Source organism: Microchirus variegatus, assembly GCF_963457635.1.
Source record: "Microchirus variegatus genome assembly, chromosome: 6".
Lineage (NCBI taxonomy): Eukaryota > Metazoa > Chordata > Actinopteri > Pleuronectiformes > Soleidae > Microchirus > Microchirus variegatus.
In genome coordinates this window covers 27,110,891-27,182,979 of record NC_139807.1, presented here as the reverse complement: position 1 = coordinate 27,182,979, position 72,089 = coordinate 27,110,891, and the positions used below count along the sequence as shown (strand labels likewise).

The window sequence follows — 72,089 nt, the reverse complement described above, 5'->3', positions numbered from 1 at the left end:
GAGATACCCACCAGCACAGCCACATCCGCGCAGGAACTGTGTGCCACCACTAACTTCTACTCCGGGGTATCACAGCTGCCACCTCTGCGGCCTCCACACATCCCTGAGCCGTCTCCTACGGTAGAGGAGAGAGAGCTTGATGCTGACGCTGACCTCCCACCCCTCACAGGTAGCTATTGTGGCTACTATTGGCTTCGGCATATCCAGAGACATAATGTGTTCTGTTTCTCAGTCTCTTTCCTTTGTTGTGGTCTAAGCTCCAGGCTCCAGTCCTGATATGACATATGTGGAAGCTCCTCCCACCACTGTACCACCAGAGGCAACCTATGAGGAAGATTGGGAGGTGTTTGACCCGTGAGTTTAACACCGTCACAGTCCTAAAGCCAGATATGATCGAACAGAAGCGAACAAGAATATAAAATCACAAAGTATCTACACACTGTTTTGTTTATTTGACATAAAATTAACTATTAGTAATGTGTAAATGTGTGTATACAAAATAGCTGAATAATACTTTAGGCCAGGGGTGTCGAACTCATTTTCACTGAGGGCCACATCAGCATAATGGTTACCCTCAAAGGGCCAGATGTAACTGTCATACAAAATAAACTAAATGTAACCAAATATAATGTAAACTAAAGGTAAAGCCATATCGCTAAATAGCTTTCTGTATTTATTACTTATTCATGTTACAATCAATTAAATTAAATCAATTTTAATTTCTATATTTTACTCTGCTTATAATATCTCTTAAATATTTTTAATTGATTAAATGTTTTGTGTAATTTTTCTATTTACAGGTATTTCTTCATTAAGCACGTCCCTCCACTGACAGAAGAGCAGCTCACCCGTAAGCCAGCCTTACCACTGAAGACACGCAGCACACCTGAATTCTCTCTGGTCCTAGACCTGGTCAGTTATTACATAAAACAAATCCTTTATGTATTAACTAACTGAATTGTCATGTTATTTAACCATGTCATTGTGAAAGTTTCATATTATTCCCCCTTGTTGTTTTTTTCTGTAGGATGAAACATTGGTCCACTGCAGTTTAAATGAACTGGAGGACGCAGCACTTACCTTTCCTGTTCTCTTTCAGGATGTCATTTACCAGGTTAGTGCTGCATCAGAGCTTACCTTCCTACGTTGCGACTAGATGGAGCTACAGTCATGTTTGTTAAAAGCCTATGTTGTATAAATAGTCACCTGCACTTAACCTTGCCAAGTGATCATAAATGTTTGCTTACCTTTTGTCGTGCAGGTGTATGTGCGTCTGAGGCCGTTCTTCAGAGAGTTTCTTGAGCGCATGTCTCAAATCTATGAGGTAAATAATATTATCCCTTGTTTCCTCTTTCCAAAATGTTTTCATCCAAATAGAAATATTTCATATTATTCTCTTTTTCTAGATCATCCTATTTACAGCCTCTAAAAAGGTGTATGCCGACAAACTGCTCAACATCTTGGATCCTAAAAAGCAGCTAGTGAGGTACAGTGAATTACACAACAAACACAAAAGCATTTGGAAAACCAAAATTGAAAGTTGTAGAGCTCACAAAGAGTGACATTAAGTCCCGTTATTGGCTTGCACGGCTGCTGTTGAGGTGTCGGTGTCTGAATTATTGATCGCACTGACCTGTCACTGATCAATATGTTTGTCTTGTTGTCTCTCTGTCCCCCCGCTGAAACTGTAGACACAGGTTGTTTCGTGAGCATTGTGTCTGTGTCCAAGGAAACTACATCAAGGACCTCAACATCTTGGGCAGAGACCTGTCAAAGACCATCATTATCGACAATTCACCACAAGCCTTCGCATATCAGGTGAAGACGCAAACAAAAAACAACACCTGGGGTTTTGTGTTGGCAGTAGATGCCATTTTTAATAATAAAAAAAAATGCTACTGGCATTCTGTCTTCCTTTTCCCACATTGTCATATCACATGCTGCTCCACTAACTAAGATGAATTATTATATTGAGTATTGCAGCCTGTTGGGCTGATAAATATATCTGAGAAGGCCCACTTGAGTAGATTTGTCCTTTTTATATGTTATGTTTTTATTCATTTGCCTTCACAGTTGTCCAATGGGATTCCCATAGAGAGTTGGTTCATGGACAAGAATGACAATGAGCTGCTGAAGCTGGTGCCCTTCCTGGAGAAGTTGGTTGAGATGGTAAGATTTCCCACTCTTTAACCTGTAGGTTAAATTGATATTGAAAATAAATTGATCGGTCCCTCATTAGTCAGCACAGATGTTTAAATAAGCACCTGGACAAACACTACCATTGATATTAGGGCGGAACGATATATCGTTATCGTATCGATATCGAGATATGAACATTCAAGATATTAATATCGAAAAAGCTACGATATAAATGATAGATTTTCCCCCGCGCTCGCCCTGCATCTACAGCGCCGGCAGTCGAAATAAACATCTTTTTTACGATTGCCCTTGAATGCACCACTACGGCCAGCCAATCACAAACCTTATTTTGTGCTTGCTATGGATCGACAGCTGAAGCAAACCAATGACAAACATAGGGGGGTGGGAGGGAGACGGAGACTGAGACGCACACTCACACACACGACATACAGTGGGAAAATCAAAAAAGAAAGAAAAGTGACATGAGTGCGGAAGATAATGAGGCCGGTGGCGATTTTGTGCCAAAACATAAATCGTCGATCATTTCGCCACAACCACGGACCTGTGGTCAAGCCGGACAACCGAACCTTACATCAGTTTAACGATTCATTTTATTACAACAAACTCCGAACTCAAGACCCGCTGTCTGCAGACATCCTTCTTCCCTGCGCAGCATACAGGGGATAATATAGCGCAGGATGAGAGCTGCGTTAGCTGCTAACGGTTAGCAGACTTCGACTTGAAGGAGGACCAACAGGTTTGCGCGATGACTGATAACGCATCGAACATTAAAGCGGAGCTGCAGTAAAAATGTGATGATGATGAAAAATTATTTATTTATTCTTTGGTAACTTTATGTTAATGTTGATGACTGGCAGTGAGTTCTCATCAATAAAACTGCACTTTCCATGTGGAAAGTTTCCACAGTCTTTTGTATAATGTTTTTATTTTTCTGAAAAATGCATGGTTTTCACCGAACCTGTACTCGTATCGTATCGATATCGAGATATCTGGCATGAATATCGAGATATGAAATTTTGTCCATATCGTTCAGCCCTAATTGATATGTGTTATTTACTCTAGCTTTGTTGAAATGATGATGTAAACAGAGCTGTTGCCAAGTTTATTGTAAAAATATTCTATTGGTTTAAACTGAAGAGCCTGCCCTCTGGTGGTGAGGTGAGCAGTAAACGCTGTTGTATTGTATGTGTGACATCATCTTCACTACCGTTCAAAAGTTTGGGGTCATTTAGAAATGTCCTTATTTTTTAAGGAAAAGCCCTTTTTTTTCAATGAATATAACATTAAATGAATCAGAAATACACTCTATACATTGTTAATGTGGTAAACGACTATTCTAGCTGCAAAAGTCTGGTTTTTAATGGAATATGTACATAGGTGTATAGAGGCCCATTTCCAGTGTTCTAATGGTACATTGTGTTTGCTAATCGCTTTAGAAGGCTATTGAATGATTAGAAAACACTTGTGCAATTATTGGTAAATTAGTAAGACTAAGGGCCAATTCCTATCTTAACCCTCAAGCTCAACCCTTAATCTTGACTGGCCCTCAAAACTAAGTATTGAGGGTTATTTTGTCACTTAGAAATGGGACACCCCTTAAATGCAGATACGTCTTCAGACTGTGGGCGGCAGAATAACGTGAAAGCTGTGTCCAGTCTGTCAACTCCAAAAAAGAAGAGCACATTTACGTCAGGATTATTTATTATGATCCGTTTGTGAGTCAAGTTATTAGGTTGTCAGTTAGTTATAAGATGATACTCTTACAAATACCACAACAACGGACATATTCAGCTGACCGTTACCACACACCACGGCTTATTGAAAAGTAAACCATGGCAAACGATCGCTTGTCCGCACCGGCCGACTATTGACAAAAGATCGTAAAATAAAAATAAATGTTACGCAACAATGACGTTGGTAATCCATAATATGGGCCTAAACTAAGATAATACAATGGTTTTCATAATTTTTATATCATATATATTTTATACAAGAAAATACTTAACTTGTAGCGTACTTGTTTTGCTGCTGTCTGCGCCATCTTTGTCACGGCAAAACGCCCAATGCATTCTGGGTAGCCCTTGCTCCCACGGTCGGTCTCGGAAAATCTCAATATTGAGGGCGATACAGCCCTTAAACTTGCCCCTCAACTTAATTTTTCTGAGAATCAGGACAGCACTTGCACTAGAGGGAGCGGGCATTTTTGAGATTGAGGGTTAAGCAAGGAATTGGAATTCACCCTATATTCTCTATTCATTTCGCAACTCTTTTGATGAATAAAAGTGTGAGTTTTAATGGACACACAAACAAATTGTATAGGTGACCCCAAACTTTTGAACGGTATTGTACATCACTGTTTCAGTAAAGGTCTCCTGACTTGTTCTTCACTCTCCTCCTCAGAACGAGGATGTGCGGCCGCACGTTCAGGAGCGATTCCGCCTTCACGACCTCTTGCCCCCTGATTGAACTTGACCACAGGCTCTGAGTGGGACAACATGGAAAGACTTAAACAAAAACAACAAAAATCAACATGTGTGTAAAAAGCCCCCTGTTTGGATTACAAACAACAACATTGCCAGTGCTGTTAAAATTTTAGCCTTCCCCCATTTTATTTTGTTTCTTTTTAAAGACACCATTGCTTTTTGAAGAAAAAAGAAACTTGGAAAGAGAAACATTTTTAAAGATCTGGGCAACATTTTTTAAAAACCTAAATATAAAGATGACATTACATATGCTACGAACAAGCCCAGGTAGACTCCTCCTCTTTTTTTTTTTTTGACTGACTGCAGCTGTGGAGCCGGATGTTGTCTCCACATTAGATTCACAAGTCTTGGTGCTGGTTTATCAGATTAGGAAATAGCCACCTGCTGAAGAGGATCTCCACACCCCCCCCACACCCACCATGTCCCTTAACCCCTGAAATCAACTCCTGGTGCTCACGCTGTTGACACTGATGAATAATGACACTCTGTGGCTACAGACCATTTTCAGTGGGAATGACTGGCCTGTAAATCAACCTGTGCATGTGTGTTTGTTTACTCCTAGCCACACGCACTCGGTCACTGATTTCATGTTGTTTTTGGCAAACCTTCAAATCTGTAGCTTTTAAAGATCATATGCATTCCTCCGTAGCTGAGTCTAAGCTTCTGTTGTTGGTTGCAGTTTATTTTTTCCTTTTGGTAAAACTGGTGTTGAGTTTATTATTTTTGTATTATTATTGTTAAGGAGCATTTCACAGTGTTTTCTGTTTGTATGATATGACATTTTTAAAGGGGTCATGTACGTTTTTATCGTTAGCCCCCCCCCCCCCACCCATTAGGAGAAGACGGTTGAATATTAAGTCCACTGCAAAGGTGTAGTTTGTTGTTGTTGGAGACAGATGGAGGTTTAAATCTGTTGGATGCGACCTTGGCTCCCTAATTAAATGTTAGGATTAAGACTCTTGTTACCTGTAAATCTACATATTGTAAAGGTCTGAGAGGGCATTCATTTTCAATCTGATGTGTCGATGTCAACCTTTTCTTTGAAATTATGCTATTTGATTTTTGTCATTTGTCTATAATCAGTATTGTCTTTTTGCTCCTAATCGAGTATTCTGGATGAATCGGAGTTATGTTGTTGTTGTTATTATGGTGTGTAATCTGATGGCTATATTATTATGGTAGCATTACGACTAATGTAGCACATCCTCTGCCAGTGTGTCATGAAGTCTACTCATGGTAGAAAATCTCTGACCAAGAACTTGTACCAGCCGTCATTCCTGGCACCCCCCCCCCCCTTTTAACCCCTCTGCCTCTCTTCATACGTTTAAGCCTTTCTTTTTTTTTTTTTAAGCACAGATTTTAACAAAAAAGGTTGCACTCAAGAACTGTAACCATGAATGTGTTTCTGCCTAAACACAAGCCAAACTGACGTTGAACTACATTGATTTGACTTTTATATTATATTTATTATATAGAGCGACTAACGGTTGCCAGACAGTCAAATTTAGGCATGAATTTGTTGAACTCCTGGTTTAGGTTTGTGTGGGTTGCCTGTACAGTGCCATACAATCCCGTCCCCCCCAAAAATATACTGAAATAGAAGAGACAATCAAACCTCAAAGCTGAGCAGATACTGAAACCTGGAGAATCCCTGTTGTTTTGTTTTGTTTTATTTTAGAGGTGTGCAGTATGTGTTGTACTGTAGTTTCATTGAGTTACAAAGTGGAAAGTTCAAAAACATTTGCCAGTTGTCTCCTCATGTGCCCCCCCCCCCCCCCCCCAAAACAAAACACCACCGACGACGCTCACAGCTTCTGCTTCCTGCCCGTCTTTGCTTTTCCTCTCCAGGAAGTCCAGACTTTAAAAAAACAACGAAAAAAAGGAATTGTGTTCAAAGTTGTTACAGGGCACAGTGTCGTTAACTGTGCTGTGATGTCATTGAAGAAAAAAAAAAAAACGTACAGACGATGAATGTAAATTGTACATGAGTTGAAGTTTTTAAGTGTCTTTCTGAATTCCATGTTGTGAAGCTGGTGAAAGGTCCCGGAAGCTCGCGGTCGGCTGAAGAGGAGGCAAGAACAATGTTGCATGGATGAGGAAACATGTCTCGAGATTCCCACCCTTATCTCTCCCCCCACCCCATAACCTCCCACCATCCCGACTGCCATCTTTTAGTATGCAAGCCTCAGTGTGTGTGTGTGCGTGTGTGTTCTCTCTCTCCTCAGTGAGCGCAGTCACGGCTCCGTTCCTGAGCGATTGTTGCGGTGGGAGGCGTTAAACTTTTTAAATCCCAGATCATTTTTATGTGCATTACCAGTTTATTGTACAATTGAGTGTTGTACAATACATGCAGCTTCATGTTAAAAAAAAAAATCCTTAAAATAGGAAAAAATCTTTTGTATTTTTGATTTCAAACGGCATGTCATATCTACTTTTTAAATGTATTAATGAAGATTTAACTTTACATCAGATGGCGTGTTTTTTTTTTGTTGTTGTTTTTTTCTTACCAGTATCTGTATGTTTAGTTTAGCGCTGTCACTCAACTGTTTCAACTTAGCATGTAGAAAATACAGCTTGCTTTGTGGGGAAGTCCTGAATTAAATTTTTAATCATGGAACTTTTTCTGCAGAAGAAAAGCAATTGTGTTAATGATTTTTATTTTAATTTTTTCCTCCAATATCCGTTAAGCCATTTTACTTGCAAAAACTATTTGTGCTGAAGATGTATTTAAAAAAAAAAAAAAAAAAACATTTGAAGACCTTTTGTCAGGCTATATGATATTGTAAAGTGTACATACAGTTACGTTGAATTTCTGAAACAAAGTTTTAAAGTTAAAAAAGAAAAAAATGTGCATGCCCTCTTTATTTCACTTGACTGTCACAGATGTGATGTGAGAGTTATTGGGAGATTCACAAAACGCAGCTCACGTGGTAGAAGGATGTAGCTGAAAATCAAACTAAAGGAGAAATAACTGCATGAAGTCGGTAAGCGCTTAAATACTTAATGCATTTAAGTTGGTGATCATAAAGAAAAGCATCTTAACAATGCTGTAGTGCGGAGATTTAAAGTGACTCTTTTGTGTGGGAAAGTACAAATGCATTTATCTCTGTCTGTCTGAGGTAAATAGATGTACTTTACTGGTTACAGAAGTTACATACATCAGGCATAGAACATAATATACTGTGCTAAAGGGTAGAAGAGAATAAGAGAATGGAACAAAATATGTACAACTATATAAACTCTGATTATAAATGTATGAAATTATAAGCTGAATGGACAGTAGTTATATCGTGTGGAATGATGTCTTAATAGAGTGTATTTTATTTGTCAATGCATTCTATACATTTATGGCACCATGTCACCTTTCTGCTCATTTTAATATCACATGGACGCTTGAACGCGATGACGTGGGGCGTGTGACGTCACTCAAAATGTTTGATAACTGAAACACCACAAGAGAGGAGTAACATGACAACACAGAGAGGGCGACAACTAAAAATGTTTAAACTTCTAAAACTAAATAGTCAAAGATTCGTGCATCAAATGTGCCATAGCTTTAAATACAACAGTGTCGGTGAAGTATAAGAACAAACACCATAAGGCGATAACAGGTCGGTCTATCGCGCGCCACCTTCTCAGGTAACGTGTTCGACACTCATTAGTGCGGTGTTTCATCCACAAATTAATGGTTGACAGTGTTTTAGTGCAAGGCATTTGTTTAATTGTTATTTAATTGTCTGGAGCGCTTTGTTGTTGACGAAAATACAGAACCACTGTTTCATTTCAACGTTTTTTTAAGCTATTTTCTCGCTGTAAATAGGTTCAGACCGGAAGTTGTTGTGGCCCTCAACAACTTCCTGTTCAAAAATTGTGACATCAAGATAATACCTTACATGTTTATGTGTTTAGTCTGTATGTCAGTCTAGAAACATTAACAAATTGTAAGAATATTTGAATTCGTTGCGCTGTTACGCGGGGTGTAGTTGTATCTGTCGTTGTACGTGATAGACCAATCACTAACTTTCGCTGTGACGCCATGTTTGGTCTCTAAATGGCAATCTTACGGTGGCCGACAGGGGCAAACGCACCGCAAACACCAAAACACCAGTAAATAACAAAACAACAGCAAATAAAACACCAACAGTACACATATACAACATACCTCAAAGGGAATATAAAATTGCATCTCGTCATTTAGAAAGGATACCTCGATTGTAACCTTGCATTTATTGCCTTGTTGTGATTGATTTGTTTTCACTGTTGTATTTATTCTCAACAAAGCCTTGTGGATATTATTTATCTTATTTTAGTTTTGATAGATAGATCGACGAGTTGCAATTTTATATTCCCTTTGGGGTCTTTTGTATATGTGTACTGGAAAAGTTTAAATAAAGTTTATAAAAAAAATAGTTTTGGCCCAACTCTCAACCGGAGCACTTCCGTTTTGTTATTTGCCGGCGTTTTGTTATTTGCTGGCCTTTTGTTATTTGCTGTTGTTTTGTTACTTGCTGGCGTTTTGTTATTGGTGTTTTGGGGTTTGCAGTCCGTTTGCCCCTGTCGGCCACCGTACAATCGGGTCATATTTTGATTGTTTGCGGTTCTTATACATATGATTTATAGGGAGCCATTTTAGTTGCATTGGTATACAGTTTGTAACTGTGCAGTGTTGTATTTTTTAAAACGGTTCAATTGTCGATATATTCTTTATAAGATTAGAGTGAACACGTTGAGGGGAACACTCTTGACAAACATTTCCTCTCCGACATGTTTGCGCATGCGGAGTAGAAGCTGCTCGTCGGCGACGTTTTAAAAGCAGCGTTAGACTCGGAATACTTTCTGCTTCAGGAGCGGGGAGAGCTCTACGTGTTTCACATCGCTATCCAAATGTGTTTGAAGCAACGAAAAAGAAATACTTTTCTTTTTCAATGATCGTAATAGTGCATTTTTCATGGAAAGGGGCGTTGTTGATGGTGCACATATCCCACAATGCATAGCGCTGACATGGGTAGCAAGTTGCTAAATATGTATTTGTTCTTAAAACACGGCATTTAAATGTATCCACTTGACGTCATCGTGGTAAAACAGTACACATGCTTCACTTGAATCCAAAAACAATGGAAGTCAAATTGTGTTTATAAACCGAACCCTGAGTGAAGACGGTATGATGGAGAAAGACTACCCTCGCTTTACCACTGTAACGGTAGATCACTCTTGTTTCTCTTCAGATCGTATAAATCTTTCGCCTTTTACTAAAGATTTCCGTGGAGAGGAACAATAAGAGTTTTATCCAATTTTTTGATGCCCTGCGCAAGCGGGGCTTCCTCATGTGTATAATATTAATAATTATCAACCTAGATGGTCTAATCTGAGTTGGTTGAAGATCTTACGTTGACGGGATGGTTTACACATGAAATACTGGCGGTGTTGTACTAACTCTACTTGGCCGCTAGGGTCTTGTTGTCATCTAAGTACAATATGTGAAAGCGGTAAACACGAGGAAACGAGTTGCGAATGTTAACAATTTAGGGAATGCTGTTGAAATTGCAGATCCAACTTTAAAAATTAATACATTTTTGTTAAAGCGGACCTAGACCGGAAGTTCCAATTAACGCTGTTTTTTAGTGTGTATCACCGTCAGAAAAGAGGATTTCAATCTGCTCGTTTACAGCAACTAGGAGGTTTTTGACCATAAAAACAACTTAATGTATGTAAGTAGACCTCCATAACTAACATATATGTGCAACAGGACCACTCTATGTGACCTTTAATAAGATAAGAGAGTCCTTTATTTGTCCTGCAGTGGGGAAATGTACATTGTTACAGCACCAAAGACAGTACATATACATATAATAAAAAAATCTAAAGACAAGCATTAAACATGTAACAAAGACTTGTACATAATACTCACCGTAGAAAACAAAGAGAAAAGGCAAAAGTATGAAGGAAAGTATATGATACAATACTAAAATGAAAAAAATAATGCAAAATAACTAATAACAGTCAGTTTGTATATACTTACACGTTTGTTTTAGGAAACATTTGTAGTACTTGTCCTTAACCACAAGATGGTGCCCACGTCAAGTCAAACAGCATTTTTAAGTTATTTCAGTTTCATATTCAGCATATTTTTTGTTTAGTTATTTTGAAGAGTGTGAGAACATAGTAATAATTGTAATAGTCAAATAAAAGGCAAGTTAACAGAGATACGTATTAATTCATTGACAGAGTGAGCTTTTATACATGGTTGGTTTTACATTTTTCATGTGGAAAGTGGGAATAATACAAAATAATACAAAACAATGAATGGAATAAGTTTCATTGTCAAAATCAACAAAAGTCAAAGTTGACGTTGCAGTCTAATGTTGCCTATGTTCCACTGGCGAGTGTATTTTTCGCTTTTCCTTTAAATAAATTTCATTTAACACAAAATGAAAATTGACCCTTATTCCTTATTATTACTGGTGGTCAGAGTAGTTTTAACATTTTTTTTAAAATACAGGATACCTGCTGTAGATTCAAATACAGCTACACACTGTAAATACACAGTGGTTTTTTGATATTTTTGAATCACAGTATCCTACTGTAAATTTACAGGAATAAAGCAATTTACTCTACTTTCCTCTCCAGTAATATATTGTAATTCTAAAATACAGGAAGAGGCTGTAAAAAAAAACAAGTGAACAGTGAAAAGTTTAACAGTGCAGTTTTGTGTGGTCAAATCTGATTCATGTCTTTTATGTTTCTTGTTTTTTGTGCGTCCTGTTCCTCTCCTCGTGCAGACAACAGCTGACATGTTGCGTCTCTCCTGTGTCGGTCTGCTGTCTTCTTGTCTCCTGCTCTTACGGCACTCGGGTTTCAGACGGAGGAGCAGCTTAATCAACAGCGCTTTATCAATAATTCAGCGGGCGATGGCTGTGCTTGTTGCACAGAATCCTCTCTATGTTTCACAGCCTGCGTTTCTCACCTCTGCCTCTTTTTGCCGGCTGTGTTTTTGGCCGGCGTTGTTATCGAGGCCACAGTCGCAGCAGGTGTAGAGTTGCAGCGGCGCCTCAGAGCAGAGGGAGCGACACTTCAAGTCTGATCATCATCATGATACTGATGAGGATGATGATGATGATGGAGGAGGAGGAGGCAGCAGCAGCAGCAGCAGCTCTACACTGATCTGCACCAGCATGACTTTTCCTCTGCTTCACCTCAGAGTCTCTGCTCCATCAGCAGGATAAAAAAAAAGAAAGAAAGAAAACCCAGTGTTTTTTTGTGATTGTTGGAGTTTTTCTGCATCCACCGACAATGAGGTCGACTCCTGCTGTGTCTGTGCTCGGCTTCCTCCTGTTTGGTGAGTTCATAAACTCTTAAATCCATCATTCTTGGTCAAACACAAGCTTAATAACAAGGTTATTACAGTTTTGACTTTTTGTTTTTGAAATGAGTTTGTTTTAAGAGTGGGTTTTAGTTTAGTTTTGATTAGTTTTAGTGTTAGTTTGAGTTTTTTGTATTTGCCAGGTGCAAGATGCTAAAAGGTCATAAAAGTATTGTGTCATAAAACCCCCGCAATAGATGCTGTTTAAAAGTTTATTAGAACAAATGAACAACCATCCCTGAATTAAATATAACAAGAAGTCTACAAGAAGATGTGCATCATACTGCTGAGGCTGGATGCAGTTAGTGCCAGGTAAAAAACAATAAAACAGACTAAAGATACACATGAACTAAGATTATTATTATTAATAATAATAATAATAATAATAATAATAATAATAATAATAACAACAACAACAATAATAATAATACAAATAATAAATAACCCTCATAATTCTCAGGAGCTCAATCTGAGCAATCTGAGAAATTAAACAAAACAAAACAATAAACCCCTGGATCAGTGCGTATCCGTCACCACGACGGAGAAGTATGAAGGCTCGAGGGGTCTCCGTGGTTACGCAGTCGGATAACGCATTACGCAGTCGGAGAAGTATAATGTGGCCTTTACACTCTCGATCAGTTCACTTCATCTGTTAAATATTTTAAATGGGGCCATGTCTGTGGACAGATCATCAAAATCTAGATTTGTCTCCAGAAGACAAACATTAACACATCATTGTTTTGAACGTTTTACCTATAATTTCACTTAAATTCGGCAAAGGGTTGATCGTTTCCTCCCGAAAAAGTCACAAACACTTCATATGTCCTGCTTTTCCTTTGTTTTCCTCTCGTCTACAGGGCTCACATGTGATGTCCAGAATGTGTATTCACAGCCTAGCATGATAAAAAGACGGACCGCAGAGGTAGAAGTAACCACACTGGAAGAAGACATCCAGAAAGTCATCACTCAAATCCTCTTTTTGTCTGGTGCTGAAGACGAACAAACGCGCGGTTTCCCTGACATGGGAGAGACCTTTTCCTTACACTCTTATTATGACATGTTGAGTAACCTGTTAGCGTTGGCACGGCCTCTGCTCAGAGAGAGATTTATGGAGGAGCTCCCCAAAATGTTAGTGTGCATTCTGTCCGGGGAGCAGGGCTGTGGTCTGAAGGCAGAGCTGACAAAGACGGTGTCTGTGGAGCTGGTGGAGCCACTGCTCAAGCTGCTGTCGTCTCCTCTGCTGCAGACAGAGTGCACTCGGAGTCAGAGCAGCGACCACGCAGACTCCGTCAGCTTCAGGACGGGGGAAGAAGAGGCACCGGCGTTCGAAGGCTTTCAGCAAAGCGTCATGAACGTCCTGCAGAGTCTGCCTCTGTCTGGACACGTGAGGGACGCGCTGAGCGGCTTCCTGGACACAGCTGTGAAAAACCTCTTGAAGATTTTGGTGCCGTTTCTACAAACACCGATGGAGTACATCAACATAGCCTTACAGTTTGGAATTAGAGTTCCGTCTTTAGACGACGAAGACACCTGTGAGCAAGGTAAATCATCATTATTCACTTCTTCTTTTTTGTACCTTTTAGAAATTTAATAAACTGTGCTTTTGCGTGTTCTCTCTGCTAAATGACGTGCTTTCTCCACCTGATCTGCAGGAGATCTCAAGCAGCTCATTATGTGGTAAGTTCATTCTTTTAATTTTTACCATGGTAATAATCAAGGTAATAACCATGGTAATAATCGTGGTAATAATCATGGTACTCAAGTAATCATGGTAATAATCATGGTACTCAAGTAATCATGGTAATAATCATGGTAATAACCATGGTACTCATGGTAGTAATCATCATGAGAAGAAAGTCAGCTTACTGTCAAAGTGCATCAGGGCAAATGGATCATGTCCTGATTTCCAAAAATTCATTAAAATTATTCCTTAAGAGATATGCAAATATTTTCAACGGATCCTTGTTCAGGGCGATAACGACTATTATGATGGTAAATTTCAAATCATTCCGAGATACTTTTTGTTTTTGAGAAGAAAGTCAGCTCACTGTCAAAGTGTATCAGGGCAAATGGATCATGTGGATGGATCTACTCATGGTAGTAATCATGGTAATAATCATGGTAATAACCATGGTAATAATCATGGTAATAACCATGGTATTAATCATGGTAATAATCATGGTAATAACCATGTTACGCATGGTCATAATCATGGTAATAATCATGGTAATAATCGTGGTAATAATAATTAAATCCCTGTTTGTGTTAAGGGGGATAAACCACAACTTGAGCTGGTCCTTTGCTCCCTCGTTGGTTGACGTCCTCCTGGAACTCTTCCTGGAAGAAGACGAGCCTCTGTGCGCCGATGGCGCGCTGGAGTGCCAGACTCCTCCCATCTCGCCCTTCCAACGCAGCCTCACAGAGGCGATCCACGATAGCCGCGATGTATTCCTCAAGTGCAATCGCCACAATCTGGCCCGGCTCAACGACACAGTCTGCGCTGACATCCTCCAGGGTTCGAGCGCAGGATCGCCTGCCTCTGTGCTCACCCTCTGCCATGCGCTGGGCTCGCTCAGTCCTCCCCAGTTAGAGCAGGTGTGGAGCAACATGTGCCATGTCGTTCGAACGCTGGTGTCGCCGGTCGTCGGAGAGTCGTCGCACTGCAGCGACGGCGAAGTGACGGATTCCATGGCCACCGCTCCTCCCTCTGCTCCTCGCCGAGCAGCCAGAGACGCCTCTAACCTCAGACAGCTGGCCTGTAACTACGACGTGTGGCTAGAGACTCGGTCGGTGAACAACCAGTTTGTCTCTCTGTGCAGTGATAACGACCGCGAGGAGTTTGTGGAGCGTGTGTGCACCAATGCCGACCTCATGAAGGCGTTGCTCGCGGAGCCGAAAAACAGCTGGCTGTTTGCGTACTGCGCTAACTCCTCTGCAGACTCCGCCTACCTGGTGAGTCACTTCTGCGTCTACCAACGGTGGATGGACGAGCCCGAGGGCCCGCCGTACACGGCCTTGCTGGAGTTCTGCATGAACCTGGACGGCCCCAGAATGAGGACACTCATGTGTCAGGAAATCCAGCTCTTAATGTTTGTTCTCGCTGATCCAGAAAACATCCATTTGTTGCCCGACTGCACAAACCTGACCACTCCTGCACCGGAACCTGACGTAGGTTTAGGTCCAGGTTTTTTAGGGTTAGAGTCTTGTCGTTACTCGCAGTGGCACGACCTGACCCAAGTCCCCACTGACGATTTGATGCACTGCACCGAGCTCGACGAGTCGGGTTTTATTCGAGAGGTTTGCAGCAACTTTACGTTAATCGACACTCTGCTTCAGAACGAGGGGTACGCCTGGCTCAAAAAGTTCTGCAACAGCTCCCTCGCTGCTCCGCCCCAGACTGTGAACATCGCCGAATGGTGCGACTACGACACATGGGCGGGGAGGCTGGTGGACGTTTCGGTGGTCGCCTTCTGCTGGCAGAACGATCGGCTGGCTTTTCAAAATAAAGTCTGTTGCCAAGCGTCTGTGTTGGAGAAGCTGCTGCAAGACACTCATAACCAGTGGCTGGTGTCGGCGTGCACGGACATGGACGACATGCATGTGCTACTTAAGGTGGGTGCTGAAAAAATGGCTCATGATGTTTTTAAATTCCTTGTAATTGAAACTCACAATTATGTGCAAAGAATATGACTTTATCATGTGGTGTAGGAGGGGGCGAAGTCACCGTCCATTTCTCACTGGTGAGCATGTAACAAAAGAAGAATGAAGGTATTTCTCTACTCAGGGAAAACCGAGGTTGGAAAGCACAATTTTTCAAAAATACTAGCCCTATTATTGTAATACGAAGCTAAACGCAAATCAGCGAAGTATTTCATAACACTAAGAAATCAAAGTACAAGACTGTACCTTTTGCTGTCGCTCCATTTGTACCCTATCAGGGTACTGTACCTTTCTCAGTGTGTACAGGTACATTTTTGTCACTAGGGCTGCAGAAAAGTTTCTTTAGAGGTATAAACAAGCAGGTACACATTTTAAGGGACAGTGCTTGTACCCTGACAGGGTAAAAGGCTTAATCTAAGGTTAAGGAAACCAATTATTTAAGCATTTTTAGACTTACACTACCATTCAAAAGTTTGGGGTCACTTTTTGAAGGAAAATCACTTTTTTGTCAATGAATATAACATTAAATGAATCAGAAATACACTCTACTATTATATTCTAGCTGCAAACGTCTTGTTTTTAATGGAATATGTACATAGGTGTATAGAGGCCCATTTCCATCTAATGGCGTTAGAAGGCTATTGGATGATTAGAAAAACCTTGAAAACCCTTGTGCAATGATGTCAGCACAAAGGGCAAAATTATTATTTTGAATAAAAATCATTATTTCTCATCTTGTCAATGTCTTGACTATATGTTCTATCCATTTCACAACTGTTTTGATGAATAAAAGTGTGACCTTCAATGGAAGACAAAAACATTGACCATTGATTGAAAGTGACCCCAAACTTTTGAACGATAGTGTACATATGTTTAGTGTTTACAGTCTCCTGCCTGATACCCCTCCTGAATTTTGTTTTCTTCAAATCTCTACTTTAGGTGTGCAGGTATTCTGAGTGGTCAAAGCCCATAATCGTCGACATGACTGAGCTCGCTCTCTGCGCCGAGCTCGACCAACTCAACTTCACGTCTAAAGTCTGCACCAATGAGACCATCCTCCAGAACCTGTTGGCCAATCAGGACAACACCTGGTTAGTCCAGTACTGTGCCAACCACTCCAAATCAGACGTGTCTCCTAGTGGAGACGGGGAAGACGGCGGTGACCCGACTGGGTTTGAACCCGCTGAGCAGTGCCAGTACTCCAGCTGGACCATATCTCTGCCCGGCGTTGCGTTGCTGACTCTGTGCTGGGAGAACGACCACAGGAATTTTATGTCCTCCATCTGCCCAAACACTGCTCTGCTCCTGAAGCTGTCTCAGGAGTCGTACAGTGCATGGGTGAGCAGCATTTGCACCGTCTTCACCAACTACACCGCTGCAACCACAACCCCCATCCCTACCAGCTCCACCACCAACAGCCCCACTCTGGAACCCGATTCCTGCTTGGCCAGAAACCTGGTGGAGCAGTTGGACTTGAATTGCTCCATTGACTTCACCATAGCCTGTCAGCCGGGGGTCAGTCAGAATCTGGTGCTGAAGATGATGGTGCACTGTTGGGTGGAGAGCCTGGAGGCCCGGGCGGAGGAACTTCTCACTGCACCTGTGGCTGCAATGTTGGAGAAGGCACTCAGCACAACCGTGGTGTTCCTGTTGGCCATGGAGGAGGTCCAGGCGTCGCCGCTGCACATCACCAAAAACATAAAGTTGAGCGTGTTGAAGACTGTAGCTGAGTACCTGGAGAAGGAGAAGACCTTTGAGAACAAGAAGGTTTTGCTGCAGTGCTTCGGGGTAAGTACCAAGCTATATGTGCAATGTGCTTTAGTGTTTTAGTGCGTGGTAAACAACAATTAAAAGAAGTACCACTTGAAAGTGTCTCTTTAGTAGATGTGTTAGCCAAATGAGCTAAAAATGATCAAAAGTAAAAGTACTTCCTCAAAACAATGCCCCCTGTAGACATAAAAGAATACCACAGTATAGAAATACTGTACAAGTAAAAATCTATTTAAAATCATCATTTCAAAATAATAATAACACACAGTTACAAAGTGCTGTACAGTACACTTGATAAAAGGAAAGCAAAAGTCACAGTGAAGTAGTAAAATCATAATGAAATTGATCAAAATCATAATAAAAAACATTACATCACAGAACCATTAAAAGGTTTGATTGATAAAACTTCTACACTGAATCCAGTAAAATCACACGTGTAAAAAATGATGATGAGCTTAAACAAGTACGTTAGCATTAGCATATACCAGAGGTAAAATTACTCAATGTCCAGAATTACCCATTTTGGTATGATGAAATACTGTATATGTGTCTGACTCTGATTATTATTGAATAATGGCAGAGTTTACAGGTTGAGATGCTACATTATTTGACTTCTTATCATGTGAGAATGAAGAGGAATCTGTTGATTTATAAGTAACTAATTAAGGCCACATTATACTTCTCCGACTGCGTAATGCATTATCTGACTGCATCACCACGGAGACCCCTTGAGCCTTCATACTACTGCGTCGTGGACGGATATGCGCTGTAATTTCCCGCCTCATCAATAGGGGTCGCTGCGCAAGGCTGTTGTGCTTTTGGCTACAGTGAGCAATGGCGTCACAGAACGCAGTCTAAAGATAATTTGAGGCGAGAAATTGGCCATTTAGAGTCAAACATGTGGTTTGTGTATTAAGATATGACGTATTTATAGTTTGGCAGCGACGTTGTCGGCGGTGATCAGCTCCACCTCTGTGGACGCTCGGTGCGCAGTGTGAGCCGGCACAGAGCAGCTTAGCTCAGCCTGTCCTGAGGACCAATCACAGCTCTTGCCGTCTCCGTTGTCCCTTGACGGAGTGACGGACACTTAAAAAATATTTCGTGCAGTCGGAGACAACGCAGAGCCTGTCGAAGGACTCCTACGTAGAGCACTTTAAGCAGGAGTATAAATTGGGCTTTAGACATGTTTTTGAAAATCACAGTGTTCTGTGTGATAACAGAGATTCTCCTCCATCTTTTATTCACAAAGGCTCATTTAAATTCTGCGTAGAGACATCTCATTGACTTCATAGTTGCTCTAATTATTGGTCGATATCAGTTACCGCTAAGTCTTTGCGTAACCGTTGACTTTCAGTGTGGAGGCCGCGTTCGACAGCCGGTGTCCTCTTACACGGCTGTCATCGATATCGACACGAAGAAGCTCTGCCCTCGGGCGGAGTCGCTACTGGCTAGCATGTGATTTGACAATTACATTAATGTGTCAAAACAAACTCCCAGATTTGAGTTAGCCGGGAATCCCTTCATAAATAATAATGTCACAAATGTGTGTGTGTTTTTTTGCCCTCCTGTAGACGGTGCTAACCAGCTTGATGCAGCCACCAGGAAATATGACAAAGAATGAATTCTCAGTCATTAAGGTAACAACATTTGCACCATTACATACAAGATACTGTTTGTTTATTTTGGTCACAGGTGTTCACACAATGAATACAGGTACATTTGTTTTGACACACATTTCAAACATGTTTTCTCATAAATAAAATAGCAGAAATCTGCATAAAAGAAACAGACTGAAAAAGGTGTAGGTAGGGTATTTTGCCTACGCTAGGTAATAATGTTATCTGTCAGCATGTGATTTATAAAACATTACAAGAAAATACATTTATATGCAGACAAAATATCTTCATATATGTATTAACCCTAACCTGAATTTTAAATGTTGTTCAAATAGTGATATACATCATCACAGAAATTCATCATTTGTCTTTTTGAAAAGATTCTGTATTGTATTTGGCAGGAGATCAGATTTTGTTACACACATACAAGTAATAAAATGTGAATGTCTGTAGATTCAGGAATAACGTAAATGTAAGTAAGTAAAGTCGGTGATGATTCTAATAGCCCGTTCTTGCAAAAAGAAAATTGGTTTTGTGTTCAAACTTCAATACAGTAAGTTATATAAGGAATGCATAAGGAATTATTGCACACAATAGTTGAGAAAAATTCACATTTTTATCGTTTCATCCTCATTCAGACTAGGATTCTTTTGTGTTTATGTTCTCAGGAGTACTTTAATATACCGGTGAGCAGCTTGAAGTCAGTGGTGAGTGCAGCTCACGTCAACACAATCAAACTGATCCTTCAGTACTACAGCAGCCACAGAGAAACACTGCAGGTAAACAAGTGGGAACAAATCCATTGTGTACCTAATTCCACTTTAACTGTCATTTCCTGTGTGTCTCTGTCTGGATTCCTTGACTCTGTGGTTCATTGCATCTGTGTCGTCTTATCACCAGTGTTGGGGGTAACTTTACTTTGCCAGAGTAACTTGTACTTGTACTTTCCAAAAAATACTGCAATTAAAGGGTAAATTGTTATGCTACAGAGCTTTCCATGGTTTTAAGAACACTGAGAGTTCTGAACGATGACCATTTTGCCATAACTAAGGAGTTCTATGTTGTTTTTACAAATTAATACAACTAGTTTTGACTACTAGACCACACCTCCTGCACTACTCCTCACTCTCCCTCACTCAGCTCTCAGCCCGCTTTTTTGGCATTTTTCAAAATCAGGCATTGGGCAGAGTTAGCCTCAGAATGGGGGGGGGGGGGTTGAGTTACACATGGTTTTCACAGTGTATTTTTTTCTGGGGAAAAGGTAAGAGCTTTGCCGTGTGGAGCTTTTGAAAATTTGAGGGGGAAATTATTATTATTCATTATTATAAGGTCATGTGAAAGGTAATAGGGCGAGTCTCCATCTAAGTCACTTTTTTTTCCGCAAGAATATATATTGCAAATTAAATATGGTAATTTTGGAGTCATTATGCATTTTCTACCAAATGGAAATATTGTTAATTTCATATTTGTACATGTATTGTAAAGTAGCATGATATACAGCATCCAAGGCTAAAATGGCATTTTGGTAAGAGATATGTAAGAGGGCACAGGTTTGATGCTTTCTCTGCCGTTTTCCAGGTGTCAGATGAATACCTGTCCACCATGATGTCAGTGCTGCTCCAGACCCACATGGTCAAAGATGAAAGCTTCTTTCTTGACCTGGTTCCTCTTCTGGCTTTAGCAAACCCCACTGACATCCAAGCTTTTCCTCCGCTGCAGGACGACAAGATTGTGTAAGTAGTTCTTGTTGTTATTATTATTATATCAGTGATTTTTCCACAAGCACCAGTGTTACTCTCTGGTATTTTTCACAAAGAGGATTGCCCCCGATTTCAGTCTTGCACAATCAGGCAGGTATCACTTTCTGAGAAACATTACATCTGGTCAAAGGTGTGGTGTCGGGCTTCTGTGAGAGGGGATGTGTCGGTGCACTGCGAGGTGCCAGGAACATGCATTATAGATGGCAAGTAAAGGAAATTAGTCCACTTACTAGGTTTCAGTGTTGAAAAACATCCAATGTGTGTGTGTGAAGATTTGATGTTAATCAGAGGGCAACGGCAGCGTCGACAAATACTACTTCGATGTGGTCTTCATTTTTGGCCACGTTTAGCTATGAGTGGCATAACTCAAAATGTAAAGGACAGATTTGGATTAAAGTTTTTTTTTTAGAAGTACACTAAGATTATTACAGATTATGGTCCAAACAAGAAATGATTAGATTACTGTAGTGACATGGATGTGGACACATGGATGAGGCCTGACTGGAAGCTTTGGCTCTCTGAGTGCTTTTTCAACATCAGACACTATACACATATATTTTATATATCCTATATATGTATATATATATATATATATATATATATATATGTATACAGTGTGTGTCTTTAGTGACCTACACAGTTTTGTGTTCTGAGTGCTGAGAAGAGTAGTACTCGTCACATCTGACTTAAAGTTGTGACTTTGAGACAAAGCTTTATACATCCACCAAAGGAGGTGAATTTTTTGATTGTCTGATTTTGAGCAGCATAACTGAGTGTTTCTGCTGGGAGATTGTGGATATGTGACATCTGTTGATGAATATCTGTGTGTCTCCATGATATGTGTTTATTCATAATTCCCATCAGTAGTGACTTTGTCAAAAACGCAGTAATCTAACAAAGGTTTTTTAATGTGGATGACTGGTGATGCGGCTGCAATGTTTTGAATGTAAAGCCACTTAAATATTCAATGAACCTGCTGAAAAATAACAGTTCTGATTTATACAGTAATGTAATAATTGGAGCTGAAACAATTACTCGATTAATTCAATTACTTAATTAATCGTCAACTATTTTGATAATCGATAATTGATTTGAAGCCTTTTTTCATGATTAAAACAAGATTTCTGATTGTTTCGGCTTCTTAAATGTGAATATTTTCTGGTTTCTTTGCTCCACATAACAAACACAAATTACAATAATTTGGGTTTGTGGACAAAACAAGACATTTGAGAGCATCATCATTTCCAGGTTTGACAAACACTGATAAGGACAAAACGATGGCTCAATTAATCGAGAAAATAATCGACAGATTACCCGATTACGAAAATAATCGTTAGTTGCAGCTCCAGTAATACATAATAATAGAATTGGAATTAGCACTCACAAGCTGAGCAGTGGGCAGATCTTTGCCCAGTAGAAATGGGGGATTGGGTGCCTTGGTCAGGGGTACTCCAGCAGCTCTTTGCCCCTGGGATTTAATATAGTATATGGTAATGGTATAGCAATAATTAGATTTTTTTATTTTTTATTTTTTTATTTATTATTTCAGGACAATGCACATTAATGAACATATACAAAAGTACATGCAAATGCGCCAGATTATAGCCCAGGGGCTAATTTCCATCTGTAGTCTTTATTCCAACGAATAAAAAGAACAAAATATATACATAATAAAATTAACTATACAAAACAGCAAGGAACAAATAAACAAACAAAAAAACAGGACAATTCATTAGTATGTTTAGTAGTGAGTGCATGTTTGGTTAGATCTAAGCCACGCTTTAACGTGGCTCTTGAAATTGGCCAGAGTGGGACATTCCCTTATAGTTGATGGTATTGTATTCCATAGTGCACCTTTAATAGATAGTACACTATGGCTGAAGGAGGTTTTCCTAAATGGAACCTCAACGTCCCTGTTTACTACTGCTCTGGTTACCCGAGTTCGTCGATATTTAATAAATCGTAAATCATAAATCATCATATGTTAACACATCTTAGTTCTACAATTATCAACTATCATGTAATAGTTTGGGAATAACGAGAGTAAATGTGTTTGAGGAACAAAGGTGGGTGGTTTTCATTTTGATTCACTGTGGTATTATCTCCTTATTATTACAGTATTACCAAACTGACAACCGTATTCTATTCACATGTTGTTACTGCACTGTAATATAAAGTGTTTTTTCATTTTTAGGACGACTGCCATTAACACAAACCTGGAGCACATGACTCTGGAGCAGCGACAGGCTTTTGGCTCGTGGTACAGCAATGTTATGCCTCCGTCAAAAATCATAGAGGGTCATGAGTCACTCATCCCGGACACTGGAGACCTGATCGCCTACCTGCCTTTTCCCAAATTCCAACACCTCTCGCCTGCTCAGGTAACTGCCCCTCTGAGGTCTGACACCCAGCTTAGAAACCCGAGAACGCAGGAGTGTGCGAGTGTGATTAGCCCGAGAGCAGAGCCGCTCATCGTCACATGGCAGTTAAAAGGAAGCACAGGGGGCCTCTTCTTTCTCTCTGTGTGTCAAATGTTCACTAATGTTCAATAAGTAAAGGTAGGGACACATGAATTAGCAATGGCAGGAAAATAACGGGTCACTCAGCCTCACGGCCGTCAAAAGCACAAGTGTTAAAGAAGGTTTTAAAGGGGTTAGTTTGAATTGTTTAGGAAACACAGGTACACGAATTAACTTTCTGACAAAGAGTTCAATTGGAAAATTGATGAGCGAGCAGCCGCTTAGCTTAGTTTAGCTAAAACAAATAGGTTGTATAAGTTGAGTTTTTGTTAAAATCCTGTTGATTTTGGAGTTTGTTGATTTTTGATTAGATTCAGTTTACCTGACTTAACAATTTTTCTCGGGATGTAGGTCAAAGAAGAAACCTGGACATGTAAACTAAGCTAGATTCTGAGATAAGATAGCGTTATTTATCCCCGCAGTGGGGAGAGAACAGGGTTCCAGCAGCTCAGTATACAGATAAACAATTACAAAATATTATAAAAACTGTACATGGAAAGAAATAAGATAAAAGTGAATGTAAATAAGGTGCATATTAGGTTAAGATAGAAATAAGACAGATATAGGCAAAAAAGGAGAAAAAACTGTAAACAATAACTTAACAGATCAGCTAAAAACAACTACTATGGATGGTCAATAGCTTCTTATTTCACAGACCAGAGATGAGGGTGTCATTTAGCTCCTGTCAAGAAAGGGAATAATTATGCATTATTTCCCAAAAGGTTGAACTATTCCCTTGAGGGATAGGTCTGGTATTTTTTTTTTTTTTTTTTTTTTAAAGTGAAGGAGTGCGAGGTACTTTCCTGTAGCTGGTGAGTTTCACATGATAGGCTCAAAATGCTGTTTGTACATCCAACAGTTACAGAAACAGTGTTGCACCAACTTCAAACTTCCTTTCACCTTTCGGTTGTGCTGCTCACACACAGACAAATATTCCCTAAAACCTCATCTCCATGGCAGAGTAAATACGTTTACAATCCTGCACAGCTGAATGTTTCTTTTCTCATTACAAGGTAGATACTACAGATAATATTCCTGTAATTTTCTGTTCACAGCTGATTAACGGGCTGGACGTGCTGCTGAGAAACGAGCTCAGCCCTCTGAAGCAGGAGTTCATCGCTCACAGCCTCATCGGAATGCTGACAACGCAGGATCTCATCAGGTTGTTGTGGCATCATACACTGCAGTTCAAAAGTTTGGGTTCACTTAGAAATATCCAAATTTTTAAAGGAAAAGCAATTATTTTTTTCAATGAATATAACATTAAATGAATCAGAAATACACTCTATACATTGTTAATGTGGTAAACGACTATTCTAGCTGCAGATGTCTGGTTTTTAATGGAATATGTACATAGGTGTATAGAGGCCCATTTCCAGTGTTCTAATGGTACATTGTGTTTGCTAATCGCGTTAGAAGGCTATTGGATGATTAGAAAACCCTTGAAAACTTCAAGATTGAAAACTGACATGATTTCTAATCTTGTCAATGTCTTGACTATATTTTCTATTCATTTTGTAACTCTTTTGATGAACAAAAGTGTGACTTTTAATGGAAAACACAGAAAATTGTATAGGTGACCACAAAGACACTAAAATCAAGTTTGATTGTTTTGGACTATTGTCATTTTGATTCAGATAAGAGATGAGAAAACAGTGGTAAATAAGTAATACATCTTGAGTAGATCTTTAAGTAATAAAGAGGTGTGTGTGTGTGTGTTTTTAGGTTGGGTAAAATTATGTGTCTGGCAGAGCCAGAGGACCTGCTCCTGTACCAAGGCACCGAGGCTTTCGCTGTCATCCAGGACATTGTGATGGAATGCACACGTGACGACGAGCTCGTTCTCTCCAACAATCTGGTGGGATCAGTGAAGTGGATAATGAGAATAACGTGACACAAATCCGATTAAGGAGTGTTGTTTATGGCTGTGTTGTGTTGTGTTGTGTGTCTGTGCTTGTGCAGATTTCCAGTGTGTTACTGAACAGCCCTGAATTCGAAGTCCCCTCTTCGCTGAGCCCCTATCGACTCTCAGAGATCGCCCACCTCCTGCCTTTGATGGGTATCACTTTCCTGCAGGGTCTGGTACCGGAACAGCTGCTCCCTGCCCTCCCTGCTCTCAGCAAAGTTTCATTCAGTCCTGCACAGGTAGAGGAGTGAAATACAGCCTTGTTTCCATTAAATTATATCTCAAAATTGCAAAAAAATAACTTTGGTAGATTTGGTAAGACAAAATGTGCATTTCTCTGTGTTTTCATTCACTTTGTGCAGGTTGAGAAATGTTGTGGGTTCCTCATTCAGTCACATGATTTCTAAACTTCATTCCTCCGCGCAATTAATATGTTTCCCTTTGTTCTTATTTCCCACCTCCTATAAATGTTCAAATTCTTAAGCGATATTTTTAATTTTCTGTCTCTGGTAAGGTTTTTTATCTTCAAATTTAAAAATACGCACGAAAACAGGCTGATGAAATGAAGCCGATCCATTTGAAGCTAGAACCTGGATTTCCAATTCGAACATTTGAAAACACTACTGCTGCTTTTACAGATAATCGCACTTCTGTCATATTTGAATCAGTCGTACTCATAGTTTAAGTTTTTGACTGTACACATTGCTGTGCTCTTTCTGTGTGCAAAACACCATGCAGAGTGTTCTACTGCTAGATCTAGTACTAGATCTACTGCTATTGTTAGCAATAGCTAGCCCTGAGACGCATTTGCAGCCATGTTTTTTCCAACTTCTTTGGAATGTGGCATTAGAACTGAATTAGTCAGATATTGGCCAATTTTATTGATCGGATATGTTCGGAAAATGTATGATCCTTAATCTGATGCGGAAGCCTCAATCATCAAAAACTTCAATGGTGTAAAGAGAGATGTCCAACACCGTTGTCATGTGACCAGGACATGAGTGACTGCTGCAAATGTCCTCCATGCAATTGAAACGTTTGTTTTTGAAATGGCTTGTCATAGGTTGGTGGTAAAAAAATACCTTAATGTAGGACATTGATATTCGTTTTGGTGGCAATTCTGACACAGAAGTGGTAGAAAGCCGACCTAGAAACCCACCTACCTAGAAATGGGAGGTTTATTCAGTTCACACAGGCCCTTATTTGTTATACTTCGTCGGGTTTTCTGGCAGCTGCTGGAGCTTGTCGCTCCAGAGGAACAGCTGACAGACAGTTGGTCTTCAGCACACTGACCCCAGAGGTGAGATGGCTCCTGAGACAAAGACCTGGACCTTTAACGGTCTCCCTAAGCAATCATCCGACATGGAGCCTCACAGCTGTTACCTGGAAGTCTGAATGCTCTGTGTGTGTGTGTGTGTGTGTGTGTGTGTGTGTGTGTGTGTGTGTGTGTGTGTGTGTGTGTGTGTGTGTGTGTGTGTGTGTGTGTGTGTGTGTGTGTGTGTGTGTGTGTGTGTGCGCGTGCGTGTTCTTGTGGCATACTGAGGACCAGTGAGGGTTTTTAACCAACAAAGTGAGGTCATTTTTTAAAAAGTGAGGACATTTTGGCAGGTCCTCAATTTTTTTTTTTTTTATTAAAATCACTTCCCTAGGTTGTAAATATGCTATAATCTGTTTTTAACACAGGTCCTCAATTTGGTACAAAAACCCGTTTTACAGCCCCACACTTTTTGCTCTGGGGCTCCACCTGCAGATATTTTATGGTACTGCACCCAGTAGTTCTTTACAGATGTCATTCATGAAGTAGATATTTGTAATTGTGTTGATTTATGAAGTGGAAATGCTGGTCCTCACTTTGTCAGCACTTTTACCCGGTCCTCAGTATGCAGCAAGTACAAGAATGTGTGTGTGTGCGTGCAGGGGCATTTTATGCCAGCACACTATACTAAAATGCCTTAACCGCGACGCCTACGCCTGCAAAAAGACTGAAAAACGCAAGTCCGGACAAGAGATAGTCAGTGAAGTAATGGTCAAGACAGGATCTTGGATATGAATATTTCACTAATTATAATGAACTATTTTTGTCATACTGTGTGTGTTTCAGGCATCTGTAATCATCGACAAACTGTCGTCCATCACCAGAGTGAGTAATAATGAACACCTCACATCATAATCTGAGTTACAGAGATCATCCTGACCTTCACACCTTCATCTTCTGTCCAGCTCACCGATCCCTACATGCTGCAGGAGCTCGGCTCACTCTTTGTGGGAATGCAGGCGGAGACTTTACTCACGCTCACATCTGACCGGCTGCTGTCGTCTCTGCCCGCCATCGCCCAACACTCCCCAGGCCTCAGCCCGGCACAAGTCAATGCTGTTGCCTCCAAATTATGGGTAATAGAGAGTGTGAAGGTGTTCTTTGTTAGTCTGTGTGTTTTTACCGCGTTCAACTGCACACTGACGTCAGTGTTTGCTAGAACAAAATGATGTTTTTAATTTGAATGAATTTGAAAGTAGAGAGAGAGAAAAGAGGCAAGAGAAGCTTGAGTGAATCAAAGCCCTACTTGCGCCGCTATAACATGAAATACATTTTAATCATTAGTATGTGTGATGGTGACTGATGTGAAATGAACATACAAGTTTTTTTTAGTGTTGATTAGTGTAAAAACCCTCAACCTTGATTGAACCTGAATGTGGTGTCTGTGTGACTGGATCTGAGGATGTTCAGACCTACATGATCTGGACATATTCAGATTACTCGGGATGGATGTTGCACTAGGAATTATGTAAACACTAAACACATATTGAAATTATAATGTAAAAATTCAGAATGCTAATATGTATTTAGGTCACATTCTGGCACTGATCTGGATAATGATGCAGATTTCACGCTTGGATCACTTTCTATTATAATAATAATAATAACATCTTTTCTCATCAGGGTTACTCAGACGTGGTCTTTTGGTTGGGAAATCATCAGGTGGACGCTTTGCTTTACTGCACACCTCTGGTCAGTGTCCTGCCCAGGATCCACGTCCTTGTCGACAACATAGAACATATAACCACAGTCTTGTACAACACACAGCAGGTAAAGTACAGCCCGTCTTTCATCAACGCAAAAAAAAGTTAATATGCACAGATGGATTTGTTCTGTTGGTGATAAAATCATCAGTTCATAAACAGTGATTACAGTGGCTTGAATATCTAATCCTGACATCGGACTCATCATGTCGTGTCAGACGGCATGTATGACAGTATCTTGATAAGCAGCTAAATAATTTAGGGGAGAAGGTGTCATCGTTGGTGATACTGTGAATGGAACTGCTTCTGAATACAAAATACAAAAAAAATCCTCTTCCTCATATCAGATTGCACATGTCTCTAATCCAGAAAACACATAAATTAACACAACACCTTTTTTCTTCATGTTTTTTTTTTACCCCAGGCTAAAGCAATTTTCACAGAGGCTCTCGAAACAAAAGAAAACCTAATCGAGCAAGATTTTCTGTGAGTAATTTGTCTTTGTCCAACAGATAGTATTAATGTATATTTATATATGTATACATATATATATACATATATATATATATATATATATATATGTATATATATATATATTTATATCTGTATTTGTATAAGCACTTAATTAACGGCTTTTGTTATCAGGAGTCTAGGAACTTTGGGTCAAGGACTTAGCTGCAAGTTTCTAAAGGAGCGTTTTCAGGCCGATACTTCTCAGAACACGGTGGTGAAGATACTGCAGTTCCTCAAGCTGCAGCCTCGTCCTCTGCACACCTCACTGGTAAGACAACTATTTCACAGTGAAATAGAAAAAAGTTTTTTCTCCAATATGGACATAAAAACAGCATCAATTATGAGTTTTTCTAGATTTCGAAAAGTATTAGATTGTGGGTTATTCAAGGTTAATTTTGAACATCATCATTTACTTCTGTTTCAACTTCCGTATCGTACTTTGTATGATTGTTTTTGCTCCGTGAACAGAAAAAGTGTTTGATCGAGGAGCTGTATCAGTTAGAGTTCTTCCCTCAGCTGCTGAAAGATCTGGGAGCTGAGCTCGCCGTTTCCATGCCGTAAGTATCACCATCAGTAAGTCTTATCTTACTGTACACGTCAGAGGACTTGAATAATGCTTTAAATGAATCATAAATACACTCTATTCATTGTTAATGTGGTAAACTACTAATCTAGCTGCAAACGTCTGGTTTTTAATAGAATATGTACATAGGTGTATAGAGGCCCATTTCCAGTGTTCTAATGGTACATTGTGTTTGCTAATCGCGTTAGAAGGCTATTGGATGATTAGAAAACCCTTGAAAACCAGTTTTGCTGGTTCTTTGACGAAAGCAAAATGATTATTTTGAATAAAAATCATTATTTCTAATCTTGTCAATGTCTTGACTATATTTTCTATTAATTTTGTAACTCTTTTGATGAATAAAAGTGTGACTTTATATATATATATATATATATATATATTTATATATATATATATATAGGTGACCCTATGAGAAGTGTTTTTCTTTTTACAGCCTATATAATATAATGTATATTTCTCCTGTTTTTTTTTTGCAGGGTGAGCACAATTAGTAAGTTTTCTCTAGAGGATATGAACGTTCTGAGGACGACGATCCTTCAGGATCCACATCACTTTCTCTTGCTGCCTCGAACAAAACAGGCACTGCTGGTGGACAAAATGGTGCAAAGGATGGTCAGTAGTTAACAAAAGAAAATGTATGTTTGTAAAAGAGTTTGTCAAATGTGTTGTGTAATCGGTGTGGTTTTTTTTTTCCTCTTCAGGGTATGTACACAGGGGTTTTCACTCAGGAGGAGTTTCGTTCGCTGGGCATTATGGCACCGTTCATGTTGGATGAGGTCTTTAATCTGATGGACCGCAGCTTCTTCACTGACAATCTCAGTTCCCTTTTGGGACTCTGCTACACCCAGAGCAAGATGAACCTCATTGCTCTTATCCTGCAAGAACCTGCTGTCTTCGGGTAACTTTATAATAATCCCAGACTGTAGAGGTTTTATTATTATTATAACAACAATAAATATTATTATATATAAATTATTTTAAATTAAATATATAAATAAAATAATAATTATATATAATTAAAAATAAATGTAATTAAATCAGTCATCAATTAGTGGACCATGACCGCAGCAGACCGAATCATCACATCAGTACCAGTACATTACTAATGTCGCGTGACTATCCAAGCCATTGTAGTCACAGAGAGGGGAATACTGGGTTCTGTCCGACACGCTTAATCCAAAAAGGAGCCGTTACTGCACGGCTACTACCCTATTTTATCCTATCACTGACACGTAACTTATACATACATTTTGTACGGATATATTTGCAGTAAAGGGCTATAGGATGGTATATTAGCTGTTAGCGGTCAACACAAGTACAAGCACCCTGCTTTTCCTCTCTCTACACCAGGCAAACATTTCCCACTCAGGCTCAGCTGGCCTCCATCAGGAATCGGCCTCAGTGACACACACACACACACACCCACACTAACTCCGCCCACACACAGACACACCACCAGCCACACACACCATCTCTAGTGACGAGCAAAAACATATCCATGCCGCTACAACTAATAATCCACAGGATTACCTCAGTCATTTCGATCCAGAATGAGCAGGAACGCAGTCCTCTTAACAAACTGGAGGAATGAGCCCTATATTTGCCCAAATTTATAGGCATGGCCAGTCTATAAAAATGTCCAACAGTGAAATCATATATTTTATATTGTTTGATATGATACTGTAGAGCTGCAACTAAGGATTATTTTCGTAATCGATTAATCTGTCGATTATTTTCTCGATTAATCGATGAATCGGTTGGTTCATTAAATGTCAGAAAATGTTAAAAAAAACATTGATCAGTGTTTGTCAAAGCTGGAAATGACGATGTTCTTGAATGTTTTGTTTTGTCCACAAACTAAAATGATTGAGTTTTAATGATTTCTTTATGTGGAGCAAAGACTAAGGAAATATTCACATTTAAGAAGCCAAAACAATCAGAAATCTTGTTTTAATCATGAAAAAAGCTTCTAACCGATTCATCGATTATAAAAATCGTTGGCAATTAATTTAGTAATCGCTTAATAATCGATTCATCGATTAATCGTTTCAGCTCTATATGATACAAAAATCAACTAATCTTCAATCATTTGGGAATTTGCCAGCGTCAATATTGAGTGTGGTATGTAATTTTGCAGTTGTCTAACAATTAGTGACATCTAAAGTCAGATTTAACCCCTCCCTTTTCCAACTAAGGATATATGTGGCCTCTGCATATCAGAATTTTTTCATTTACACAGTACATGTATGATTAAAAACACAAAAGGAAACGCTCTGGCTGTAGAACCTTCGCGGTGCAAGAAACGGTTCAAAGACTAATAGATTCATATTTCATGGTGATTATTATTACACCTATACAAACAATCTAATGGGCAGTATCTCAGTGGGGGTTTTTTCTGACAAAAAGTTATTTTGCACACAGCAGGGAAACTGAGGGAAGATGATAACGTGTTTTAATGTGAACTTCTCAGGCCAGTGAAGACCTGGAACCAAGCCACGCTGATCCAGGTGGACCGCTTCCTCTTCTTCCTGTCTAAGAACAGTCTACAGGAGATTTCCCCGGTGAGTCGGCTGCTGTGTTTTGAACTTTGTAGGCGTTAAATCGGTGTTTAATCCTCAGATTGAGGAGAGTGCTACACGTAATCCTGTTCCAGATGAATTCATTGTCCAGAAATCCACACATAGATGATTCGGTTTAGTTACTTCAAGTCAATGAGGGTTTATAAATAAATCCCTGAAGTTGTAAATGGGTTGTTGTTGCTTGTGTTCTCTCAGGCGTTGATGACCTTGGCTCATATAGAGAAGCTGTTCATAAGCCAGCGTCGGTGGGAACGCGGCGATGTGGGAGCCTTCTGTTTGAAGAGCGACGAGAGGATTAAATTGTTCTACAAGCAGCAGTTTGTTCTTCAGTTCTTCCTGGGCTTCCTCACAATTAATCCCCTGTCACGTGAGCATCACTTTGTTTCCTACGTCTCTCAAACAAGAAAGAACATAAGTAGCATACTAGCCCTTTATTAGTAGCATACTAGCCCTTTACTAATCAAGTATTAACACCTTATTCTACATAACCTTATTCTACCTCAACATGAGTCAAGGTTTTTTCCTACATAAGGTGTAATACGTGCTTAATATTTACTAATAAAGGGCTAGTATGCGACATATGGATGTTAGTAAGCACCTAGTTAATGGTGAATATGTGTTCCCTACTCTCAAGTGTTAACAAAAGAACATTTACAACCAAGGCATGGTTGACTGTCAACCATGCCTTGTATTATAATATATATATAATAATATATATATGTATTATAAACTAAAAGGTATAAGTCTGCAGGCAGCAGCTGGTTAATGTAAGTTAGACTAAAAACTAGATATTAGGAGAATAGAAGTCTCCGTGGTAAAAAAATAATAAAAAATAAAAAAAAAATCATAAAAATGTCAAACAAAACAAACTTTGCTACTTTAAACAAATGTCTATGCTAATTTTACTGCTATCATACATCATTATTTGTTTTTGTACTGTATGTTGGATACATACACATGTTGGATGGTAGGATAGGGGTCGTACCTATGTTTCCTGTGTCCTATGTTCCCCGTTTTTCCCAAAAAAAGGTCCTATGTTCCCCACTTTGTGGAAGCCTGGGTGTGGAGCTCCAGGGTAAAGGGTTAGGATTAGGGTTAGGGTCGGGTTAGGGTCCTATGTTCCCCGGGTCCTTTTGGGTGAAAGCGGGGAACATAGGACCCTTTTTTCGAAAAAGGGTCCTATGCAGTAGAATCCTCTTCTGAAATATTTTTGCGTGCGGGTGCTGCTTGGTGTTATTGTCCGACAGTATGAAGCTGTCTTGCTTTGCTCGCGCAGTGTGCTGCTTCTTGGTCAGTTATGGCACAAAATGCTATGTTATGGAAAGAGAGAGATAGTTACACACTACAGCTTTAATCATAATCTAATGATTAGTTAATTATAATCGTTCCTCAGTGATTGGTTTTTGTAAATCTTACTGTAAAGTGTTACCTTTGTTTGGTTAATAGCCAAACAGAAGCTTTTAATGATGTCATAAAATGTATATATATATATGTAGTTACATTCTGTCTGTTTACCCATGTGTATGTCTGTTCCTTAGGTGAGACGATGGTTCCTACCTGTGAGATTCTACATTCAATACCTCCTTCTGCCTGGCCCCCCAGGAGCCTGACCAGCATGTCTTCAGTGGCTTTCTTCGACTGTCTGGAGCTGATGGGTCACGACTCGTTCTTGGAATCGTACCAAAGCATTCAGGTCCTGTACAAGGTCAAAGAGGTGAGAGGCTTTACCTGCCTCAGGTGTGCTTACTTTAGCGCTGTACACGGAACATTCCTCCCTTCACCTGAACAGGAAGTAAAACCCTTCTCTATCTGCTCTCTGTCTTCACTGGGTCGCTGTTGGGATGAAGATGTACGGCCCTGTGTCCTCATTCAGCCAGTCTTTGATCTCTCAGCTCGGCGGACTGGCAGGAGAAATGTCAGTAGAAGAGCTGAGCAGCCTCCGATTGGCGGAGCGAAGGAGCATCGCCGCTCTGGGTGCAATAAGTCACTGGACTGAACCCCAGGTATCTGTTTTGGCCTCAATAAAAACACAGAACCGCTCGGCACACCCTGTTCGGTTCGATACGCAAACGTCAAACAACGGCATTTCGGTTCGTTTCAGCCTGTCAAAATGTATTAAAATACACAACGCTGTGCGATTAGATCCTCAGGAGCAGAGACGTGTGCAGGGCTACACATGCAAATGTTGAAGTAAAAAAAAAAGGATGTTTAAAGCGGCAACGTCTTCATTTAAGTTCGCTGTGTGAGATCATTTAGGATTCAGCGTAGACTACGATGAGAATAGGGCTTGGGCACCACGTTGCATTCTGGGAGACGTGGCGGCCATGTTGATGGCTTCGCGAATGTAAACAAACAGCAAGTGTACGAAGAGAAGAAGCAGAGTTTGCAGATAGGAAAGAAAGAAAAAAAGAAAAAAGATGCTTAAATCCCGAAAAAGGATGTGGAATTTACTGGGATACGTTAAATAGGGAAGCCAGGGACTGGTATGTGTTATGTCTGTGCTTTTAATTATTTTTACAATGTAATATTGCCTTTGCAAGTCTGAGCAGTTTTATATTAAGATATCGAAACCGTACCGTTACCGTGGCCCCAAAACAGCGATGTATACAAACCGTAGGAAAACTGTACCGATGCATCCCTAGTGTGTGTGTGTGTGTGTGTGTGTGTGTGTGTGTGTGTGTGTGAGTGTGAATCATAACTCTTTGTTTTCCTCCCAGCTGGCTGCGCTCTTCACCACAGTGCTAATCTCTACCAAACGGGTTAGTCCCAGTCAGCTGGACTCCAGCACACTGGTGGCGATGGGATACATCGTGTGTGGAGCGACAGTTGATGAGATGAGATTATTCAACGCTGTGGAGTTCAGGTGAGCATTTGGAATTGAATATTTTAAACACCGGTTTACTGCTCTATAGTAGGGCTGAACATTTTTCATACTTTGCTGTCAATTTTTTTGACCCATGTTCTTGTTGGAATTCTTTTTTATTTTGTGATTACTCTTATTGAACAGTCACAGCTTGATAATAATTCTAATTCTGTACCATTGTTTTTTGTTTTTTTTCTAATTTTGTTGTTATGGCAGGGACTGTGTGTACTTACTAGTGATGGGATCGGCAGTTCATTTGAGTGTACTGAATCACTGGAATCAGTTCATTAAAATGATTCGTTCAAAAGATTCGTTCACCGCATCGTAGAGTGCTTAGCAGGAGCCCAGTGCCCTGCTACGTGACTCACGTCCTCCCTGAGTCCAGTACGTTCGCGCCGCGGGTCATTGAGTGAGCGACAGCGTGAACGAGATTCATGTCCTCGGCCACAGTTCTCCCGTTCTCTGTGTGTCAGTTCATTCGCGAGATTCACGTCCACAGCCACAGTTCAGTTCTCTCTGTCTCAGTTAGTTTGTTCGTTCGCGAATCATGACTGAGTCAGAGCATCACAGCAGCACGGCAGACAGTTCTTCTTGCTAGTCACTCAAATGTTTGGGGTCACTTAGAAATGTCCTTATTTTTGAAGGAAAAGCACTTTTTTTTAATGAATCTTAAGGCCACATTAAACGACTGCGTAATGCGTTATCCGACTGTGTAACCACGGAGAACCCTAGAGCCTTCATACTTCTCTCTCGTGGTGACGGATACGCACTGCAATTTCCCGCCCGATCAGTAGGGGTCGTTACGCAAGGTTGTTGTGCTTCTGGCTACAGTGAGCAATGGCGTCCGAGAGAGAAAGAGAGAGAAAGACTGTTGTTGCTGAAACAGTGGCCGTTTCTCACCTTTTCTGTGTCACGAACGCAGTTTTAAGATAATTTGAGGCGAGAAATTTGCCATTTAGAGTCTAAACGGGCTGTGTATTAAGATATGACGTATTTATAGTTTGGCACCGACGTTGTCGGCGGTTATCAGCTCCGCCTCTGTGGACGCTCGGTGCGCACTGTGAGTAACCTACGTAGAGCCCTTTATGCAGGAGTATAAATTGGGCTTAACATTAAATGAATCATAAATACACTCTTTGTTAATGTGGTAAACGACTATTCTAGCTGCAAACGTCTGGTTTTTAATGGAATATGTATATAGGTGTATAGAGGCCCATTTCCAGTGTTCTAATGGTACATTGTGTTTGCTAATGGCGTTAGAAGGCTATTGGATGATTAGAAAATCTTTGAAAACCCTTGTGCAATGATGTTAGCACAGCTGAAAACAGTTTTGCTGGTTCTTTGATGAAAGGGTACAATTATTATTTTGAATAAAAATCATTATTTCTAATCTTGTCAATGTCTTGACTATATTTTCTATTCATTTTGCAACTCTTTTGATGAATAAAAGTGTGACTTTTAATGGAAAACGCTAACCTGACCTGTAACTGAATTTTCTCTCCTTCTCCCATGCTGGGTCGCCCCCTGGTGGCTGCAGTAAGGCAGTGCTCTTCCTGGGTCAGCTGTGGCTGCCGTGCTCAGAGGAGCAGCTTGAAGTTCTTGTTTATTTGCTGAGTCACCCTCTCGCCTTTGGCTCCATAAGTTCATGGGGCACTGACGTCTTCATTGAGATTGGAGTTCTGGCAGGTACAATCGATGCCAGGAGAAGTTCAACCTTCAATTTTTATTATCTCCACGAAGGAGGTTGTGTTATTGCTCGTGTTTGTCAGCCTGTTGTGAGCAGCGTAAAGTTAATATCAGATTTTGGATTGTATGGGAAGTAGGTTATGATCCGAGGAAGAATTTATTAGGTTTCGGCAGAGACACAGATCCAGAGTCAGGATTTGATTTAAACTTTTTGTAAATGTCAGTCATGCTTTGAGAATGCCTTGTGAGGCTGCATCCCAGCTGTTTTGTCGTCAGATGTCCTCCATATTAAGGCTTTCTTCCTCTTTTTGCAGCTGGTCTCCCAGATATGGCCATGTCATCTTTGGTGAAAGAGCAAATTGAAGGAATCACACCCATGGCCATTTCAGCCATCCTACCTGAACGATTTTATGTAAGTTGACGTTTCATTTTCAACAACAGCCAAAGAATATGCACAATTTTCACCTATACACTGTATACCAACATGTTAACACCTTTAATAACCAGACAGAATAAAATCTATATGACCTATTTTAACAGGCTGGGATGAACCCATTTTAGTGACAGTATGACCTAGACTACATTATCATTACATAACATATTTCCAGCGCTTTCCAAAGATACCTAGTTACTTATGCCTAGTGTTATAATTGATTAACTTAATATGGCATTAAAAAATATACTATATCAATGGGGTTTTTTTTCTCTACTTTTGTTTTGACATGGGAAAAGGGGGGAATATAAAGCTTGAAACAATTAAGTTTCATGCATAAAAGCAATATTAAGTTGACTTAACCCTCGTAAAATAAGGACTAAAGGTATATGTGGTATAAACTATATTTTTTCTCAGCTACTAGCAGCAAGAAAAATGATATCCTCTTAGATCTTGACTGATTAATGGGTCAGATGCTGATTAATTAGAATTTTTAAATAATCTGAATGTTTTATCAATCTGCCAATATTTATTCATATGTATACGTTTATAAAACCAACTTCATAAATGCTGCTAAATGCACTAAACCAAAGGTTTATTTGACAATATTTTGGTTTTTGGTGACCTATTTGGAGAACACCATCGGCTTCCCTGATTTCTTCAGATCAGCTTCGGCTTTAGAAAGGCTCATATTGGTTGACCTCTATACTGCAGATGTCCTGATGTCTTTTTCAATATTGTCTCATCTTACCTCTGTGTCTCTGCGTGTGCGTCCTGTCGTCTCCTGCAGGTGGTGTTAGACCACAAACAGATCAGCATGTTCTCCTACGAGCAGGCGGCCGCAGTGACCGACGCGCAGATCTCTGCTCTGTCAGACGTGCAGAAGACGGCGCTGTCTTTGGCGCTGACGCTGTGGGAGAACAGGCCTGTGGACTTCAGAGGTAAACCATGGAAAAACGTGTGTTTGTCTGGTCTGTAACAAACTGACTATGTATGTGTGCTAATATGTTTTGAATTGCTTTAAGCGGACCTAGAACGGAAGTTCCAATTAACGCTGTTTTTTAGTGTGTATCTGCGTCATTACCTTGTTTAAGAAGCCCTGAAGGTTCTAAACAAACAGTTCAGCCACTGCTGAGAACGCTGTGTTTTATTGTAATCTCGGGCTCAGCGAGATCTCTGAAAAAACCCGGTCCGGTTACGTAAACACCGGTTCTCTGGAGCAGCAGATCGTCCTGCTCCGGGCACTAGTCCGGGCACATCCGGTTGGGTACATTGAACCGCAGAAGAAGAATGACGTCTGTTGTTGAGGTGTTTCACGAGCGACAGTGTCTTCTGACTCTGGGTCTGACTCCGGGTCAAAGTCATAAAAGGGACTGCGGCGGGGAGTCGTGAAGAAGCTATTTTTAAACATTGTTAAAACAATGTTTTGATAATGAGGAGCAGTGCATCCACCGTTCCAGAGGGGGGAGCTGCGCTTCTGAGAGCGGGTGTGCTGAATATACTGGCCAATCACAAGACTCTGTCTTCTGGGTGAGAGAGTTGAGTCTCAAATATCGCGGCTGAAAAACAGTCAGAAAAGAGGATTTCTATCGGCTCGTTTACAGCAACTAGGAGGTTTTTTTTACCATAAAAACAAGTTAATGTATGTAAGTAGACCTCCATAACTAACATATATGTGCAACAGAACCACTCTAGGTCCGCTTTAACAAAAAGACATTGTTGCCACTGCTTGTTGTATCACTACGGAAGTGCATTCACTTGAAAAGAAAAACATTTGGTTTGTTTTTATTTGGAGTAATTATTTCTGTTTTTCTGGGTTATTTTTTTCTGATTTACTGAATTTTTTTTCCGAGTTTAGAGAACATTTGAAACAACAAACGCATTCGTTCCTTTATTGATAGTTGGATTTATAACAACTTTTTACTTTGCACTGGGTGGTTCTCACAAGAGTTCTCGATAATTCAGAATAAAAATTACTCTCCGAAAAACAGGGAGGGAAAAAAATGAACACGAGAAACGAAAAAGAATTACTCAGAAAAACAGGAAACGACATTAGACAGAAAATCAAGGGGGAAAACATTTGTCAGAAAAACAGAAAAAAAAAGATTCCAATAAACAAACCAAAAAATGAATTACTCAGGAAAAAACAGATTTTTATTTTTTTCCAAATGAATGCAATGCGCTTCCGTATTTTACAAACATGGCTCATCCACAGGATCATATAGTATTTATAGTATTTAGCATGGCTCTACATTTGTAATGTGTTCACCGTGTTCCTGTAGGGAGGTCACGGGGGCTGGCGCTGAGCTCCAGTCCTCTGTGTCTCACACTGGGACTGCTGATGCTGCTGACCGGCCCTGATCTGACCTGATCTGACCTGACACATGACCCTGCTGACCCCTGCTGGTTCAGGACATTCCTCCTCCTCCTCTTCCTCATAACCGAAAAAACCCAAACTCTGACAATGATCTGTGCAACGCATACCTCCTACAAACAAGCAGCACTAAATGTTATGTTGTATACAAATAATATAGAGAAAAGTAAAGCCAAGTTTAATCAACACTTGGCTCCTTCATTTATTTATTCTTTTATATTTGAATAGAGCCCTAATATCCTGGTGTACTGTTGACAGAGATACTCCAGAGTAATCAGTAACTTCGTAGATTTAACTGTAGTTAATCCACATGTGTTTCTATTCTATTCTAACCAAGTCAAAGCTGTGTTGAAAAACGTACAGAGTTATATATTTTTGGGAAATTATATATTTTTATCAACGGGACAGCTTTAACCTTTCTTACATTCATATAGTTATCATATGTTACCTCAACATAATTCTCAATAAACTGTGGTTCTCAAATGGAGGTCTGGGGACCGGGGTGGGGACGTTTCCAGATTTATCCATTAAAAAACATTTTTAAAATAAAATACAAAAGGCTTCAAATGCAATTTATAATAACACATTTTCACTTTGTAATCGGATTGGTGTCTACTTAGTCAATATATTCCATACGAGGGGATCCCTGGTATCTTTATTTATTTATTTATTTAACCTCTGCTCAAGAACACGTGATTCTGTGTATTTTGCTGTGAGTTTTGTATTGTTGTCCATACTTACACGTGTGATAAATATAAATCCAAGTTATTAAATTGGACCTCTGTGCCTATGACTGACTGATCTCGTCTGTTTTTATGACAACACCTGTGCCCAGCACACACAAATATTTAATTCCCTTATAAACGAGAACCATATTAGAAACCAGAGAAAGCAACTGTCATTACACAAAGAACGTAGAATTGATCAAGGTTGTTTTAAGATAAAAGTCAATGAAACCTCGATCAAAGTCAATAAAGGTCATGTTTTTGAAAGAGTGAATGTTACACGGAAAAGAACATGTGGACAAAATGTCTAATCGGGGCAGTATGTACTGTAAAGGTCGGAGTCGACCGTACAATTATAGATTCTGCAGCAAATATGCGATGGAACTTGAACATCGGCACGACGTCACAACCGGCTGTGAACAGGATGCGAGCGCTAACCTGAAACTAGCAGTTGGAACCATTAACTGTTCAAGAACACACTTCTGTTTGCTACCAGCGGAGTTATACGGTCTATGGTCACTTCACTTCAATGGTAGGCTCCACGGTGCGTAACCATTGGTAGTCCGAACTCTTGATTCCTTTTATTGTAACACTTGTATCTTATATTTGTTTGGCAGTAAATCATGATACTGTTTTTCGTAATCTTATCAATCTGTTGATTATTTTCTCTATTAATCTATGAATCGTTTGGTCGATAAATATATATATAAAAAAAACGTTGATCAGTGTTTGTCAAATCTGGAAATGACGATGTTCTTGAATGTCTTGTTTTGTCCACAAACCAAAGTGATTCAGTTTTAATGATTTGTGGAGCAAAGAAATGAAGAAAATATTCACATTTAAGAAGCTAAAACAATCAGAAATCTTGTTTTAATCATGAAAAAAGCTTCAAACCGATTAATTAATGATCAAAATAGTTGATGATTCATTTAGTAATCTATTAATCTTCTCTCTGGATCCAGTCACCTCGGAAGTGACGTCACTCCCAGTTCCGTCTTCCGATGTAAACGTACACACTGTATCCAGTAATGTCCAATAAACATTTAACAAGCTTAGTACCTCCTAGATTAAAACTATCAACTGTTTATTCATTGCGAGCCACCAGAAGTGTTTCTGCGGGCCGCCATTGGCCCCCGGGCCGCACTTTGAGAACCAATGCTTTAAGGCCATAAGAAAGAGAGAATGTTTTCCTTATAATCTTATTTTATGCGTGCATTTCATTCAGTGTGAAACATTTAATTTTATCTGTGCTATAGAAATAAACGTTGCTTGCTTGCTTGCGTTCGCTGTTCGAGTTAGTTTTGTGAAGATTTGATGATGATGATACTTATATATATATAATAAAGTCATTTTATCACCATATCTTTGTTATGATAGTGACAATAAAAATAAAGCAATAAACAATATTTGTGGGGCCATTCAGTCCCAGGTCCTTGGAACAGTCCTAACTTCTTCTGCGTGTTATTGGGGTGCCCAACAAGCCAAATAAGACAATTCATATTGTTTTGAATGAATGAATGAAAATGAGCCTGTGCTGTTGTTGTCTCATTGTCTCAGTGATCCCGGGCAGAGTGAGGACATCAGACTAAAGTGACAGTGACGTTGAGCGTGTGGGAGCAGCAGTTTCAGAGTGTGGCCAGCGGGCTGCAGCACTGACTCCACTGCGAGTCTGTCAAACACAAGCAACACAGCCGACATGGCGGACTGGGGTAAGAAGCTTCGTGGGAGCGAATAGTTTCTGTGTTTATCCCCGCAGCTGAGAGATCCTGTCGTTAAAACGTGGATTTGGGCCTGACGAATTTCATGTTTGTTTGTTTTTTTACAGACGCTGACAATTTCGAGCCTGAGGAGCCGATTAAAAATGCGGCAGCGGCGGTGGCGGCGGCAGCAGCAGTAGTGCAGGACAAATGGGAGGGCGAAGACGAAGAGGAGGATGTTAAGGTAAAAATGTACACGATTAACAGCCTGACTTGGGATTTTACCACCGGTATTTGACTCTTATGAATGCGGCTTACAGCACCGGTGAGTGTGTGGTTTGCTGAGCTGCCATGCTTCGTCGCTGTCTATGGCTGCCTGTCAATCCCAACCTAGCCCGTGTTAGCCGGGTGTTAGCTGACGGCTAACTCATGAGGCACCCAACAGACGGACCGAATCAACTGTTAACGCTGGGCTTCTAGTCGTAATGTAGCGTCGTCCTTGTAAATATTTGTCTACTGGTGAACAACAATTTTTTAACGTGAATCATCTGAACTTTGAAGACGTATCAGAGCTAAATGTGGTTAACGTAGGTTGAAGCTAACGTCTTCCTGGGCCACTGAGCTAGCACACTCGCTAGCTTATATTACCGTGCACATACAATTAGCGCGTATGTTAAATTATCTCGACAATAGTGTCCGTTTGTTTAAATCAATCGTAGCGTGTGATTAAGGCAATTGTCGGCTAACATTGTTTGTTTTAAATGGCTGTGGGAGATGCAGCATATGTGTCTTGTCCCGAATTCCCACGGTTTCGTTTGCCATGAGGTGGCGTTAGCTTGCTAACAAAGTTTAGCTACGAGCGGATGAAATCATCATCATCTGGGTGGATGACTCAACCGAGCCAAGAACTAGGCCTAGAAGTTTCTTAACAGTAGGCGTGTTGTAAGATGTTGTTCGGCAGCTGGTGTAGCGCAGGAGGCTAATAATGTGTCTGTAACGGTCCAGAAACCCAGAGAACGCACTGGCAAAGGTCCCCTCAATTGTTATCCTTATTGTCACATATGGTCGCCAAAAAAGAAAGTGATGATTTCACGTCCTCAATTGTGCAAATCGGTTTGACTCTGCACGAAGAAAAATCAAATATGTGGTAAACCAGGTGCTGACACTGTCAGTTACTCTAATTAACTCTTTTTTTACCGAAGGGGATGTTATTGATTTATTGCTGTAATTATACAGTATGCTGAGAAATAGTGGAGCCGCCTTGTGGAAGCCCACGGAGTAATATGAACCTTTTTATGTATTTGAGTCCGTAATTACATGTACGTTTAAGTGGTGTGCTTTTCGAAAGGGAAGTGTGGAATGGAAGTATTTAAGTGATTAACAATGAATATGGAGAACAACACAGGATCTTAAACAAGTTTGAATTTGTTTAAGATAATTTTCTCAATTTGTTTTCTCAATACCAATAATTTAAATAATATGAAATGTTTGTTTATATATATATATATATATATATATATATATATATATATATATAAACAATTATCTGGGCATTACCTAAGCTAACGTTATGTCGTAAATTATATTATAATAATAATAATAATAATAATATCTATCTCTACTGTCGACATGCTTTATTAGGCCTAAAGTAATCTCTTTTTAACAAGTGTCAGTGATACAAAACTAAGAATCTCTCTGAAATAATGCCTATCCTGTATTAACCCATCAATAACACATTTATCCAGACTCGGCGATTGAGCGAGTGAGGTCTGTGGTTTTGGCCATTTAGTTCATTTAACTAGACAGGCAGGTGGTTTTTCAAAATAAGGGTAGGCTATTTGCAGCGTAGCGTTGCATTTCGCGAAAAAATAACATGTTTTGTGCCAAAATCACACTTCATACAATAATTTACATTAATATAAACATAAAACAAGGTAAAAAAACAACAAAAAAATTCTGAAGGTGTGCTGGCTTTTATTTTGCAGAGGCGGTGCGCCACAATCAATTACATGTAGAGTAAACTCTGATATATATAATGTATAACTAACTGTAATAATATTGAAATATTGTATCTTTCTATATTATATCTTTACTTAAGTCACCTGCTAGTTTGTTGGAAATATTATTAAACTTTGAAGAATGAGGTGTTTTCAAATGAACATAAACTGAAGGTGTTTTTGCAGAGTGTTAGGGGTGGAGTGTTTTGAAGCCTCAAGGTTTTTCTCTTGACTGACATGTTACTATTTCGCAATGGGAAATTCAGATGTCACCTGCTCCTATTGGACAATACCAGCTGTCAATCACACTGGCATCCACTTATCTGCTGTGTTTTATAGGCTGTTTTTCTCTAAGTCGGAACATTATTTACAAAATGAACATCAGGTTCTAGAAGGAAAGATTAAACTAGCAGTTGAAACAATTAACTTCTCAGGAAATGGTCAACTGATGTTATAAATCAAGTGTGAAGCAGGCACATTTTACCACACGTCAAGGTGACGTCAATGAAAATACAATTTCTGCCATTGATGCAACCCAAACCATGTCGCTACTACATCTCAGAGACCGCTTCTAATTCTGTCTCATTCTGAACAGCATTTGTTTATTTTTAAATATTCAAATTAGAAACAGTTATACTAACTAATGGGGATTTTTCCATGACTTACCAGGAAATGGGCATCAACATAAGTTCTGTCTCGTTGGTCTGGATGTAAATGAGTTTATCCAGTGGTGCAGTATTTTGTTAACAATTTCAAAGACTGTACCTGTTGCACAGTTAGTCTGTCAATTACGGCTGGGCGATATGGCCTACAAATGAAGACAAAATAATTATTCACACGATGTACTATGTGTAAATGCATGATGTCTTACACACACACGCAGTGTTTCAGTGTCAGATAATTAAACAATTAAAATATGTCCTCCGTGACCGTAGCTCTGTGTCAAAGTCTCTGGACTGAAATACAGCGACAGCGTGATGCCAGTCGCGGACCAGACTACTGTGTTAAATATTGAGATTTCAGACATTTCCCTGGTAATTGCCGGAGATTAACCCACGTTTTTGGGACCCTTGAATATTTTTACAGTTCTGCACTGTTCGGCTTGATCCTTGTATCGGAGGTTTCTGGAGCAAAGACTCGGTCTGATACATCATATACAGCGGTAGCTCGCCACTCACAATCAGCGGTGCTGTCTCTACTTGTGCTACTGCCTTTTGTTGAAATGGGCTTTAAATAAACTTTGCAGCGTGCAGTCACTTTTTCCACGTTTGTCAACCGCAAACACAAACCAGTTCCAAATCACTGAAGATACTAGTCCTTTCATGGGAACAAAATTCTCGCACTCGCTTGCGGTAGCCATGTTGTCACTAAGTGTGCATCCGTGTGGATGAAATAATCAATGTTTTTATTTGTCGTCTGGAACAAAAAACTCAAATTAATCGATATATCACCCAGGCCTACTGTCAATGTAAAATTACAGCGGTTAATGGGGGTTTCCACCATGTATCTAATTTATTAGCAAATTTAATTGCTTTTAAAATAAAAATAAAAATTAAATGCGATTTAAATTCTCATTTTCTCATTTGAATTCTCATTTATTTTCTAGATATGACGTGTAAACTTCCCAACCAATTAATTTATTTGCCACATAATTGACATAAGTCTCATTTAATTTCTTGTATGCTTGCTGCCTGCGTAACCTGTAAATTAAATGCAAACTATCCCAACGTTTTGATCTGCAGGACAATTGGGATGATGAGGATGACGAGGAGAAAAAAGGAGAGATGAAAAAGCCTGGTATGTATTTATTTTCCTCTTTCTCAAGAGTGCTGCTCATTATATTGCGTGCAACTCAAATTGCTAAGTAGTCATTTTCTTCTCCAGTTTAACATTATTTCATCATTTGAAATTTCAGAGACAAAGGTATCCGAAAAGAAAAAGTTGAGTGAGAAAATTAAAGAGAAAGAAAATCGGTTAAAGAAGAAACAAGAGGAGCTAAAAGAGAAGGAGCTGCAGGAAGTGAGGACCTTTTTTTTTTAACCATTATTATTTTCTCAATCACAAGCTTTCACAGTTTTCTTTCCTTTTTTTCCTACTCAAAAATGACTGGTACCTATATTTTAATTTTGAGCTTTTCATTTTTGTTTTACAGCAAGAAGAGCTCACTCCTGAAGAACAACTTGAAGAGAAGTTAAGAGTGAAACAATTACAAGAGGCTGCAGACTTGGAACTTGCAAACGATGCTTTTGGTAAGAGAAACACGCTTCAATAAGTTAGTTTAAAACTAGAAAAAAAACAGTTAAACGCGTTATTTTCGGCGTTAAGGCAAACCCATTTAACGGCATCATTTTTTTTTATCGCGCGATTAACGCTCTTTTTGGCCGAGCGAACTTCGTCGTGTTTTTTCACATGGTGTTGCAGCAACTCGTAATAACAACTACAACACCACACCGGATCGAGATAGACCGGAAACAAAACAACAGACATGCTGCGCGAGCCGACCAAAGAGTAGTCGGCTCGTGCAAGAGTAAACGTTACGAGTGGATGGCGAGCGCTGTGCGCTTCACAGCTAGCTCCTTCAGCTCGGATTAGCTTGTTACGGCAACAACACATTAAACCACGGGACTTTGTCTGCGTTGAAGAACGGCTCTTTATACACAGAACTGCAGACTGAAACACAGCCTCTCTTTTATTGTGCGGCTCTCACAATAAGAGGAATAACTTAAAATATGTAGTGACAGAGATATTAACCGTGGGCTCGCTAATGTAAACACACACCAGGTTTCGCCTGTAACATTATAATTATATTTTGGCTTGAACAAATATTATATTATAAATGTTTCGTCTTGAAATTGCAGTAAGCTGTATTGCAATTTAGATACATTTCGATAAATTGTTCAGCCCTACACTACAGTATATGCCAAAATATGCAAATAACACAAAGCAAGCTGATCCACTTTTCTATGTTGATAAGAATATTAAAATGAGGAAAAATAATGGTACAAAAAGAAATCAAGTGACATTTAGAATAGATACAAATGTGTGATTAATTGCGAGTAATCGCAAGTTAACTATGACATTAATGCGATTAAATATTTTAATCGTTTGACAGCACTATTTGAAACACAATATTGATCTGTGGACAGTATAGTGTTTAATATTTCATATGAATATACATGTATATAATGAGTATATGTAGACCTGTGTTGTGTTCACGACCCACAAAAGAATAATCTTATTTTTTTCTACCATCATTGTTGTAGCTTGTTCTTTGAATGTGCGTTTTTACTAAAAGCAGAACTATTAGGGATAGGGCGTACCTTTGAACATGCGTACCAAATAATTGCGTATTTTCCTCTACAACTACTGTACAAGTAAGCAAATTCCAAGTACCTGTACTTTTGACCTTTTTAGAAAGTTTGTTTTCGGGTCAGATGCTGGTATTTCAACATGACAAAATATCTGATAACCATATTAGCCTGAAGTAAGTGTTTTTTCAAGCAATCGGTACTCAATAAAAACAAACCTGTATTGCCTATGCCCTGCTGCATATTTTCTGTTGCTCTAAGCTCAGATTTACATCCTGGAGCAAATTATTGGTCTAAACACGAGCAACATTCATTCACATGTTCAATTAGTGTTTGAGTATGTTAGTGAGTAGATTTTTATCTACTGCTTCTTTGTTTGCAGGTGTCACCAATGTTACTGGGATTGACGCCATGTGTCCATCATCCAAAGAAGACTTCACAGAGTTTGAAAAATTGCTGAAAGAAAAGATATCCCATTTTGAAAAATCTGTGCATTATTCAAGTTTCTTGGATTCATTGTTTCGGGAACTATGTATTTCATGTAAGTCTATCGCCACTTTTTTCACTGAACAGTGCTGATCATTACAGTTTCAGCTGAAGCAAACTTGGCAAATGACTGATGTTCTCTCTCTCTCTCTTGCAGTGGAAATAGAGGACTTGAAGAAAGTCAGTAATTCCCTCTCAGCCCTACTCAGCGAAAAACTGAAACAAGAAAAAGTGAGTTACTGCATGCTTGTGTTTTGCAGTTTCATGTTTAGTTCACAGCCATTAGGGGGTGCTGTTTGTCCACATTATCACTTGCTGTGTGCTCATGGTTGACGTCAACTCATTTGTAACATTCACGTGGTTCCCGTTATGAATCTAAATCTACTAGATCTGCAACTAACAATTATTTTAATGATTAGTTTTAATGATTTCTTTGTTATCTGGAGCCAAGAAACGAAGAAAATATTCACATTTAAGAAGCTAAAACAATCAGAAATCTTGTTTTAATCACGAAAAAAGCTTCAACCCCATTAAGCAATTATCAAAATAGTTGACGATTCATTCAGTTATCGATTGTTTCAGCTCTAAAATCTACAATGACGTAACGTATTTATTCATTCAAGTGAAACATGCACCATGTCTAGAGCTGCAACTAACGATTATTTTCGTAATCGATTAATCTGTCAATTATTTTCTCGATGAATCGTTTGGTCCATAAATGTCAGAAAATGTTAAAAACCGTTGATCAGTGTCCGTCAAACCTGGAAATGACAATGTTTTGTCCACAAACTAAAATGATTTCTTTATGTGGAGCAAAGAAACTAAGAAAATATTCACATTTAAGAAGCTAAAACCATCGGAAATCTTGTTTTAATCATAAAAAAAAGCTTCAAACCGATTATCTAAATAGTTGCCGATTAATTTAGTAATCGATTAATCGTTTCAGCTCTAACCATGTCTTATGAATGCTGCATGTTGTATACACATGAATCATGGAGTTTGTTGTCATGTTTAACCAGATAATTATGTTTAAATGAAAAGTCTGTTGTGCTCTAAGTTTGTATACATGTACACTATGGATTGTTCCAATTGGCTTTTTATTGTGTTTTGTCTTTTCAGCAAAACAAAGGAAAGAAGAAGAAGAAAGGGGTAGTCGCTGGTGGCGGTTTGAAAGCACAGCTGAGAGATGACCTTGACTATGCACAGTTTGATGGCGGTTATGCCCAAGACTATGAGGACTTCATGTGACGCTGGCTCCATCACCACTGCCCTTTTCTTCTCCCACCCTATAGAAATCCAGCTCTACCTTCTCAAGCTGTCCAGTGCCATCCTGGAAAATCTGAACTATGTGTTGCCCCCATCATTTTGCTTCAATGACCAGAGGGACTTATACCAGGGAGCATCCCGTCTCACCAACTCGTTGTGTTCATACATATGGAATTGCCTTTTGTCTTTGTCATTCAGCCTCGACTCTCACACATACACACTCGTAATTATCTAGTATCTGTTGGGTGACCCAGCTTCAATGAGGAATACTTTGTAACTGCTGTTGTCTGAGTTTTGCAGGGCTCATTTTTGAGTGAATGACGCCTCTGTCAAAATGGCAGATATAGTATTGCAGTTCTAAGTGTACTGACATAGAAACACAAGGTTCTATACAAATTCGCAAACCAGAATGTCATGTATATATTATAGGACTCGCTTACCTGTGGTTGGTTTTCTCGCAGGAAAGTATATAGTATCTATAACTTTGGTTGCCAAAAGCAGAACAATTATTCAGTACATTGGTCATCTTCATCTCTGCGAGGGTTGCATTGTGTGTGATGAGTCGGACTCATCATGTAAGTAGTTGTAATATTACAGAGAGCACACGACATTCATTGTAAGATAAAAGGGATTGACGACAAGTGTAATAAACGTGACTCTAAAACTTCACAGCCTTCCTCTTGATAACATCTCTGGGATATCCTCGAAAAATTGAAGTAAAGAGTGCTTATAGATATTTTTTGAGCTTGACAAAAGCAATTTACTAATTTGATTTGTACTAATCCAGAAAAAGTATGGATCACGGAAATGGATCTACTTGGTACTCTTGGTCTCCTAATCATTGCTTCTGCAGGCTTGTATCAAGTGTGATGAGGAGCGGGGGTTTATGGGCTTCACCCCACCATGTCTTCATATTGGCTACGGTTAGTTGAAAGGGGCGTCTCCTTCTCTTTTCTAACAACTGACCAGTTTTAATGTTACATGGACAATTGGATACATTACAATATGGGGAATACAGCATCTGCAGTGTTTTATAAACATCTAATGTAATAAATCACTGGTCAAAATGATGAAGTTGTTTCCGTCTTTGTTTTCAACAATGTAGAATTTCTTTTATGCTAGAACACGGCACCAAATTCATGGACTGATTTTTAAGGCCTTTGTAATAAATACTAATATTAACAGTTTCAAGTAAATATTTACCACAGTACAGTAGAAAATGTGTAATAATTGCAACACCACTTTGGGAAGAAGCTGCAAGACACTTCACTTAGAAAAATGTAAGTACATATTTGTATAAGGTTCCCGCTTTCAAATTGTGTCTATTGTGAATTGTATTATTTTGTCTCCATGTTGAACTTCTTCAGTCAGTTTTTGGTTTCTTTGCGTTTTCCTGTTGGATTTCTGGTGCTACGTCTGCGACTGTTACGCAGTGCGTTGGCCCTCTGCCGGCGTCGGTTCTGCCTGCCTTCTCCTCTCGCCGCACCAGTCACCGTCTGACCTTGGGAACTCTGCAGCACCTGGAAGACGCTCTGTCGCGTCGCCTCGCGATCGCCGCAGGTGAAGGCCAGCGCCACGCCCTCGGTGCTCTTCATCACGCGAGACGTACCGTCGGAGGTACCGTCGAAGCAGCGTCCGAGTGCTATCTCTTTAGATGTGCGCGGATCCTGGTCCGTCACTGTGTAAATCCCGTAGTTGTGACCCAGGGGGTCGAGAGGTGCTAGCATGGTGAACTCGTTGGTGTCATTGTTGACGGCCAGAGGCAAGTGGTTGACCAGGTACTCCTGAAGCATTGTGTTGACATGATCCCTCTTACAGCTTCCCTGTGGAATCACCTTCACCAGAGTGCGATCAACACGTTCTTGATCGTACAGCATCCCGCTACATTTGAACTCGAGGCAGACGGCTGAGACGGTTGCCTGGTCCATGTCACGGATGCTGCGAGTGTCTCGGAGGCCATACAACTGGCCCACTGTCTTGGGATGGGTGCCGCCCATGTTGTGGGAACGCACGTTGATTTCGTGTGGACTGCTGATTTTGACTTTAATGTAGCACGCCCGGTATTCCATGGGCTTGGGCCACCAGCTTAGGTAGTCCTCTGTCCAGCTCATTGGGTCATCCTCGTTGAACGGCACTGTGTTGTAATCGTAGCGGTCTCCTTCCACTCTCGAGAAGCGAAAGTGTGCTGCGCTGAACGGGGCCTCCTCGCAGTCTTTCAGTCTCTCAAATGGGTACACTGGTCCGTTGCTTTCTTCTGCTGCGTTGGGGGTTGGTTTTGCCACATTGATGCTGAATGCTGTTTTCTTTACCCTGTCGTCTTCGTGGTCGGTTCGCTTGTAGTTCATTTTCCCCAGGTAAGGCTGTGGCACTCCAATGAGGCTAGGACTGAACTTGGGAGAAGACTGGACGGCCTCCAACTCTTCCCCTCCAAGGTTGGCCATGACAAATGCAGAGTATGCATCAGCTTTTTGTTCGTCACAGAAGGCAGGAAGACAGGCGCCGTTGGACCCAGTGACGACGCTGTCAAATCGCCCCCAGGCGCGCGGGTTCGTGGAATAGCCAGCTGACGGCTCCATGTTTATGAGACTCACCACCACTCCTTCCACCTGCTCGCTGGGCATGAAGCGCTCACTACGGAAGGCCCTTACTTTCACATAGCACCTGCGGTTCTCCGGGACGTCCAGGTTGAACAACCGTCTCTCTCTGATCTCCATGTTTCCAATCAGAAAGGTCCTTTCCTCCCTTTTGCCTCTTCTTTTTTTCTCCACCTCCAGACTTCCCTCCTCCTCCCAAAGGCCAGTATAAGGGTTCAGTGACCAGAGCTTCATGGCGTTGAGGTGTTCGGGCATTCTCACCTGAGCCGAATCCAGGAACACTTTCACTTCACCTGCGTTCAGGGGCTCGTTTTTTTCCTCACTCCTGAAGTCAACTGAGAACATACCGTAGGTTCTCAGTGGCAGGGTATCTCCTTCGTCTCCTATAAAATTTAGATCACTTTGAGATGCAGCAGCCGTTGAGACGTCTCGTGGGTCAAGAAATGTTACGCTAGCGTTGACGTTGCCCACGAAGACTTCTCCATTCTCTTTATAAAAAGAATTGGGAGGGATCTGGATCTGGACCATGGCCTCCTCACCCTCCACCTCTCCAAGCTCTAGCATGTTGGTGTCTGTGGAGCTGATGGTGACCGGTACTTTCTTTCTTAGAAGTTTGATCTCATGGTAAACCGCCCCTCCTTTGGTGTTAAATGGAAGAACCTTTGTGCTGTTGACAAATTTTTGCATGTTGTCCACAAAAGTGAGGACCAGCCTTTCTGTGTCTGGAGGGACCTGAACAGAGAAGGTACCTTTGTAGCCTGTGCGGCTGATTCTTACTCCGTTCATAAAGATGTGACCGAACCTCATTGGCTCACCATTATCTGCAGCAATGGCCCTGCCATACACGACAGCTTTGGTGTCTACACATTTCTGGCAGCCACACGTCGTCACCACCATAATGGGAAGTTGGTAGCCCCGGCACGTGAGCTGCCTTTTCTCCATCTTTTCCACGCCGCAGCAGTAAGACACTTTGTCCTTGCACCTGATGCCGTTGTCCAGCTGTCCAGCACATGTGCTTGAAGGACACTTGCCCACGTCATAGTAGAATGAGTCTGTGCTGTTTTGGTAGCAGTCGTGTGGAAGGCGGATGTGGTGGGATTCCGGATTGGGGTTACACGAGTGCTCATGTGTGCCTGTGTTTGAGATGTACAAAAAAAAGTTGTTTATCACACTATTCTAGTGCAAAATACAATATATTAAGTCCATTTAAGTCTACTTAATGGGTCATTAAGTAGACTGAAATCACAGGTGTAAGTAAATCAATGAATTACTAATGGCTAGCTTCTATTTAGCTTCAGAAATACCTGTGCTTTTCCTGTTAAAACATATCAACATCTTGTGTATTTACATGTGCTATATGCAGCATTCCACCTCTCAAGATGCCAGAAAAACAAATATTAACCAAGTGATTTCACACTCCTCTGAGTCTCTGAAACGTCTGTTTTGGTTGCCAGTTTGGCCGTTGTATTCGAGCACCACAGGAAATGCCAGACCCTGTGTAAATATGCTTCATTCAAATGGGGTTTGTTTGCTGTGTTTGCTTGAACACTCCGCTGTTAATATTCACATGTTATTGCTTTCATTTTCTCAATGCCTGAGTTCAGAGTGTCCTATGTTTCATGGGTTCCGATACGATGATATTCGTCGATATGCTTAACGGGACGAGTAAGTAACTTTGTGTATAATAAATAATTATACAATTATAACGCATTAATGGCGTCAACGTTAACATGTGACGACTGACCGGAAAAAAACAAAAATTAAACTTAAAATGAGTCTCTAAAGTAACGCTAAACTTTGAAAACAGAGGCACACATACGCAGTACACAGGTACGCTGTTATTTGTAGCGCATTTAAAGCGGACCTAGAGTGGTCCTGTTGCACACATATGTTAGTTACGGAGGTCTACCTAAATACATTAACTTGTTTTTATGGTCAAAAACCTCCTAGTTGCTGTAAACGAGCCGATAGAAATCCTCTTTTCTGACGCTGTTCCCCAGCCGCGATATTTGAGACTCAACTCTCACACCCAGAAGACAGAGTCTTGTGATTGGCCAGTACCTGTAAGTGACATATTCAGCACACCCGCTCTCAGAAGCGCAGCTCCCCCCTCTGGAACGGTGGATGCACTGCTCCTCATTATCAAAACATTGTTTTAACAGTGTTTAAAAATAGCTTCTTCACGACTCCCCGCCGCAGTCCCTTTTATGACTTTGACCCAGAGTCAGACCCAGAGTCAGAAGACACTGTCGCTCGTGAAACACCTCCACAACGGACGTTATTCTTCTTCTGCGGTTCAATGTACGCAACCGGATGTGCCCGGACTAGTGCCCGGAGTAGGACGATCTGCTGTTCAGAAGAACCAGTGTTTACGTAACCGGACCGGGTTTTTTCAGAGATCTCGCTGAGCCCGAGATTACAATAAAAAACACAGCGTTCTCAGCAGTGGCTGAAATGTTAGTTTAGAACCTTCAGGGCTTCCTAAACAAGGTAATGACGCAGATACACACTAAAAAACAGCGTTAATTTGAACTTCCGGTCTAGGTCCGCTTTAATACGCAGACTGCTCCAGTTCGCCTTGCACACTAATAAAGCAACTAACAGTGCTAACTGGTAAACGGTGTCTGGACTCGGTGCCACGGCGCGTAAAACATGACATCACGCGTGTCTTTTTCCAGTCAGTCGTCATGGAAAAGCGGCATGCATTAACGTGCGTTAACGTTAACGTGTCCAGCACTAATAACTATGCTACATGTCATTTTCATGTGTGACTGGATAAAATAGTTGACTGGTATTAGCCGTCACAGTCGCTTTGCTTTGGTCTGACGTGTGCGCTCAACTGTGACACTAGTGGCAGACATTGCATATTAGACCTTTAGTAGTGTACACATACATGTATAAATGTAATGACAATGCACCTATGATTTTAAGAGTTGCTGGCTTGCTCTTAACAGCTCCAGACGGTGCACTCGCTCTGCAGTAGTACTCCCCAGCCTGTTCAGGATGCAGATCTTTTAGGACCAAGGTGTTCTCCGTCTGCTTCTCCAAGAGGCTGTTGTTATGAAACCTTAGGAAACACAGACAGGATATATCTAAATTAAACATATAATACATGTTACAGTTGTGTGACTTGTGGTTGATAATTAAGATGAATCATACCATTGGTACTTGTCTGGCTGAGGTGTTCCTGTCACTTTGCAGCAGAAGGCAGCGGTTTGACCCTCCCTCCTGGCCTTGCTCTCAGGGTTGCTCAACACGTGGAGTTTCTCTGACAAGTCACGATTGAGGATAAAATTACAGATTAAAGGTGCAGCTCACACTTAATCTGATACATTAACAAACTTCCAATACACTACCGTTCAAAAGTTTGGGCTCACCTATACAATTTGTTTGTGTTTTCCATTAAAAGTCCCACTTTTATTCATCAAAAGAGTTGCAAAGTGAATAGGAAATATAGTCAAGACATTGACAAGATTAGAAATAATGATTTTTATTCAAAATAATAATTTTGTCCTTTCGTCAAAGAACCAGCAAAACTGTTTTCAGCTGTGCTAACATCATTGAACAAGGGTTTTCAAGGGTTTTCTAATCATCCATTAGCCTTTTAACGCGATTAGCAAACACAATGTAAATGGGCCTCTATACACCTATGTACATATTTCATTAAAAACCAGACGCTTGCAGTTAGAATAGTCGTTTACCACATTAAAGCTCACATAGAGTGGTCCTGTTGCACATATATGTTAGTTATGGAGGTCTACTTACATACATTAACTTGTTTTTATGGTCAAAAACCTCCTAGTTGCTGTAAACGAGCCGATAGAAATCCTCTTTTCTGACCCTGTTCCCCAGCCGTGATATTTCAGACTCAACTCTCTCACCCAGAAGACAGACTGTGTTGTGATTGGCCAGCCAGCATAGAGCCTTCCCAACTGTCTTGTGATTGGCCACTGCTACTCATTATCAAAACATTGTTTTAACAATGTTTAAAAATAGATTCTTCACGACTCCCCGCCGCAGTCCCTTTTATGACTTTGACCCGGAGTCAGACCCAGAGTCAGAAGACACTGTCGCTCGTGAAACACCTCCACAATGGACGTTATTCTTCTTCTGCGGTTCAATGTACGCAACCGGATGTGCCCGGACAGCGTTAATTGGAACTTCCGGTCTAGGTCCGCTTTAACAATGTATAGAGTGTATTTCTGATCCAGTTAATGTCATATTCATTGAAAAAAAAAAAAAAGTGCTTTTCCTTCAAAAAATAAGGACATTTCTAAGTGACCCCAAACTTTTGAACGGTAGTGTAGATTTTACCTGTTCTTGTCAGCTGGACACTGAGGACCGAGGTGCGTTCACTGCTTTGCGGCACCACGACACTCAGGGTGCCGTGACCCTGCAGGCTGATGGTCAGCGTGGTGTTGCCGTCGGGGCAGATGCCGGGGACGCGTAAATGTCCGTTGTGGTCGGTCAGGGTGAGGAGTTTGCCGTGGCGAGTGATGGTGGCTCCTTCAGCGGTGAGGCCTCCCGCTCCGCGCACAGAACCCAACAGGACGTGGTCTTCGCACAGGCAGGCGTCGCACTCGGCGTTTGCCCTCCCAATCACGCACTGTAGGGAACAATCTAAATGGCAGAGTTAGACAAACGTTTCGCATATTCTTTATTAGCTGTTAGATTAAAATGAGGCTAATTCACCTTTCTGTGGGCACTCGGGTCCATTGCATGTCTTCTCTTCTACTTTAGGCCCACTGCAAGGCACAGAGAGAGAAATGCAGTTTCTGGAACGAAGTTGGATCCCCACTCGATCACAGGCAGCAGAGCACGGCTCCCAGTCTGACCACATGCCCCAGGTACCCTGAACGTTCGTACTGAAATCTAACGGCATAAATAATATAAAAAACCAGCACCGTGAAAAGAAATACGCTCTTATTTTGAAGTCTGTAACTAGCATGATGAATTTCAAAGGTGTTCCAAAGCAAACCTTTGGGACAGAGGAAGCGGACTGCGTAGTTGGAGCAGTTACGTCCAGGGCCTTGCTCCTCATTCAGGCACCAGAAGCCCACAGTGGGGTCCGCGTGGACTTTCTCCCCGGTCTCGCGAGCGGGAACCCATTCCGTGGTCCTGGCTTCAATTGCCCGCGGTGTAAGGCACACGCGAGCGCGGTAATAGAAGCGAATGGCGTCCAGCTGCTCGTAATCGCCACGACCTCCGGGGTGATCGACGTTGAACCACGTGGTCCACTCGTAGTTTTCTGGACACATTCGGAGCACAGGGACAAACGGGTCTAAATACGCTGCCCTTCAAATGTTAAGAAATACACATATTTAATGTGGTAAATGACTATTCTAACTGCAAATGTCTGTTTTTTAATGGAATATGTACATAGGTGTATAGAGGCCCATTTCCAGTGTTCTAATGGTACATTGTGTTTGCTTATCGCGTTAGAAGGCTATTGGATGATTTGAAAACATTGTGTGCAATGATGTTAACACAGCTGAAAACACTTTTGCTGGTTCTTTGACGAAAGAGCAAAATGATTCTTTTGAATAAAAATCTTTATTTCTAATCTTGTCAATGTCTTGACTATGTTTTCTATTTATTTTGTAACTCTTTTGATGGATAAAATTGTGACTTTACGCCCAAACTTTTGAACGGTAGTGTATGTGCACGTCTACTACCACAGGAACGGAATATGCCAAAAACAAATAACGTATACTTTACAGCGGTTAAGGACACACATTACCTTCAGAGTGGTAGACGGAGGGACCAGATTGTCTGTTGTCCCTTCTCCATGACTCTGCAACAGACAATTGACAAAAGATTTAAGCTAAGGCTACGAAAACCAAACAATTTGTTTATTTTATTATTATTATTGCAATATTGTTTTTGACAATAAAAACCTCCTATAAGTTGCACACTGGACCTTTAAATGAACCGAAAATTGTAGGTCTTATTTTAACGCTGTCAGTCTTTGACTGCTGCTGAACATGTGTGCATGTTTGCAGGGGAGGGCGTGGCTTTTTTTAGAACACGCATGTCACATGTCACGAGGAACAAGACCATAAACATAGAGACTTTAGTGAGACACACACACACACACACACACCGACCTTGAGAAGTGGCGACAGTGGCGGCAGTGATTCCCAGGATGAAGAGAAGAGGCTTCAGTGGCATTTTTACTCTCTGACCCTTGACCTTTCACCTCTGGTAATGTGTGTTTCACGCCAAGAAGTCCGACAAGTGCAAATTCCTGTTAAATAGAAGAGTGGTAACATCAAGTTAATTTTGTTTTTAACTCAGAGATATTTAGTCAAAAAGACATTTGAGTTCATGTTTTTTTTATGAAGCTTGTAAAGATATAATGTTCCATGTTTTTTTTTTTTTTTGTCTTTAGGTTTTAGGGCCACTCAGATTACACATCTGTGTTATCCATCAGCGTTTGTCAGGGGAACACTCAAACATTTCTGCATCCACCGAAGAAACACTCGCAGAAACACACAATCCAAACACCCCCCCCCCCACACACACACAAAACTCTACACAACAATTTCTATTCTTTGTTTTCTTTGAGGTGAAAAATTTGAAAAAAACATTGATAATTAAAGTGTAAACGAGAGTAGATTGGATTAAAATGACAAATAACAACACCCATTTGATGCACTTTCTTAAACAAGGGAGTTACAATGCAGTCTGCGATATATAATCCAACATAAACAGTTGTAACGATCAGATGTATCCTTACCTCCTTTAACTCCACCGTCCTCTTATTTCATGTAGGAATGTCCTTCACCCTCTCTCTCTCTTTATATTCCCGCCTCACATTTCTCTCCTTCCCCACTGTTCTTCACTCTGTTTCCACACACACTCCTTCACTGTCTCTTTTATACCTCCCCACTTCAGCTCCCCCCCCTCCCCTCCCCTCACCTCCCCTCTTGGCAGTGTGCCACAGCGTCTTTTGATTACACTATTATCCTCATAATTCATCACCTTCATTGTGCTACCGTGACACTCAGTGGCTATTAAACAGTGCTGCGTATGAAAGACAATCAGTCGGGGGTGTGGGCATGAGAGGAACAGACACTGGTGTTAATAAATTGACCTCCTTGTGTTCATAATCTGCACTGATTGAGTCAAACTGAGCATTTGTCTTTGTGCTTGTGTTTCACTCCGCGGGGAGAGATCCTGACACTTGCACATGCACTTTTGTAATGAGTTTTAAGTAGACTGATATAATCGTTGGACTGTTTTCGTTTGTCCTTTATGTAATTATTACTTGCATGCATGTATGCACGCACATTTATACGTCTTTGTTCTCAGACGTTTGATAAATATCGCTAAATCACTAATTAAAATACTATTTTCATGCAAATGTTTATTGTAACAGTTACCCGTTTCATGTAGTTTGTTGATATTTCGTTCATAGATTAAAAAAAAAAAAAAAAATTTAAATCTACACTGCCGTTCAAAAGTTTGGGGTCACTTAGAAATGTCCTTATTTTTTTGAAGGAAAAGCACTTTTTTTTCAATGAATATAACATTATTACGACTATTCTAGCTGCAAGCGTCTGGTTTTTAACGGAATATGTACATAGGTGTATAGAGGCCCATTTCCAGTGTTCCAATGTGTTTGCTAATAGTGTTAGAAGGCTATTGGGTAATTAGAAAACCCTTGAAAACCAGTGTGCAATGATGTTAGCACAGCTGAAAACAGTTTAGCTGGTTGTTTGACCATAGGAAAGTTTGAAGGTTTAAACGTTTTAATCATTATTTCTAATCTCGTCAGTGTCGTGACTATATTTTCTATTCATTTTGCGACTCTTTTGATGAATAGAAGTGTTGAATGAAGTGTTGTTGAATTTTTGTACATCATTACTGTTACTGTTACACTTAATCAGATGGAGGAATTCAAAAAACAACACCCAAATCAGATTTGTCCACGGTGTGCCACAGGGTTCTGTGCTTGGCCCGCTCCTCTTTTCCATATACATACATACATACATGCTCCCACTTGGACAGAATATTGACTGCCATGGTTTAAACTGCAACTGCTGGGCTGATGATACCCAACTCTATCTCAGCACATCTCCATCCTCTCTTATTAACTCTTTCCAGAAATCAAATCTTGATTGAATTCTAGCCAGAAAACTTAATTGTGGTCTCTCCAAAGTCTCTCCTCCACACGGTTGGAGATCTGGTCCTCTCTGTCAATGACTTAATCATTGCAAATGTATTTTAATTTAAAGTTACATTAGCATTAGCAGACAATGATTTGAAACATTTAAACCTAATACGACGTGGGCTTGAACACAACTCCCTCCCACTCCACGTTTTTCACAACTTGTGCAGCGATAGTGACGCAACAGCAGCTACGTCTGGCAGCTTAATTGGAGGCCATTATATTTTTTATGTGCAATTACGCCGTGTGAATTGGACACAGATTTGAGACAGATTACTGGCTAATGGTCAAATTAATTTCAAGCAAGTTCACCGCTGACGTTCAAATTACATTTATTTAAAATTAACATTAGCCAAGGACGAACATTAAGGAAGAACATTTTCCTGTGAGCAATAATCGTTTTGAATCATTCCAGCAAATACAAAGCAACCCATCAAATCTGATTTTCTGCCCTCTTTAGTACAATCTTCAATCTCTCTTTGGCTTATTTTGGCTTCTTCAGTGAAAGCAGGACATACAAAAACTAAAATGAACTTTATTTACCCTGATTGAACTTTACTAGACCATCCACAGAAAGAAGAGTTTTGTTTTGTTTATTGTTGCTTCGACACAAAAGGATGGATGTTTTTTTTTGTTTACACGATGCTCTGTAACCAGAATGATTGATATCCTGAGATGTTTAAACATGTTTGTGTACTAATGTCAGAGTGCACTGAGATTAAGATCCGAGTGAGTGCAGTGTTCGTGGTTCACACACAGCGTGATGGAGGATGTTGCGTGTCGTCAGTTTGTACACCAGCCTGGAGTCAATCTCAAACATGAAATATCATATCTCACATCTGCCAAAACAAGTTGATTTGTTGATTTATTCAACACTGTCAACACACATGCACGCACGCACACACACACACACACACATTCTTGTACCTGCTGCATACTGAGGACCAGCATTTCCACTTTATAAATCAACACAATTACAAATATCTACTTAATGAATGACATCTATATAGAACTACTGGTTGCAGTACCATAAAATGTCTGCAGGTGGAGCCCCAGAGCAAAAAAACACCAGGGCTGGAAAACTTTTTCGATTTTTTAAAAATTTTTGGTCCAAAATTTTACAAAAACATCATACTTATACTATGTCGACCAAAATTAAAAAGAAATGTCCAAACATTTTTGGTCATACTATACTATGTCGTCCAAAATTTTAAAGCGGAACTAGACCGGAAGTTCCTATTATCGCTGTTTTTTTGGTGTGTATCTGCATCATTACCTTGTTTAAGAAGCCCTGACGGTTCGAAACAAACAGTTTAGCCACTTCTGAGAACGCTGTGTTTTATTGTAATCTCGGGGCTCAACGAGATCACTGAAAATCCCGTAATAGTTACGTAAACTACGGTTCTCCTGAACAACCGATCGTCCTGCTCCGGGCGGTAGTCCGGGCACATCCGGTTACGTACATTGAACCGCAGAAGAAGAATAACGTCTGTTGTGGAGGTGTTTCACGAGCAACAGTGTCTTCTGACTCTGGGTCTGACTCCGGTTTAAAGTCATAAAAGGGACTGCGGCGGGGAGTCGTGAAGAAGCTATTTTTAAACACTTAAAACAATGTTTTGATAATGAGGAGCAGTGCATCCGCCGTTCCAGAGGGGGGCGCTGCGCTTCTGAGAACGGATGTGCTGGATAGTACTGGCCAATCACAAGATTCTGTCTTCTGGGGGTGAAAGTTCACTCTGAAATCTCGCAGCAGAAAAACACTGTCAGAAAAGAGGATTTCTATCGGCTAGTTTACAGCAACTAGGAGGTTTTTGACCAGTATGGACTAGATATTTACATTATAGACAGAGATTGAGCATGGTATTATATGTTTATATTATATTATATATTATGTATGTGTGTACTGTATATGTTGCACTTTTGTAAAAAGACATTAAGAAACTGGTTGTGAATACATGACATTTACCCAGTAATATCTGTTAAAATCTTTTCATACAGTGAACAATGTAAGTGCTCCCATGACTACATCCATTCAACTCAACCCCAACAGCAGCAAACACCTGCAGATAACAGCTCTAATCCTGCTGTGTGTAAGCATGATCGATGAAGCCGACTTTGTTATCTCAGCCTCATCCTGATAACACTTTACTGGTGTCTGCTCTTCAGCTTTTTTCGGTAAATGACGCTGCTCCCTGTGCTCCGAACCAATTTCACCCTCAATGAGGATGAGAAACTCTCCTGGTAATAGAAGTCGTCTGTTTCCATCAGATTTTCTTCTTGTCTGCTGGAAGATGAAATCCGATCCTGAAAGGCAAACATGTTCTCAACGTCTTGACAATTATCCTCGAATCTCAACCACTTTTTTTCTTATCCTTGAGCAGACCTACAGGAAGTGGATTGGCTCTGGCCCTCTGTGCGATGTCGGGCCCCTAATGACAGTAGCAGGAGTTGCTGTGCATACTTTCACTGGTAGAGTCATTAGCGAGACCAACGCGGTTCCTCTCTGACGAACCTCCGCTTCATCTCTGTGCTGAGAAACATCTCTGTGTCTAACCAGCCGCCACTGAAACACTGTAACACTCAGAGGATAAGCTCACATTGTTATGCTTATCGTAAAATAGCATTTGCTGCTTTCGTCATGTTTTAAAGCGGACCTAGACCGGAAGTTCAAATTAACGCTGTTTTTTAGTGTGTATCTGCGTCATTACCTTGTTTAAGAAGCCCTGAAGGTTCTAAACAAACAGTTCAGCCACTGCTGAGAACGCTGTGTTTTATTGTAATCTCCAGCTCAGCGAGATCTCTGAAAAAACCCGGTCCGGTTACGTAAACAGCAGTTCTCCTGAACAGCAGATCGTCCTGCTCCGGGCACTAGTCCGGGCACATTCGGTTGCGTACATTGAACCACAGAAGAAGAATAACGTCCATTGTGGAGGTGTTTCACGAGCGACAGTGTCTTCTGACTCTGGGTCAAAGTCATAAAAGGGACTGCGGCGGGGAGTCGTGAAGAAGCTATTTTTAAACATTGTTAAAACAATGTTTTGATAATGAGTAGCAGTGCATCCACCGTTCCAGAGGGGGGAGCTGCGCTTCTGAGAGCGGGTGTGCTGAATATGTCACTTCCAGGTATTGGCCAATCACAAGACTCTGTCTTCTGGGTGAGAGAGTTGAGTCTCAAATCTCGCGGCTGGGAAACACCGTCAGAAAAGAGGATTTCTATCGGCTCGTTTACAGCAACTAGGAGGTTTTTGACCATAAAAACAAGTTAATGTATGTAAGTAGACCTCCATAACGAACATTTATGTGCAACAGGACCACTCTATGTGAGCTTTAACCAACATTTGTCTGTCTGTTTTAAAAAGTTATGATTTTGATGGAGCATGGAGTTTGCATGTTCTCCCCGTGTGTGGGTTTTTTCTCCAGGTCCTCCGATTTCCTCCCACAGTCCAAAAACATGCAATATCTGGATTAGGTAAATTGCATTCTCCAGATCAGGGGTGTCAAACTGGTGGCCCGTGGGCAATTGATTACATGCGGCCCATCCATCACTGTGCTGAGGCAGAATATACTATATAAGACTAAATGTATTTTCTAGCAACATTTTTACAATAGTAATAAGACATTCGGTTGTAATTATTGCTTGTTAATGTTATGTATTACACTCACCATTAAATAACATACACTACCGTTCAAAAGTTTGGGGTCACCTATACAATGTGTTTGTGTTTTCCATTTAAAGTCACACTGTTATTCATCAAAATAGTTGCAAAATTAATAGAAAATATAGTCAAGACATTGAGAAGATTAGAAATACTGATTTTTATTCAAAATAATCATTTTGCCCTTTCGTCAAAGAACCAGCAAAACTGTTTTCAGCTGTGCTAACATCAATAATAGTGTTTGAGTATGAGAGACTGAATTATTTCGGCCTCTCATATTTTTGTTAGCTTGACTCAGACGCTCCACATTTTTCCGCCTGTCAGTTTGGAATTTAGTGTATCAAAGCAGGACAACCCTCTAACATTTGGTTGTACTTTAAACACATTAATATTATCAGTTTTAAATTACTACCACAGTCAAAAGCCAATGAAACGACAATCAGCTGCGTCTCAGTGGAGGAAATGTTATCAGAGATTAAAGTCGAGACACATGTTTGTGTCTTGGACAAAGGTGTTTATTAAACCGTCTGAGAAAGAGTTCTTCAACATCTGCTTATGTAAATATTTCAGCCTGAGTTACAGATGCAGTTGTCTAAATGCAGCCTGACTATTTCCTGTCATCTGTCTGCCAAAGACGCAGAGATGTGGACGATAGAATTGAGCAGAGGCCGTGCACAGATGGATGCAGCAGTGCTCTGATGTCCCCTCAAAATGTCTACATTTAAACACCTATTTTAAATTTAAGGTTCATGTTGAGATCCAGCTACGTCACCGAAAGTTTTTGTGAAATGTAACGAATCAGCGGAGGCCTGTGAGCTACGCATGAATCTTCGGCTCGGTTTTCTCCTGCATCTATCTCAGATGGTAAAGTTGAATAAGGAACATGATTTGTTGGAAAACACTGTTCTAAAATAATCTTCCTTTCACCATATTTGTTTTTCCACTATATTGATTCTTATATATACTCATATATGATGCCTTCATGGACCTAGATTTTCTCCATTAAAATAAAACATCTTCAATAATGTAAGTCTTGTTCTTGAATGCTCTAGGGTTGGATTTTTTAGTCTCCTGTGAAGATATAAAACAACTACTAAAAGACACTGTAACATTTGTTGTTTAATCTTTAAAGGTTAAAAATTAAAGATTTGTGTTTTTTTTTTCTAAAATGTTTTTTTCCCCAAAAAGGTTTTTTTCAAAAAAGTATTTATTTTCCCAAAAATTATTTGTTTTCAATGTTGTTGTTTTTTTTCAGTTTCCAATTCTTGCATTACGGAGCCCTGAGGTGACATGGGAATAAAGAAAATTTCAAAAAAAATATATAAAAAGATTAAATCTTGAGTTTCCAAAAATTTTGAAAAAATAAAAAAACTTTTTTTTTTTTTGAATTATTATTATTTTTTTTCATATTTTTTTGGAAACTCAAATTTCGACTTTGAAAGTTTCTTTTGACTGCCAGCCGCTCAAACATTTTCAATTGCACCATGTTCAGGGCTTCTTTGGTTCAGCACTGATGAAAAAAAAAAATGTTAAAAAAAAATTTTTGTGATTTTTTTTTGTTTCACACAATCCATTATCATCACCACTCTGCGCGGCCGAAGCCATTTTCACTTACACGGCTGTGAAGATACATTAACCTCGATTAAAGCAAAGGGCCAAAGACGACACATGTTTTACTGCTGACACTTTATACAGAGCACATGTAAAGGTTAGCGCGCCTCCTTCATGTTTTCAGGCCGACTCCCGCTCTCTCTGTGAAGCGTGGAGACATGCAGAATAGATGAGAAACATGTGCGACTGACCTGGAAGACGGATGATAGAGGCTCAACAAGGTCATCTGTTTTCATCCTGGACCGTGTGTGGAGACCTCTGGAGACCCCAGTTCCTCTTAAGCTGTGGGGGAGGAGATTTTCTTTCTCTTTTTTTGGCTTTGTACAGAAAATACTGAAAATTGTCCTCAAGAAACTTACGTGTATCTAAATTTCCAAATATAGACTTTATGTTTGGCAAACAGACACTTTTTCTTGTGTCTGTTATTGAAAACAAATGCCACCTTCCCCATAGAATCTATTTCATATTAACACTTACGCTGCTTTTTTCCATGTGTTAAAACACACAGTTATAGAAGCTATAAGAATGTGTAATATAAAGTGTCTTATACCTACAGGCAATCTGATGAAAAAACTACAAAAATACGCAACTATATAAACACACCTGAGCAAAAGGTCCTTGAAATGTTTAAAATAGGGTTGAATTTGTGAAATTCGTCACAGTTCAAAGTTCACTTGGCTCGTTTTTATGAACAAAAACAAAAGAAAAACAATTTTTTAAAACCTGAATATGTGACCTATAAACACACACACACCCAGGATGTCCATATAAGGAGTTGTGTGTTATTCCCACGGCAAATTACCATGGGTGCACCTGCAGCACGGAGACATGTGAAAATAAACGATATTCACATAAAACAAGCAAAGCTATGTCCTGAAGTCTAGAACAGCAAAATAACAGCAGAAATAAGCGATGCATTAGTTATTAGTTGTAAATGCGCACCACTCTGATTGCAGGTTTCAATTCATTTCTTTCAGAGGAATAACCAAAGAGCCCTGTGATAGACTTTCGTTCTACGTCAGCTGAGCTTGACCTTCGTGTGACCCTCATGCGGAGAATAAAGACTGTGAGTGAGAGTGAGTGAGAAATAACCAAAGAGAGAAAGAAAGAAAGAAATGTGGCCTTTGATTCGCAATCACAGCAGAGGAGATTTATGTCAAGGTAATCATTTATTCATACTTTCTGTCCCAAGACAACGAACAGGAAACTCAACAGTTGGCAGGAATACACATGCGCATGAGTATTCATGAGGTAACAAGTTGTTTGAAATCTGGCTTCATTCAGCTGCAGCTGAACACGGGGGGAGAGGGAGCAGAGAGTGATATGTTGCACTAGGATCTATTCCCCAATCAGATGACTCATCCAGGCTGAAGGTTGTGCTGAGATCCAACAACTGTGAGAGAAACACCAAAAAAAACCTCACTCACTAAACGTTCTGTTCAGTCTGTTTATATTCTCTCTCTTTTTTAATGTACAGTATAATGTGCATAAACACCGGTTCATTATTCATGAACGTGTTCTGCGCCGTGAGAGGGAACAGGAAACCATGTTTGTTTACAGTCGAAACTAAACGCAATAAATGGAACAAGGGTGGAGTCGTTTGCTTCACGCAACATGAGACGATTACACTTTTGTGTTTCTGTATAAGTGAATGAAAACAAGTATTTGTCTCGATGCCTGCAGTTGTTATGTTATGTGGGAAAAAAGTGATGTGTCCAATGTACATTTACATCTCATATGATAAGTTTCCCTGCTGTGAGACTTTTCATTTTCTTTACTTAATTCTGTAGAGCTACTGTTAATGTAAGTAATACCGGTAACACTTTAGAAAAAAAAGTACACACTATTAGCATTAGTTAAGCAAATTTATAACGCATGAATACTCATTAGTATGTAGTTTATAAACACAGATATAAAAGGTTTTTGTCCCAAAATTTTCCATGTTTTTTTTTTTAAAGTTTATTTTTTTCAAAAAAAACATTTTTTTCAAATAAAGTCAAACATTTTATAATAAAGTCATATGTTAGTATGTCGTCCAAGTAAAAAAAAAAATGTTTTAAGGAAAAAAACCAAAACTTTTCATGAAAAAAAACAACTTTCTGGAAATAACACACTTGTGTGAGGTGGGAATATCGTTGATGTCAATGCGAGTCAGTGCAATGGAAACAAACTGTGTGAATAAAGGAAGGCGTTTATCGATGACTTGACTGAAACATCACTTCATCCTCTTCATTTCACTGCTCGGGACCAAAGTGTCAGAGAAAGCAGACGAGGTGAGGAATGTTGGTGGACTGATGAGAAAAGCACAACATTCCTCCACCTGATGCAAGAAGAAGCAGTTGTGACTACAGTAGAAGATGGAAGCAGCCACAGAAAACCACCATGTACCAACAGCTACTTTCTGCTCTTTATTTGCATCATGAATTTGAATGTGGACTTTACATTTTGACCAAACAGCAGCACTCAGGATCAGCAGTGCTGCCGCGAAATCAGTGTGCTAAATACTCATTAATAATCGGGGGGGTCCCATCTCCCATTTGTTGCGCAATACTGTTTCACTACCCCAGGTGCCACGCTGCAGTATTGGCTATTTTCCCTGTCAGATGTGGGCTTGTGTGGGCCTTTTCCACAGTGCCATTTGGAAAGCAATTCATTAAAACATTAAAAATACAAAATACAATAAACAATACAAAAAAAAACCATGTTTTGCTGTAACATGTTTAAATTCGGGCTGGATGATTATGGCAAAAATATTAGTCACAATTATTTTTGACTGGTATTGAAATCATGATTAATAGACACGAGATTCATTGATTTCAAAACTTGAGTATTTATTGAACCACCAAAACTCAACTTTAAATATAATTTAAAGGTGAAGTAAGTAGTTTATAGTGCCATCTAGAGGAGAGGCTGAAATTTACAACAAAGAACTGCTCCTCTGCTCACCCCCTCCCTTCCCTGAGCGCTACGGTATCCACAGCCGGTCAAATGTCGTCCTCGTGGTCTTTCTCCGTGTCAGCAGATGAGGTTTGTGAGGCGAGGGAGAGGGCGAGCTACCGCGGCCGTAGCAGACGAATTGGAGAGAGTGGAGGCGGGACTTCCGTAAAGCGACGCTTGATTTGTTCTCTCGCGTTTGTCCTTACAGGCTCCCGTAGAAACATGGCGTCGTGGCAATGCAGTAGCGGCCCGCAACCATGTTATTTTACATGACTTTTTGAAACACTACGAAAATGAAACAAAGAGTACAGTATACAAAAGTGGATTTTGGGTCATATAAACCCATAAATACTACAGTGTCCCTTTAAAAGAACAGCCAGGAAAATAAATGATAGCAATGATAGCAATAAAAACAAAAAATAACTAATCTACTTGCACTGCTGCACAACCTGCAAAAATGTACAACATGCAAAACACACTAACAGCCTCCGTTATCTCTTGATGTCTGCGGGACGTGGTGGGATATGGGACGGCAGTGGCCGTTTTTTACAAAAAAGTGCTGACAAATTCTATATGGAATGGCCATAATCTGAGTTTAAATAAACAATGATATAACCTGTCATTATTCACTTAAATATGATCATAAATCTGTCAGTTATATAGAATAGAATAGAATGCCTTTATTGTCATTATACAAGTTGTACAACGAGATTTACTTGACTTCACCTTGAAAGTGCATACAGCTAACAACGAAGAACAATAACAACAACAACAACAACAACCAGAGTACGGGTCAAGGACATTAAAAAGAAAAAGTGACCCTCGTTAACGTGAGGTGGGTTTTCAGTTGCAGCGTACTACATTAAAAGGATATACAGCCATCAAATTCTTATTGCACAATATGAAATAGCAGGTCTGCAGCAGGGTTTAAATATAAAAAGTGCATTTCTATGAGACGTGACCCATAGCAGGGTATAAAAAATAATAAATAAGACTATTTCCACAGTATGAATTTTTTTTTTTTTTTTTTAACAGTATATGAAATATAGAAATATAAATATCACAGTGTGAGATATGATTTTAGCAGCATATAGAATATAAATATCACAGATTGAAGCGTAATTTTGCAGTATATAAAAATAGAAATATAAACATTTACACAGTATGAAAGTGATTTTAGCAGGGTACCATTTAAAAATATAGATATTGCACAGTTGGAATGTAATTTAAGCAGGATAAAAATCTGTATATACAATATAAGTAGTGCACAGTATATAAGTATTGCATAGTGTGGAGTAAATTAAATAAATAAGCATTTCAGCATGAAATGTAGAGTATTGCACATGCCAGAATGTGTGAGAGTATGTGGTAGAGGTAGGATGGTCAGTGCATGTCCATGTTCAGTGTGGTTATGGCTCTGGGGAAGAAGCTGTCCTTAAGTCTATTTGTCCGAGCTCGGACACACCTGTAGCGTCTGCCAGAGGGCAGCATGTCGAACAGATGAAAGCCGGGGTGGGAACTGTCCTTAACAATGTTCCTCGCTCTGTTCAGGCAGCGAGAGTGGTAAATGTCCTTTAGGGAGGGGAGAGTGCAGCCGATGATCCTCTGTGCTGCGTTGATGACTCTCTGAAGACCCTTCCTGTCTGCTTCAGTGCAGCTGGCGTACCACACTGTGATGCAGTACAGCAGCAGGCTCTCTATGGAAGAGCGGTAGAAGTTCACCAGCAGCTTCTCATCCAGGTTGTTTTTCCTGAGCACTCTCAGGAAGTGCAGGCGTTGTTGGGCCTTCTTGGTGATCTCCGTGATGTTCGGGGTCCAGGAGAGGTCAGCCGAGATGACGGTGCCCAGGAACTTGAAGGTCTGGACCCTCTCTACACAGACACCGTTGATGTAGAGGGGAGCTGGGTCTGCGCGGTGCCTCCTGAAGTCGATGACGATTTCCTTTGTCTTTGTGGCATTCAGTGCCAGGTTGTTCGCTGAACACCACGTTGTCAACTTTAGGATCTCATCCCTGTAAGCAGACTCATCTCCCCCTGAGATTAGTCCAACCACAGTGGTGTCGTCTGCAAACTTGACGATGGTGTTACCAAGGTGGGTTGGGCTACAGTCATGGGTGTAGAGGGAGTACAGTAGTGGGCTCAGCACACACCCCTGTGGAGAGCCGGTGCTGAGTGTGCGGGTGGAGGAGATGTGGTTACCAAGTTTAACAGTCTGTGGACGGTTCGTGAGGAAGTCTTTTATCCATGAACAGGTGTGTGGGTGGAGGCCTAAATCCACAAGTTTACTGACCAGAATGTCCGGGATGATTGTGTTGAAGGCTGAGCTGTAATCGATGAAGAGTAGCCTCACATAGCTCCCCTGGTGTTCCAGGTGGCTCAGCGCAGTGTGGAGAGCTATGGCTATGGCATCCTCCGTGGATCTGTTTGCTCTATAAGCAAACTGATGTGGATCGAAGGTCTGAGGAAGGCTGTCTTTGATGTGGTGAAGAACCAGCCTCTCAAAGCACTTCATGATGACCGGTGTTAGGGCTACTGGGCGGTAGTCGTTGAGGCTGTCTGTGTTTCCCTTCAATTTATAGTGTAAGGCAGCGAGAGCCCCTTCAGTGCGTCGTTATCCAATCCATTCCATTTGTTCATATAGAGAACGCTCACATCACTGAAAATCCAGTCCACGTTTTCCCTGCTATCTTGATTGTACTCCTGCAGCGTGTGTGCACCTTGAAGCACATAGAGCGAATACAGCAGCTTAGCAGCAGAATAACGTCAAGAATGGATATCAGAAAGTTTTTCAAGAAAGTAAGTAGTCATCACTGCTGGTAGTAACAGTTAGTTAGCTCCAGCTAACAGCTAACAGCTAACAGCAGAAAGTCCCATGTAATAAATGAACCAAGTGCTCCCTGTTATTTTACGGCTTCCCTTAGAAATAGAGGTATGGCTCGGAATAGGAGACCGAACATAAGAGAACGCCACAACAGTTGCCAAATTAATGATTGTTTTTATTTAACAAACATCATTTCAGACGCAAAAAGAAGAAAGGGTTAGAGATCCCGGCAAAATAAACAAAAGGTGAGTAACACCAGGCCAGCCACGCAATGGGCTGTAGGACCTAGCGCATCCTCAAAACAAAAATGGATCAACTAAACTAAACCCGAAAATTGGACTGCGGGCAACCTCCACCCAACTGAGACAAAAATGTAATTTAAGAGAGAAAAAAACAGTCTCATAATGATAGCTAGTTTTTGTCAAATTTTGGACCAATTTGTTTTTTCAAAAAATTGTTTTTTGAAAAAAGATCTGGTCCAAAATTTGACAAAAATGACATACTATACTATGTCGTCCAAAATCTGATATTTTTTTGGAAATACTTTTTGTCAACAATTTGGCAAAAATTGAAAGTGTAGCTCACTACAGATTCAGAAAAGAGCTGAAATAGCTCAGTTGGGAGAGCGTCAGACTGAAGATCTAAAGGGTTTCGGCAGGACATGTCAAAGGGCACACAACTTTGCAAACTTTATAAATACACTGTATGATCAAAGGATAATGTGTTCAAAAAAGTGCAGACTTGGACAAAAATGTCATACTATACTATGTCATTCAAAATCGGGCAAAAAAAAATAATATTTGTTTTAGTCCAAAATCTGATAATTTTTTGGTAATATTTTTTTGGCCCAAAACGTGACCAAAACGTCATACTATACTATGTCATCAACCTCAATGTCATACTAGACTATTTCGTCCAAAACCTGACCATTTTTTTGAAAAAAAAAGTTTTGGTCCAAAATGTGACCAAAAGGTCATACTATACTATGTCGTCGAGTTCAATGTCATACTACACTATTTTGTCCAAAATCTGACAATTTTTATGAAAAATACTCTCTGTCAACAATTTGGCAAAAACTCAGAGTGTAGCTCCCTATAGCTTATGATAACGAGCCAAAATAGTTCAGTTGGGAGAGCCTCAGACTGAAGATCTAAAGGTCCCTGGTTCAATCCCGGGTTTAGGCAGGACATGTCAGCAGGCACACAATGGTTGTGAAGTTTATAAATACACTGTATGATCATGAGATAATGTGTTCAAAAAATGGGACTTGGACGAAATGTGACAAGAATGTCATACTATACTATGTCATCGACCTCAATGTCATACTACACTATTTGGTCCAAAATCTGACAATTTTTTGAAAAGAAAAATGTTGGTCCAAAATATGACAAAAATGTCATACTATACTATGTCATCGACCTCAATGTCATACTACACTATGTCGTCCAAAATCTGATAATTTTTTTGAATTTTTTTTTTAGCCCAAAATGTGACCAAAACGTCATACTATACTATGTCATCGACCTCAATGTCATA

At 40.2% G+C, this 72,089-nt stretch overlaps 3 protein-coding genes across 4 annotated transcripts in view; 2 read left to right on the top strand and 1 right to left on the bottom strand.

Annotated features, from left to right (window-relative positions):
* Positions 1 to 7,353, top strand: part of ctdspl2b (CTD (carboxy-terminal domain, RNA polymerase II, polypeptide A) small phosphatase like 2b) — a 14,191-nt gene extending 6,838 nt beyond the window's left edge. Inside the window, exons 5-13 of the mRNA XM_083891058.1 lie at positions 1 to 169; positions 258 to 354; positions 801 to 912; positions 1,028 to 1,114; positions 1,262 to 1,324; positions 1,407 to 1,486; positions 1,692 to 1,818; positions 2,074 to 2,169; positions 4,561 to 7,353. The exon at positions 1 to 169 is cut by the window's left edge and continues 80 nt beyond it. Coding sequence (XP_083747184.1) covers positions 1 to 169; positions 258 to 354; positions 801 to 912; positions 1,028 to 1,114; positions 1,262 to 1,324; positions 1,407 to 1,486; positions 1,692 to 1,818; positions 2,074 to 2,169; positions 4,561 to 4,626 — 897 coding nt within the window. The 3' untranslated portion in view covers positions 4,627 to 7,353. The remainder of the gene's footprint in view (positions 170 to 257; positions 355 to 800; positions 913 to 1,027; positions 1,115 to 1,261; positions 1,325 to 1,406; positions 1,487 to 1,691; positions 1,819 to 2,073; positions 2,170 to 4,560) is intronic.
* A 34,283-nt stretch (positions 7,354 to 41,636) lies between these two features.
* Positions 41,637 to 49,832, top strand: eif3jb (eukaryotic translation initiation factor 3, subunit Jb). The gene is made up of 8 exons (XM_083890941.1): positions 41,637 to 41,717; positions 41,834 to 41,949; positions 45,445 to 45,499; positions 45,618 to 45,721; positions 45,855 to 45,951; positions 47,393 to 47,551; positions 47,654 to 47,727; positions 48,616 to 49,832. The coding sequence occupies exons 1-8, from the start codon at positions 41,705 to 41,707 to the stop codon at positions 48,742 to 48,744; spliced, it is 747 nt and encodes a 248-aa protein (XP_083747067.1). The 5' UTR covers positions 41,637 to 41,704; the 3' UTR covers positions 48,745 to 49,832.
* A 139-nt stretch (positions 49,833 to 49,971) lies between these two features.
* On the bottom strand, positions 49,972 to 58,199 carry cilp (cartilage intermediate layer protein, nucleotide pyrophosphohydrolase). Of its 2 annotated transcripts, XM_083890938.1 has the most exons (9): positions 58,096 to 58,199; positions 57,464 to 57,603; positions 57,097 to 57,150; positions 56,335 to 56,604; positions 56,049 to 56,228; positions 55,671 to 55,976; positions 54,516 to 54,624; positions 54,275 to 54,423; positions 49,972 to 52,489 (listed from the first exon to the last, which is right to left on the bottom strand). In XM_083890938.1, exons 2-9 carry the CDS (start codon positions 57,525 to 57,527, stop codon positions 50,130 to 50,132), a joined length of 3,492 nt encoding a protein of 1,163 aa, XP_083747064.1. In that variant the 5' UTR covers positions 57,528 to 57,603; positions 58,096 to 58,199; the 3' UTR covers positions 49,972 to 50,129. The 2 variants fall into 2 exon arrangements, with proteins under 2 accessions (XP_083747064.1, XP_083747065.1); XM_083890939.1 differs by lacking the exon at positions 57,097 to 57,150.
* Positions 58,200 to 72,089: the final 13,890 nt, after the last annotated feature.

What these genes read in the sequence shown, in the direction of transcription:
- cilp (XM_083890938.1), bottom strand. Translation starts at nt 57,527, where the DNA reads ATGCCACTGAAGCCTCTTCTCTTCATCCTGGGAATCACTGCCGCCACT. An exon ending in TGTCCAGCTGACAAGAACAG is followed by an intron (nt 54,625 to 55,670) that starts GTAAAATCTACA and finishes GTGACTTGTCAG; the next exon opens with AGAAACTCCACGTGTTGAGC. An exon ending in AGCAACTCTTAAAATCATAG is followed by an intron (nt 52,490 to 54,274) that starts GTGCATTGTCAT and finishes TCTCAAACACAG; the next exon opens with GCACACATGAGCACTCGTGT.
- eif3jb (XM_083890941.1), top strand. An exon ending in AGGAGAGATGAAAAAGCCTG is followed by an intron (nt 45,500 to 45,617) that starts GTATGTATTTAT and finishes TTGAAATTTCAG; the next exon opens with AGACAAAGGTATCCGAAAAG. An exon ending in ACTTGCAAACGATGCTTTTG is followed by an intron (nt 45,952 to 47,392) that starts GTAAGAGAAACA and finishes CTTTGTTTGCAG; the next exon opens with GTGTCACCAATGTTACTGGG.